Source organism: Leopardus geoffroyi, chromosome A2 (genome assembly GCF_018350155.1).
Source record: "Leopardus geoffroyi isolate Oge1 chromosome A2, O.geoffroyi_Oge1_pat1.0, whole genome shotgun sequence".
NCBI classification, from domain to species: Eukaryota; Metazoa; Chordata; class Mammalia; order Carnivora; family Felidae; genus Leopardus; species Leopardus geoffroyi.
The window spans coordinates 150,665,058-150,737,146 of NC_059331.1; the positions used below are offsets into that span (position 1 = coordinate 150,665,058).

The 72,089-nt window shown below is 41.2% G+C and overlaps 1 protein-coding gene across 4 annotated transcripts; it reads left to right on the forward strand.

Moving 5' to 3' along the window:
• Nucleotides 1-15,425: 15,425 nt before the first annotated feature.
• BPGM (bisphosphoglycerate mutase) lies at nt 15,426-46,513 on the forward strand. 4 transcript variants are annotated; one of them, XM_045495696.1, is made up of 4 exons: nt 15,427-15,797; nt 18,279-18,504; nt 32,177-32,838; nt 44,445-46,513. In XM_045495696.1, exons 3-4 carry the CDS (start codon nt 32,238-32,240, stop codon nt 44,624-44,626), a joined length of 783 nt encoding a protein of 260 aa, XP_045351652.1. In that variant the 5' UTR covers nt 15,427-15,797; nt 18,279-18,504; nt 32,177-32,237; the 3' UTR covers nt 44,627-46,513. The 4 variants fall into 4 exon arrangements, with proteins under 4 accessions (XP_045351649.1, XP_045351652.1, XP_045351650.1 ...); XM_045495693.1 differs by lacking the exon at nt 18,279-18,504 and having other exon boundaries at nt 15,426-15,797; XM_045495694.1 differs by lacking the exons at nt 15,427-15,797; nt 18,279-18,504 and adding an exon at nt 28,262-28,381.
• The last annotated feature ends 25,576 nt before the right edge of the window (nt 46,514-72,089 follow it).

Genomic DNA, 72,089 nt, shown 5'->3' on the forward strand with positions numbered 1-72,089 from the left:
GCCCTAAGCTTTCAGTGCGCTTTGAAGAAAAGACAGTGGTTGATGCTGAGTCTAGAAAACTGGTTCTTATGTAGCTTTTAGGCTTATTTCCTCATCTCCTAACTTTATGGGAGGAAGGATTTCTTTCAATAAAGTAAGGACTAGATAAGGAGTAAGCAGTTAATCAGAAAAGCGTGGTAGTAAATGTTCTGGGCAAGGGAACCACGTGTGAAAAACATATTAAGCCAAAGGGTGCGCTCATGAAAACATGTTCAATATCTAGCCATTAGAGAAATGCAAATTAACACTAAATGGAGGTACTACTTCACACCCACTAGAATGGCTAAAATTTAAGACTGACAAATACCAAGTGTTGATGGGGATGTAAAACAATTAGAACTCATACATACTGCTGGTGGGAGCGTAAAAGTGTGGCAAAGGGCGTGGTAGTTTCTTATAAAGGTAAACATATACTTACCTTATGATCCAGCAATTGTAGATCCAGGTCATTGCCCAAGATAAGTGAAACTATATGTTCACAAAAGGAGTTGTATAAAGAGTGTTCATAGCAGTTTAATTCGCAGCACCCAAGAACTGAAAGCAACCCCAAAGGTCCATCAGCAAGACAATGAGTAAGCAAGCTGTGGTATGTTACCACTCAGAAATAAAAAGGATAAATTAGTAATGTTCTGATACCTGCAACACCATGACTGAATCTCACAAACCTGATGCTGAGAAAAGCAGCCGGACACAGAGGGTATATAATTAATGTTTCCACTTACATGAATAGGCAAAACTCATCTAAAGTGAAAAAAAAAAAATCAGTGGTGGCTTTTGGGGGACTTGGGGGATCAGCTGGGAAGGGCAGAGGACTTTCTCACAAGATGGAATGCTGGTAAGATTGTAGGTACACAAGTGTAACTAGTTATTAAAATTGTTCAGTTAAGATCTGTGCGTTTCAATGTATGTAAATTTTACCTTAAAAACTCTAAAAATAATGATAATTAAATAGTCAGGCTGGGGAGTGGGTGGAATAGATAAAACAAGAGTGGTAGAATATTCACAAAGTTAAGTGGGGCTCATTATACTATTCTGTTTATCTATGAAATCTTCCACATACACACGTAAAAAAAAAACAAACAATAAACAAGCATCATCAAAAGGCTTTAAGGGAACTGAAAATAGTTGAGAATGATTGAAGCGGAGAGTGTCTTTTCCACTCTTTCATCTCGTAGGAATCTTACCAGACAGTGCTGGACTGAAGATACCAAATCTCTTAGTCACATCTCACTTTACAGCACGGATGGTTACAATGACGAGCTAACATAAACAAGTAACTGTGGCAAAAACAGACATTTATATCTCGTGTATAAACATAACTTACCAAATATTGTTCCTTGAGGTACCTTGCAGCAATTGGAACAAGAACTTAAACATGAGCCATTTGGCTACCATGCAATATGGACATGTTTACTGGTACAGGCTCAGACCAGTATAATCCCCTTTCTTAACCTGGTAGAGCTCCTGAAGTTGCAGTAACTAAACTATACCACACCCAGTCAACAACTGATTTTTAAAAAGCCATAAATGTCTTATAAATCAAAAGTCATGTCTGAAAATATATAAGAAATACACTCAATAAATCATCACCTCTCATCACTTCCTGCTTTAAAACAGATCGATGCCAATGCTGTGAATGTTTCATACGAGTTTACATTAAAATTCCTTCATCTTAATGTAATGCAGTTGTGTGTGTGTGTGTGTGTGTGTGTGTGTGTGTGTGTGTGTATGTGTGTGTGAGAGAGAGAGAGAGAGAGAGAGAGAGAGAGAGAGAGAGAAATCACAGGTCTATGTAGACTTGTTAGAGTGAATTACAGATTTCCTTTTTAGGAAAAACTTAAAGCTCCCTTTAATTTTGCAGATGAGGGAACTGAAACCAGGAGAAATGAGATCGCTGTCCAAGATAACAAGAGTAAGAACGTCACTCAGATCTTATTTCTTCAAGTTGAGATGGATCATTCTGCAACATGCATAAATGTGAAATCCTTTCCATTAGCTGTATCCACATTGAATAACTCAAGAGAACTTTATCTTGGCAGTTTACAGAACACTACACAAATTCAGAATTGTTCAAAATGTTTCCAGTGCATTAGTAGAAATACACTTTTGAGCCATGGAGATTACTACACTGGAACATGGTGACTCCTTCAAAAGACCTTGGAAAATACAGCCAATTTGCCATTTGCATATGCTTGCTGACCCAGCATTAGAGTAGATAATTGAACTACTCAAGATCTTTTCCTCTATTTTTTTTGCTTGTCCACATTTTTACTTGGGTGATATCACACACTACACCAGTTTTTTTAAGTAGTGTGTTATAGTCCCTTAGTGAGTTATGAGATCAACTTAATGGTACACAATTAGCATTTTTTAAAAAAAGAAACTAATTAGATTAGAAAATAGTGTACAATATACACACTTAGGGCAAGGATTATTTTGTAAAATTTTTGTTTCATATACCTATGTGTGGACACTGGGTGACAATATAAAACATTTATTATTATAGATCACAATTAAAAGCACTTGAGAGCCATCGGCTCTCAAAACTTAAAATTCCCACAAGCAGTGTTCAAGGGTCTCCTAAGGACTTTAATGCTATAACTCTTGATTACTCCTTTCTCAACTCACTTGTTTGTGTTGCCTACTATTTTAATTCTCACTCGTAGAACCACACGAATGAGACATTATTATCATCATCAATAATATTATGCAATTTCTGAATTTACCTATATGTTTGTTAATTTCTTTGCACCTGTCAACTTTATCGTGGTAAAATTCACATCACATAAAATTCAGTTTTAACCACTGTAATGTGTATAATTCAGATGTACATTTAGTACATCACCTCTATCTGGTTCCAGAGCATTTTTATTATCCCAAAAGGAAAACTCTACAGCTGTTAAGCAGTCACTTCCCATTCCTCCCTCTCCTCAGACACTGGCAACCAGTAATCTGCTGTCTCTATGGATCTGCCTATTCTGAATATTTCAAACAGAGTCATACAGTATGTGACCTTCTGTGTCTGGCTTCTTTCACTCAGCATAATGTGGTTATTGTGAATAGTGCTGCTATGAACATTTGTGTACAAGTATCTGTTTTCAATTTGGAGGGGGGGTGGTATATAACTAGAGGTGGGTTTGCTAGTTCATATGGTAATTCTATGTTTAACTTTTTGAGGAACCATCAAAGTTTTTTCCATGGCAGCTGCACCATCTAAAATTCCCACAAGCAATGTACAAGCGTCCTAATTTCTCCACATCCTCCCCAACACTTGTTGTTTTCCATTTAAAAAACTATAGCCATTCTACTGAGCATGAAGTGGGTATCTCATTGCAGTCTTGATGTGAATTTCCCTAATGACTAATGATGTTGGACATCTTTTCGTGTGTTTGTTGGCCATTTGTGTATCTTCTTTGGAAAAATGTCTATTCAAGTGTTTGCCCCACTTTTCAACTGGGTTGTTTGTCTTTTTGTTAAGTTATACAAGTTCTTTATAACTTCTGGATGCTAGACACATGATTTTTATGATTTACAAATAGCTCCCATTCTGTAGGTTCATTTTTGATAATGTCCTTTGATACACAAAATTTTTAATTTTGAAGTCCAATTTTTGTTGTTGTTGTTGTTTCTTGTGCTCCTGGTGCCCTAAGAAACCATTGCTAAATCCAAGATAATGGAGATTTACCCCTATGTTTTCTTCCAAGGGTATTGTGGTTACAGGTCTTTGATCCAATTTGAGCTAATTTTTTGTAGACTTTGTTCTTTTGCATGTGGGTATCCTGGAACTTGTTTTTAGAATCATCTTTCTCTTTTTAAAGTGAATTCTTTACAAATTCCTTTACAGAAGGTTTCTTGGTTGTAAATGCAATCTCTATTTATCTGAAAGTGTCTTTTATTGCCTTTGTCCTAGAAAAATAGTTTTGCTAAATCCACAAATCTAGGTTGACAGTTATTTTCTCTTCAGAACTTTGAAGATATTATTCCACTCTGTTCTGGTTTCCATTGTTGCCGCTCAGATATTGATATCTACGTATCCTCCTTTGTAAATTATCTACCTTTTTTCTCTGCCTGCTTTTAAAATCTTCTATTTGTCTTTGATATTCTTTGGTTTTCCTAACATATATCTGGGTGTGGCTTTCTTTTTATTTCTCTATTTTGGACTCTTGTTTCCCGTTATCTCTGGATTCATGTCCTTTTGTCAGTTTTGGGAGAATTTCAGCCTTTATGTTTTCGAATATTGCCTCTTCTCTATTTTCTCCTTTTGGAACTCCAATTAGATGTGTTATACATATTCATTATATCCTCCATGTAGCTTAATCTCTCTTTCATATTTACTGCCTTGTCTCTATGTATTATAGTCTGAGTATTTCCTTCAGATTTAACTCTCTTCAGCTGCATATATTCTGCTGTGTAATTCATCCACTAAGACATTAATTATAATAATTATATTTTATTTATAAATGTCCTAAGTGGTTTTTTTTCAAACATGCCTGTTATTTTCATTAGATTTATATTTTGACACTTTTTCAGTTTTTATTCCATCTTTAATTTCTGGAAACATTTGATCCACAATTATTTTATACTCTCTATCCAATCATTTCAATATCTTATTATATTTGATTTCTATGTTATGTTTTATTGTATTTAATTTTAACAAATCAGAAGTATTCACTGGGGATTTCTGTTTGTTTCTTCATGGATCGGTGGGGGTTGGGGGGAGAGGGAGGAGATTGACCTGGGACCACTCTAGCCTCCTTCAAAGACTCTTGGTTAAGGGAAGAGTTTCGCTCTCCACTTTGCAGAAAGCCCAAAGCTTTAAAGTTTCTATAGTTAAATAATATCTTAAATTTACAGACAAGTAACTTAGACTACAGTTTTAAGCAATTTATCCTAAAGTCACACAACTAGTATAATAAATCGTGGGAGTAAAGTCAAAGTCTCCTGACTCCAAGCCATGCTTATATATTACACCACATTCTACCATTGAATTGACTTGATACTAATTGTTCAAATATGTGGCATTGCATACCAAAAAGAAGGGGGAAAATGCTCTCTTTGAACTAGTTGTTTTCTTCCCTTTCTTTTTACAGAACTGATGACTTCACTCATAACCTTGTTTACTGAAAGAAGCACATACTTTTGATGAGTATAAATCCTCTATTGTGTATTTTTTTTAACTTTTTAAATTTTTTTAACTTTTTTTTTTTTTTTTTTGAGACAGAGAGAGACAGAGCATGAACGGGGGAGGGGCAGAGAGAGAGGGAGACACAGAATCTGAAGCAGGCTCCAGGCTCTGAGCCATCAGCCCAGAGCCCAACGCGGGACGAGAACTCACAGACCGTGAGATTGTGACCTGAGCTGAAGTCAGACCCTTAACCGACTGAGCCACCCAGGCGCCCCCTCTATTGTGTATTTTTTTTTTAAAAATAATTTGCACATAAGAACAAAAATCTTTTCTTTCCTCCTTCTTTTTCTTCCCCCCTTTGGTAATTGTTCAACTCCTAACTTCAGTAGATAAGGATGGATACTGCCCAAAAGTAAACAAGAAACACAGTTCTAGTTAAAGACCAGGAAAAAGCTGATTGGTGCATCAGAATCAAGATGTCTCAGAGATATACACAGAAAATGAGTGATGAATGAGGTTAAGGAAAGGTAGAGCTTATATGCGTGTGAAATGGGGCAGGTCGAGATTTGAAATTCCCAGAGATATATATGCTTAGCTGTTGCTGACTTTGGGGTAGGTTGCAAAGGGGTAAAGGCTCAATACACATTAACTTTGTCTACTTTTCTATCTCCCTTCAGGGTGAGGCCTAGTAGAACTGGACTGGAGTTTCTTTAGTGATTTAACAGAAGGTTACTAGATGGTCGAGCCTGGCTTGTACCACTTATAGACCCCCATTTGGTAATCAGGTGCTGCGGCTGTTTTCCATAATGCCGGGAATCCAGGATAACATTTCCAGTCCAAATTTCCTTCCTCAATAGCAGAGGTGGACTATGGAGGCAGAGTGGGGAGGCAGAGTATACAGGATAGATGTAGCTAGGCTGGGTGGGTCAGGGGACAGTGGAGGACAGGTGTATGTAAACATACAGGTGAGGAGGGATGGAGACGGAAGTCACATACAGTGACAACCTTGCACACCCAAGAATAGCACAAGTCTCTGCCTCACAGCTGGGATTAGTACCAGATTGGCTAGGAAGATACTACACATGTTTCACTGCTTAAATAGACTTCTCTGGTGTGTGTCACTTGTTTTAAGATCTGATAGCTCTTTTTTTGCCTACTGGTGGGTAGAGCAGGAAATGATAAAATAGGGGGTAGATACACAGAGTGGATACGAGAGACTGGTCAGTAGGTTATGCAGTCAGAGAGAAATGATGGCCACTTGAATAACAAAAAGGATTATTCGTACAGTCAAAAAAGATAGTTGAACTGTGTAAGAGAACACTACATAAAATTTTGCCCCAAACTGGAAAATCTAGATGCAATAGATGATTATATAGAAAATACAAATGACCAAAAGCAACTAAAGAAGAGAGAGAAAAACTTAGGTAGACCAAGTAGCACCAGGGGTGGGAGGTGGGGTTGAAGGTGTAAAAAGCAGGTAAAATGTCTACCCTCTAAAAAGTCCCCAAGCTAGGATGATTTACAGAGAGCACTCCACCAAACCTTCAGAGTCCAGGTATTATCTGTGACAGTCACATTATTCCAAAGTATCAGAAAAGAAGGAATTTTCCCAACTCATCTTATAAGGATAGAATAACCCAGGACAAAAATCCTTCCCAAGAATCATTCAAAACTGTAGACTAGTCTCTCAAAAAAAAAAAAATATATGAATAAAATATATAACAATTGATTCTAATGGCATATTTATAAAATACGCTGTGCCAAAATAGGTCTTATTTCAGAAATTCAAAGACAGATAAATACTAGAATATCTATAAAGTGATCCATTCATGAATTTTATTAATAGAACACATGACTTAAAAAGCAAAAGATCAAGAGCCAGTAGCTACAGAAGAAGGCAGAGGCCGAAAAATCAGCCTATTTGGAGTGCAGTCAAAATGCAGCAAAGATGATTATTCTAAGCAAAGAAGAGGGACCAAGAGAAAATTTAAGCATAGGGGCTGAGTCTCTAATCTAGATATGGTTGGTGATGTCTCCTGTTGTTTATTTCCCCTTTGGGGCCATTCTACTACAGTAGGAAGATCCTTTCTGGCACAAAGAATTCAAGCCATTTAATATATATATGTATATATATATACATATAATATAGTATAATAGTATATATTATATATATTATATATATTATATATATTATATATTTATATATATATATATATATATATATATATATATAGACTTAAGTGTGCCAACATCTTGACTTAAGTGTGAAGTTGGCTGGTGATGAGGCGCTCTATCAGCCTACAGACGATACCTGTGAGCCGTTAAGACCTGTGAGGAGATTTTAGTCCGTCAAAAGACATCTGGGGTAGATGCGGAGTAGGGGCTATGGCTGCAGACAGCCATGAGGAGGACCTCTGCTCCTGTTACTCACTTGGTGACCTGGGGTCATTTACTTCAATTCTCTGGGGCCCTATATTCTCATCTGTAAAATGGGGATAATATGACGTGTGTCACGGGGCTGTTGTGAGAATGAAAGGAGATCATGAAGAGGACGAAGCCCAGAGCCTGGTAGATGGCGAGGCCCGGGAGCCCTGCCCTGAAAGCGCTCACTGTTGTATTCTTTCAGAAAAGCCCCTTCACACGTGTGATCTCCTCTGAGCACCAGGCAGCACACCGACACTGCCCGTCCCCAGGGACCACCGCTCGTAAATTGTGCAGCCTGAGACCTCAGATTATACTGCCCTGCTATGAATTTTGGCGGAGCAAACCAACCTTCTTGAAAGGCATATGCACAGTATCTGCTTTCCTCCTCACGTTGGTTGAGCAAGGAGTCCGCAGGACCCAGAGCCCTTGAATATGAACTTGTACGTAAGGTATACTAAACTTCTGGCATTAGGAAGCAAGATCATTTGAGGTATGAATTTTCTTTTTCTTTCATATTTTAGAACACTTCATTACTTTTTCCAAGTACTATTCTACAGTTACAAATATTTCATTTTATCCTCACGATAACACGGGAAAGTTTGCAGGACAAAGTACATTTTTCCCATTTAACTGGTATGGAAACTGAGGCTTGGAGAAGTGTGGTGATTCATCCAAAGCCAGACAGACAGTTGGTGTCAGAATTTGAACTACCACCAACTAGATCTTAAGACACCATTACGGGAATGCTTTTTTGTTTTTCTTTCCTTTCCTTCGTCTTTCCCTGTCTCTTTCCACCCCTTCTTTGCTTCCTCTCTTCTTTTTTCTTCTTTCCCTAACTCCAACTTCCCCTCACTACGTTATACAAAACACACACACACACACACACACACACGCACACACACAGTTGCCTATAGTCCATTTACCCACCTTTCTGTTTAAGAAATATACTATCATTATCTCTTAAGCTTACTGCATCCCACCCCCTATCTATAATCCACTATCCTGGATTTTGTAGTTATCATTCCCTTTTCTTTCTAGTTTTACCATTTTATCGTTTATGCATCCCTACAAATATCCACATTGTTTTATTTTGCATGTTGATGGACTTCAAGTGAAGGGAATCATACTTCACGTTCATTTTTGTGCAATATTATGTGTCTGAGATTTATTCCTGCTGACGTGTGTAGTTGTAGCTCATTTCCATCACTTTAGAGTATTCCATTTTATGAATATACCACATTTTACTCATCTTTTCTCCTACTGATGGGCATTTGGGTCATTTCAGTTTTGTGCTTTTCTGAACAAAGCTGCGCTAACTCCTGTCGCACATAGGCAAGAGTTTTTCCACTGGAATTACTGGTGCATGGAATGTACCTACCTACAACTTTACTAGCTAATGCTAAATTGTTTTCCACACTGATGGTACTAATTCTCATAAGCATATGAATTCTAATTAGTCCAAATTCTCATCAACTTGAAATTGTCAGAAATTTTAGCCAATTTCACATCTTTCGCTCAGATCTTGGTTTCCAAACACGCCTCTAACACAACTGTTACACTCTAACTGTTTCTTCCTTGGGAAACAGTTGATTCCAGGGCCAGGGCACATCACACGTAAGATGAACCTGGAATATGTTGCAGTGCCAGAAAGTAAGAACACAGTCCAGAACAAAACAGAACTAGGGACCAGCCTGAATTAGCTCTTAAGTGCCAAAGCTGGAAAAATTTGAGCAGCAAAATAAATAATCACAGTGTTCGATTCTAATCCATAAATATAATAGATACCCACGAGTCCATACAGATAAAAATAATTAATTAGGGGCGCCTGGGTGGCTCAGTCAGGTAAGTGTCCAACTTCGGCTCAGGTCATGATCTCGCAGTTCGTGAGTTCGAGCCCCGCGTCGGGCTCTGTGCTGACAGCTCAGAGCCTGGGGCCTGCTTCTCATACTATGTCTCCCTCTCTGTCTGCCCCTCCCCCACTCAAGCTCTGTCTCTCTCTGTCTCTCAAAAATAAACATTAAAAAAATTTTTTTAATTAAATAAGTAAGTGGGGGAGATGCAACAGCTTTTCCTTTGGTAGAATTTGAATAAATAAATGTAAAAGGAAAGAGGAAAATATAAAATTATCAGGAAATACCACAATAATAATGGCTGCAGACAAACTCCATCACCAGATGATAAAATTAGTGGGTCAAGTTTGTGGAGAAATAAAGTTTGCATCATTTCAACATATCTGCCCCAAGATATTTATTAATCACAAAGGGGAATTCAGTAGTTTTAAGTGGAAAAACCTGGCAGAAGCCACCTTAACCAAGTGATGAAGGTTTATATCATGAACTCTGTGATATGATGCAGGAAGGAGAACACGGTATTTCATGGTATTCTCACCTAACGTGCATAACCTCAGTTTAATCATGAGAAAATATCAGGTGAACTCAAACTGAGAGACATCTGACAAAATAATCTGTACTCTTCGAAAATACCAAGGTCGTGAAAGACAAGAAAAGCTGAGGAATGATTACACACTGCAAGGGACTCAGGACAGCTGCCAACTTCTTTGCACCCCCAGAGCCTCCCCCCCTCCCTACATACTTAATACTTCCATCAAAACACCTCAATAATTACACTTGCACTTATATTTGTTGGGCCGTAATGAACAATTCATGAGTTGGTCTCTTTCCTTTTAGACCATACTCCTTAGGGACAAGGAAAATGTTTCACTTATATTTATATCTCTTGCTCCCAGCACAGTTCAAGGTAGGCACTAAATGTACTGTTAACTCACTTCGTTCAAAACCTAACACAATTTCTTAAACATGAGGAGACATTCAATGAATGATTGGTTACTTTTGGGTTTGATTTGCTGGTTGAGACCAGATCCTATGCATTTCTGAAGATGTTACTAGGTTTTGTTTTTTTTTTTCATTTTTTCTTTTCCTTTCTTGTTCTTCTTTCTTCTCCATTGTTAGAGAAGGTGGAGACTCCATAAAGCATAAGAAAATATGGGAGTTTAAGCAAAGAGGAATACATATTATATATTTATATATTATATACCTGAGAATATAAGGAGTTATATATGTTTGCTGAATTTACCCTCTTCTGGAGATAAAAAATGTAACTTTTTCCACAATATTTCGTTAAATGTTGGTCTGTTATTAATATTTTGCCTAATATGATTTGATTTGGAGCTGAGAACATAGGGTTTTTTTTCCTATTGGTCTTAAAAATACTTTTCAACACAAGGGAAATGTTAGCAAGATACAGACGCCTGGCCTTTACATACTTGCTTAAAGTTCCAAAGGTGAAGAAATGTCGGTCATGTGGCATTGCAGGTTCTCTGCTTCAGCTGTCACGGAGCAATCATGGATCACAACAATCTGAGTTTCAACACGTCATTCAGCACGTCAAGAATCATCAGCATTGGTGCCTTTGCCATTACTCACCTTATACACCATACCTAGTTTACAGAGCAACCTTTTTTTTTTTTTTTTTTGCTAACTTTTCCATTCTGTGCTTACCACACAGGTGATCCACCTAGTTCTCTTATCTGACATCCCCCTGAGAGATAATGTCAGAGACTAGGATACTCAACTGGCATAAAAAGACCAGTGCTCAGTTGTTGGTACTGGCTGACGGTCACAAGACTGGTAACAAATTGCTTATTCTCATTAGTCTGTACTTGAAAACTCACGATAAACGAAGCCAACCAAGCAATCTTCTACATGTATGTAGTGAAGATTCAAATGGAGAACATAAAGAGCTTAGTCTCACTCATGTTGGAGTCACAGGCATGTAAGTAAAGTAGCTTACAAAACAGAACTTAGAAGGAGCTACAGAAATGACAGCCCTGAAAGCCACAAGAGAACATTCTGTTAAAAAATTCTGGGACCTCAGGTAGCTTCAAAAATGTTTATTACCCAAGGAAAAGATACTTTACATAATAAGGCTTGGTTTACAAGCGTATGATAATTTCATTTGTAAATAGATTGTCTTTTGTTTGCTGTTGTGATTTTTTAATACTCTTTTAGATTTCTTTAGTGTTTTCCTCTCTGTATTTTTTAAACCCCTAGGCTTCTTTTTTTTTCTCAACACGCTAGCATCTGTGTCCTGGCACTTGTTTTCACTAAGTAATCACATGTCTTACCCTACGTAGTGCAGCCCCTGAAACCTTATCTGCTAGGACCAGCCTTCTCCTGCCCTAAGAGGGCCTCCCAGTTGCCTACTGTATCAGTTTTTCTCTAGAAGAAAAGAGAATATCAACAAGGTTGATTTTATTCTATACATAAGAAATAATATTGGGCCCTTAATCTACCGTGGAGACTTTTTAAAGCTAAAATTTACTGACCTCCTTCCATATGTTAACTTATTTAAATAATACAACTTTATAAGGTAGGTACCTTTAAATAAGGCAAGGATGCTAAACAGGTTGTCCAAGTTCACATGGTTAGCACAGGACAGAATCAGGCAGACTGCTTCCAGAGCCCACACTCTTACACTTCTTTTGAACCTCCAAGTCATATTTTCTTCCTGTTGGATAATTATTAGTCCCCAGTAATATACCTGCATTAGAGATTCAGCCTGGGAATTAGGAAACTTGAAATATTGTTCTATACTTTAACTTGAGAGGAAACAGCATTCTAGGGAGGGAAAATGCATGCACAAAGTCTTAGTGGCTATGGAGAGGAAGAAGGAAGGCCAATATTAGGAATAATGGGAAACCACTGCAGTGTTTGAAGCTAGAGGGGCTGGGAGATTAGTTGTGATATGACTCCAAAGATACTCTACCAATATCACCTTGGCTGCCTAAAAGAGAGCAACAGTGGATTCAGGAAAATTTGGTTAGGAGTCTACTGAGAAAATCCAGGCAGGAGGTGATGGTAGCTTGGGTTAGGGTATTGGTAGTGTGTGTGTGTGTGTGTGTGTGTGTGTGTGTGTGTGTGGTGGAAGGATGGAAAAAGGGTATTTTAAAACATGTACCCTTGATTAAAACTGATTTTGATTAGATCATATAAAGAAACTTTAGCAACACATTCTAGAAACTACACCTCCAGATAACATGTTACTGGCTTCAAAGTATCATCTTGGGATGTTAAACACCTATTTCAAAATGCTTCATGCCTCTAAATAATTCTGGAAACCTTTTTTAGAATTTCCTTCAGAAACCATTTATGAGCCAAACCAGAAAAATAGGCTCATTGCTATATACGTGCTTCATATTTTATATATGTATTTTAAGTCACATTTCATATTATACATATACATATACACACACACATATACACAGGTATATTTTATAAATCCCAAAAGCTAAGGGAACTGTGTATAATGTTAAATTGCTGCAGGATTTATAAGAACTTCCTTTTATGACTCTGACCTTCCAATGTATGCAGTAAGGACACTTCTATAAGAAAATAAGCAACACAGGGGGAAAAAAGCTACATCATCGGATTGTTCATCAAAAACGGAAGATATGTTCTTTTGGCAAAGAGTGAGCCAACTTGGGAAACCCATAGACAGAAGGAATTCTTGGAAAGTCAGGAGGTGGTTTTTTTGTTTTGTTTTGTTTTGTTTTTTTTTACGGAGTAGATATAAATATATATCCTAGAAGACTGACAACGAATTTCTCACAGGAAAAAAAAAATGAAGTTCCACCCATCAGCTTTTGGGAGCAGTGGGCAGCATGGTGGGAAGAGTCAAAATTTTAGAACCACGCCTAGGAGTCAAGCTCTGGTTCTCTTAACTAGCTACGCAGGTTTGGACAAATTCTCGGAGCCTTACTTTCCTCATCTCTAAAATGGACACACAAATGCCAGGAGTTTTGTAAGGTTCTATTAACGGACCCCTGTCCGTTCCCTCCCCCAATTTTCTGTCACCTAAACTCCTTTTTCCTCAGGAAATCCTGAGGCAAGCAGGGGTTAAAGGCCAACCCCTCTGGGAGCTTTCGGCTTAAATGGCTTCTGCTCTCTCAGCCCTGCAATACCAGGGCACAGAGAAAAGAATTCTTGGCCACCTTACCAGCCCTGTCAAAAAAGAACTGGGACCAGCAGACAGTCCCTTTGGTTCAACAGATATTTCCAGAGCACCCTGTCACTGGGGGAAATAAGCAGTCCATTTAAATCCCTGAATCTTTTCAAGACACTGAAACACCCACAATGTCTGGAAGTAGCAGACTGGTTGAATTATGAGACATAACTCTTGAAGGCACATTCACATGATAGAATTATGTGCTGAAAAAGAATTTTAAATGACGGGGAGATGTTCATAATAAATTAAGTAAATGTTGCTGTAAAATAGTATATACATTAAGGATTCCAGGGTTGTTTTTTTTTTTTTTTTTAAATAATTGATTTATAGGGAAAACCAGAAGGAAATAAAAATTGCCAATGACAAATTCTGAGTGGTTGGATTATGGGTATTTTAATTTTTTTTAATGTTTATTTTTGAGAGGGAGAGAGACAGAGCGCAAGCAGGGGAGGGGCAGAGAAGAGAGGGAGACACAGAATCTGAAACAGGCTCCAGGCTCTAAGCTGTCAACACAAAGCCCACATGGGGCTCAAACTCATGAACCGTGAGATCATGACCTGAGCCAAAGTCGGAAGCTTAACCGACAGGCGCCCCAGATTACGGGTATGTTAATTTTTTTCTTTTCTAAACCTTATACAATAAATGTAATAGTTTTCAATATAGTGTTTCAATATGTAAATATGATACAGCATTTAGGAAACAACTCCACTGGGCAGAAATTGTGACTACCTTGTTCGTCACCATAGAAAAATAAGCATTTTTTTTTAATTTTTTTAACGTTTGTTTATTTTTGGGACAGAGACAGAACATGAGTGGGGGGAGGGTCAGAGAGAGAGGGAGACGCAGAATCTGAAACAGGCTCCAGGCTCTGAGCTGTCAGCACAGAGCCCGATGCGGGGCTCGAACTCACAGACCGCGAGATCATGACCTGAGCCAAAGTCGGACGCTTAACCGACTGAGCCACCCAGGTGCCCCGAAAAATAAGCATTTTAAAGAAATGTGCCCTTTTCCTCAATAGAGAGGTAAAAAATTTGGATGGGGCAAATTTTTTGGATGAGGCCCCTCCCTCCCTTGTCCTTGAGTTTTGGGTGTCCCTACACAGCCCAGAACTGAGAGTGGAAAATTTAAAAAAAAAATCATCCTGGCTCTTTTCCTGCCCATAGATGCTCAGTGTTGAGACTTAGAATGGGGAAATTTCACATAGTTCAGACCTCCCAATACAGGGGCTCCTGGCCTTGTCCGTGGGTCTGCACCCTCTCCACATTCACTTCCTGACAGTCGCTTCTCCGGGTGGCCGTGAGATACTGGGAGACTCCTGTCCTATATCCTCTGCAGGAGGTCAGGTCTCTGCTTGGGAGCAGGAAAGGGAAGGAAGGCACAAGGCCCAAATTTTCTTGAATTCTTAAAATACGAGTACTGCTAAGTAGTTAGAACACTTGACATTTATCATTAGCGTAATTGTTAAGAATAACTACCACTTACTGAATGCTTTCCAGGTGCCAGGTACACACTGTATTCTTTCATTGAATTTTCACATCAGCCACATAGGTTTTATTCCTACTTCACAGATAAAGACACAGGCTGAGGTCAAGCAGCATGCCTAAGTTCCCAGTTCTATAAAATGGCTGACGTAAGGTGCTTCACAGATTGTGAAACTGTTTCAAAACGGCCTCTTGTTATTTTTCACACTACTCTGCGAGAAGCGGATTCTAGGTTTTCACTTGTGAATGAAGGGGCAGATGGCTTTAATGTCCTCTCTGTGGGTCTACGTGCCTGATCCATGAGAGCATTCCCAGCGTTTGGTTTCAGTTAGAGGAGTCCTGTACTTAGCAGGGCGATGGTGGGAGCCAAACCTGACCCGACTATACTAGATTGTGCGTGACAGATTTTAATCTGACTCTGAAGAAGGTAGGGTGTGGTGGGAGACTAGATACTAGCAGGAAACAACCAGATCAGGATGTGACCCGACACTGTGAAGACAAGGAGACAGTCCTGTACATTGGATATAGGGTCAATTAATTCTGGACTTTGCTGGTGAGAAGCGGGGGGAGGAGGGAGCCAATGGCTCTGCAGGGAAGAAAAAGGCAGAATAGCCTAAGTCAATGGATGATGTTTTGATGCTTGGTGGACCAGCTCGACCCTACCTCAAAGGCTATATAAACAGCTGTGAAATTCTTTTGGCCAGGTATGTATGCTATCATAAAGTATTTTATTCAGGTTCTGAATAAGACAATCTGCTACTAACCCTTAAAATACCACGTGTTAACATCGACTTTTCAATATACACACGTAACAGAGAGAAAAACAAAGAGACAACATGGGTATGATAATTCACGGCATTTTCTTTTTTTTTTTTTTTAACTTTTTTAAATGTTTTATTTATTTTTGAGAGAGAGAGAGAACGCATGTGCACGAGTAGGGGAGGGGGCAGAGAGAGGGGGAGACACAGAATCTGAAGCAGGCTCCAGCCTCTGAGCTGTCAGCACAGAGCCCGATGCGGGGCTTGAACCCACGAACTCTGAGATCATGACCTGAGTCAAAGTCGGATGCTTAAGTGACTCAGCCACCCAGGCGCCCCAATTTACTGCATTTTCATTTGTTTGGATGAAAGTGGGACTACACCGAAGTTGCTGGAAACAAAGCAGTGACCTGTGACACTATTTCCATAGCTAAACTGCTTGCCTGTATCAGAATTAAATTTCTCCTGATTGGCCTTTATGGAAGTTCATTTTAACATCAGTAACCTTGATTAAAAAAAAAAAAAAAACTATTGGAGCCCCCGGGTGGCTCCCTCGGTCAAGTGTCCGACTTCAGCTCAGGTCATGATCTTGCAGTCTGTGAACTTGAGCCCCGTGTTGCGCTCTGTGCTGACAGCTCAGAGCCTGGAACCTGCTTCAGATTCTGTGTGTCCCTCTCTCTCTGCCCCTCCCCCACTCACGCCTCTGTCTCTCTCTCTCTTTATCTCAAAAGTAAATAAACATTAAAATAATAATAAAAAAAAACCCTATTGTTTATTTTTGGGGAAAGCAGCGGAAGAGGAAACATTTTCTCAGAATTATGAATCGGCAACCTTGGGTCCTTGTCACGGCTCTGTCCCCAACTGCTGTAATAATTGTGAACGTTAAACCTTTTAAAGTTCCCATTTCTCACCTGTACAAAGAGATTCTAAAATGCAAGTGATGTTTGGGATTGTTCATGTCCTAGGTGCCCAGCTAGCCCTCCATGGGTATCCACAACAGTGAAACCAAATCCAATGAGCAGGGGCCCTTAAGTCCTAAGTAAGGATCCCTAAATGCCAAATGCTGTAAGAGTCTGACACGTGAACGGTCGTCTTTAGACTCCAGAGTAGGGATGGGGGGCACGGAGTAGGGAGCTTCGATGCTACCCTGTAGTAGAAAAGCTTTTTCCTCACTTTGCCCCCATCTGGCATGGAGAAGAGGAAAAACAAGTGAGTACGAGTATAGGATTTAGAAGCTGCATTCCTGGGTGTGAAGACTGGACGCTGCCTCCTCCTGTTGCTCTGACTTGACTCTGGTCAATCTCATGCAAGGTGAATTCTAACTATTGCTAGGTGGGACCTATCACCTGCTGGGACCTGTCAGGCCTTGGAGGTGTGCTCTCCCAGAAGTAAAGCTCTTGTCTTTGAGATTCCAGGAGGAACTGTTACATTCAAAGACAGGGAAATGCTATGCCGAGCTAACTACAAACGCTTGGGTGGTAATGAACTCAATACGTAGTGTGTCACAGAGTTTAAAATGTGGAAGGATGATCTTTTCAAAATGATGTTTAATTTAGGCTTACGTTTATGCCTGGTGGTCACAAACCTACTGAACTTGTCACGAGGATGAAATAGGAAAAAGTCAAAAGAGGACACTAAACAGTAGGTAGGGCAGCTTCTAGAAATCAAGAAGGACAATTTCCCAGGTGGTCAGGCAAACCTATCATTCCTTATCTTTCTCGTCCACCCAAAAGTTCTGACACTCGCTTCAAAGTGTGGTAGTTCAAAGCTACTCAGATGCTTACAGGGCCTCGTGCCGAGCTTTGGGTATTTTCATGGGGTTCTCCTGTTCAGTCACTGTGGCCTCCCAATTTATAATTCTCCTCCTCTTTCCATTCCATCCTTCCTTCAACTGTTCTAGAAGCTTTTTTCATGCATCCCTCTTATCACTTTTCTTCCCCAACCAAAATAGTGTCGGGGAATTGCCCAAAGGGAGTCCCTATGAACGTACTAAGAGAAAGGGGCATGAGTTACTGCTCACAAATCGGGCACTTTAAAGGCTTTTGCTTTAATCACGATGTAAGTCTGACAACCACTGAGGAAAGCAGGAGCTTTTCGCCTGCGAGGACTCCCACCTTCATCCCCAGGATGAAAATTTCCCATGAACAAAAGAAGGTATCACCTCATCACTTCCAGGATTCCGCGGACACTTCTCTACGTTGGCAGATAGTTCATCTGTGACCCGAATCGCTTTCCAGCAGCACCTCAAGGGTTTAAACGCTACCCAAGCCCAAATGGTTTCTATCGCCGCGGCGATGCTCCCGGCTTTGTTTTTTTCTACTTCCCCAGGCCCAGGCCCGCCCCCCGGCGTCGAAGTCAGGTCTTTACTGGTCTGGGAGTATGCTCGTCTCCGCAGAGAGCCAATCAAAGCCTCGCCTTCTACCCCAGGGCTTTGGGAAGCGGAAAAGACCCGGACCTGATCCCGGGAGTGGGGAGAGGCCTCAAATGAGTGACAGCTCGACCCTCCAATAGGCAGAGCGCTAGGACCTGCCCCTTCTGGCTCCAGAGCTAGAAAAGAGCGTCGATGCCGGCGGCAGTGATGAGTTGTAGGAGGAGCTGGCTGCTTGGCGGTTCTGAGGAGCGGTGGCTGCTGCTGCTGGTGGCCTCTTTGCAGGTGAGTGGTTTTGTTTTCGAATTTTGCTGTTGCGAACCTTAACGTTTTTCAGTGATGTGGTGTTTTAATTTGAGCGCAGGAAGGCCAATTCTTTGCTCCCCGGATTCCGTCTTTGGAGAGAATCTGGAGCTCGCTCGTCCGCCCCTTGAGCTCCCACCCTCACTCCCCAAGGTCCCTCTCAGCTGTTCCTTTCGCAGAATGTGCCCCTCTGGGAGTCAGATCTGTCAGCTGAAAGGAGGACTCCGCGTTGGTAGTGGTGTCTTGACGGCAAGAATAAACAGGAGTTGGAGGGAGTGATGAACTCCTCGCTCCTGGACCTTTGAGGCACAGTGTGGCAGAGCCCCTTCACTAGTAGGGGTCCTGGAAGCAAGCTCGGGTGTTTTCAAAGCCATGCCACTGTATTTAGGACGATGGCAGACCTGGCCCTAAACGTCTAAGTAGAGAGAAAAAAACTGAATGGCATGGAAGGAGAAAGAGGTGAATATCTGCGATGGTTTCATGTAGCTCTCAAATCGAGCTAAATCACAGATTCTTAGAATCACTAAAAATTAAAGAAAAAAAAAAAAAGTAAGTTTATTTCTCCTCCTTCCAAAGGGATGGGGGCTGCATTACTCGAGAAGGGCAACAGAAATGCATGCTGGAAGTACAGTTCACAGTTACTCTGAAAAAGTAAAGTTAAAGGATAATTGGTTGTTTGCTAACTTATTATAACCCTCTTCCCCTACTGCCTCCCTTCCAAATTATGGAGGATTTACAGCCCGTGAGTGGTACCAGAATGTTGACCGAATGTAGACTTTTCGAGAAAAGAATCAAATGCCGTCTTTGACCAGTAGCTGCTACAGTTTTCTGTGATGAGAGCAGAACACATGTCAGTTTGTACTTTGTTCTAAAGCTCTCTCCCCTGAGGACAGGGACTAGGTTTTATCCATCTTTGTATTCCTGTACCATCTCGACACACCACAGATGCCCCTCGAATGTGGTGGACTTTCTTTTAAGTTTTAATTTTTAATCCTAGTTAGTTAACATAGTGTTATATTAGCTTCAGGTGAACAACGCAGTGATTCAACACTTCCATACATCACCCCGTGCTCATCACAAGTGCACTCCCTAATCCCCATGTTGGTGGACTTTAGAGAAGTGTAATTCAAACATATGGTGTAATGGAAGGAGCTCTGAGCTGGAAGTCAGGACACCTAGGTTTTAGTCATGAAGCTGTTGCTATTTGTGTAATCTTAAACAAATCATTTCAACCCTCTGACTTGGTTTTTTGCATCTTTAAAAAGCGGATGGTGCAGTGGATTATTTCCGAGGGCCATGCCTGTGTTAAAAGCCGGTTTTAAACTAACGGTGATTAGACATTTTCCACCACGAGTACATAAGCAAAAAATCTCATAGCAGTAAATTCTGGGCCAATCTGTTAGCAAATAAAAGTTCCCATCTACAAAGGGTGGTACTTACTCTTTTGTGCCCCCGTTTAAACCAAACCAAATGGATCATTGTAGAAAATTTGGTCCGTGTACAGAATGACCATTGTACAGGGCGTAATGTGGCAGAAAATGTCATCCTTTATTCCGTCGCTCAGAGGTAACCACTGTTAGTGTTTGGGCACATCTTCCAGTCTCTCTTCCTCTTTTGCCTTCTACGGTTGGTTGAAATTAAGTGGCACATTGCATTTCAAGTAATGACTGGTACATCTAAATTCAGCTGTGCCTTCATTTCTGTGGGCCTGGTGCTCAGAGAACAGAGGATACACAAATATTTGAACCAACAGGTCTCTTGAACATCCTTGGAATGAAATCTGGTTGTGAGAGGATGTTTATGTGGAAAAATAAGACTACAAGTATTACTTAATGGTAATACTCTTGCCCTGAAATTTGGCCACAAATATTGAAAAAAATGTACTTTATAAAACATAAACTTGACCAAGGCGTTTGGATTGTAGAATACTGCTTAATATTTTGTATGTTTCTAGAGCTGTATCTTAACATCAACTCCCCACACCCCCAATACACACAACATTTGATTGTATTTCTCCTTTCACTACCTAATTTAACCTTTTCTTTTTACCCCCGCCCTCACTTTACTTTTTTTAATTATTTTTTAAAGTTATTATTTTTTTAATGTTTATTTTTTTTGAGAGAGAGAGAGCATGAGGTGGGGGGGGGGGTAGTATAGAGAGAGGGAGACACAGAATCTGAAGCAGGCTGTAGGCTCTGAGCTGTCAGCACAGAGCTCAAAGTGGGGCTCGAACTCACAGACTGCGAGATCGTGACCTGAGCCAAAGTCAGGCGTTTAACCGACTGAACCACTCAGGTGCCCCTCATTTCACTTTATTCCCAGCATTTACTTCTGCGCATACCTCAGCAAGGAGGATCACTTTCAGGAGCCTGAGGTCTGTGCCAGGCTTGGTTCGTCAAAGTCTGCTGCATTCAACCCAGAATACTTTTCACTTCGGCAGGAGTGCTTCACTGTAATTTCATCTAGTCTCACTCATAGCCCTTGAGAACAGCAGTTATCCTTATCTTTATGGATAAGGAGCCTGAGGTCCAGAAAATTTGAATAACTTGGTCAATATCAGTAAGTAGCAGAGCTGGGACTAATGCCCAGGTTTCTTGACTTCAGACTTCTGGGATTTGGTGGAAATAGCTTGTGTTGACAAAAGCTACTATCCTGGGGGAATAAGTAACCAAAGTTAGGAAGGAGGTGTCATGAGTGGGTGTTTTGCTCATCAGTGATGCCGTGCAGGCCGGAACAAGCAACGTGCCTCAGGCAAACACTCATCTCATTACAGATGTAGATGTCTTCCCTGTGAATAGGGGTCTACCTGCTGTGGTTTGCTTTGCATGTACCAAGTGATCAGTGGGGGCTGCTGGTAGATGTAAAGCTGGAGAATGACAGGGTCGTAATGCCTGCAAAACACCTGGAGGTGATAGCATTTGCTCCTGGTAGAGAGGCGCCCTTAGATTACAAATACAAATAGAAAAGTTACTGTAAAGCTTTAGGGAAGGTAATAGTGGAAAACAAGGTACTTTCAGGTACATGTTTGAACTTTTAATATTGAGCTTGATTTGGGGGGAAGAACACTTTGTTAAGACTCCAAGAACTGAGCTCTGGATTTCATTTCCCTTAAGAACAGTTCCTTTTTAATTTATTAGAAACATGGCTAACCCCTCTTTTTTTCTGTCCTCAAATACAGCCAGCCTGTGTTCTGTAGAGTTGGATTCCTACAGAGTTAGGTTAAGAGTTGTTCAAAGCTGTGCAATGAGGTTTTGGACTAGGGAAAACATCAGAGTGGTTGAGGGTAGCATTTGAAGAGCTAATAATTAAGGGTAATCTTTTGATCAAAGCAACCCTGACTCTGTATCCCTTTTTTTTTAAGTTTATTTATTTATTTTGAGAGAAAGAGCAAGAGAGAAGAAGTCAGGGAGGGGTAGAGAGAGAGGAAAGGAGAGAATCCCAAGCAGGCTCCGTACTGTCAGTACAGAGCCCTACGCAGGGCTCAAACTCACGAACTGTGAGATCATGACCTGAGCCAAAATCAGACACTTAACTGACTGAGCCACCCAGGTGCCCTTCTGTATCCATTATTTTTATGTTACCTCAACATGATATCACTGATCACATTTCTTCCTCAGTTTTTGGAAGCAGAAAACAAACTAAGTTTTTGGACTGGTCTTTAGCCTGTAATTTTCCCCACCCATTCATGAGTTGTTATGCTAGAGTATTAGACATCATTACTTTTCAAACACCTGAGGAAGGGAGGCAGCAACGTCTCAGGAGCATTAGTTTGGAGGACGGAACGAGCGTCAGTTGTTGGGGTTGGCGGGGGAGGTGAGTGAAATTATATGCTTTAATGAAAGGCAGGAGTAGGAGGCAGCAGCAAGATTGTTGTGCTACATTTGTCGAAACTACCTAGAGGTCCTGGAAATATTGTAGTAGTAACCTCAGTAAATGCAGGGCCGTGTGTTTGCACCAGTCCCCTACCTGCCTGCTCTCTCCAGGCTTGCCTTGCTGAAAGGATGCTGATTCTAAAAAAAATAAATAAATAGGGGCTCAGCCGGTTAAGCATCTGACTTCAGCTCAGGTCATGGTCTCACGGTTTGTGGGTTCAAGCCCCGCAGCAGGCTCTGTGCTGGCAGCTCAGAGCCTGGAGCCTGCTTCAGATCCTGTGTCTCCCCCTCTCTCTGTCTCTCTGTCTCTCTCTGTTTCTCCCTTTAAAAAAAAAAAAATAAACATTTGAAAATAAATAACATAACTTCAATTTTATGGTGGCATTTATGGAAAGAATATTTTTTTGGCTCTACAAGCGATTTAGGTGGAATTTCTATGCCCACGCATAGTGAAAAGTCTTTGAAAAGATGTCACCTGCATAGCGTGTTTCCTTTGAATCACCTGTCGATGTACTGCTGGGCCAATTGCTAAGCTTGTATTCCCAGGCAAGTGTACATTCACCTGAAGTGTGAGACACTGTGGCAATTTATGAAGACGATAGTCTAGGAAAAGTAAAGCATGTCAAAATTACCTATTTTTGAAGTTGCTTACTACCATGAATACGTCTTCTCTCTAACTTTACCTTGGACCTGTTATGAATTGGGTGAATTAAGCAAAAGTAAGCTCCTCAGACTGATTTAAATGAGTTCAGTATTGTCTTCTGTGAGGAATAAAAACAATTATGAATGGGATTTCATTCCTCAAGGTACTTGCAGTTCTGGCCAAGAATAAAATCAGGTGATTTAATAATTCTGAGATTATCCCATGACAGGATGCTTAAAGGTTCAAAATGCTGATATGATTAGTAGGTCTGAATATGATATCCAGCTAGGCCAGGGATTGGCAAACTAAGGCCTTCTGGTCTGCTCCCTGTTTTTGTACAGCCCACAAGCTCTGAATAGTTTTTACCTCATTTACTGGTTGAAATAAGTCAAACAATGACAATATTTCACATGTATGAAAATTATATAAAATTCTAATTTCAGTGTCCACACATAAAATTTTATTGGACTAAAGCTTCATTTATTCATTTATGAACTGTCTATGGCTGCTATCAGCTACAATGGCAGAGTAACTGCAACAGAAGCCAGATAGCCCACGGAGCCTAAAATGTTTACTATTTAGCCTTTTACAAAAAAAGTTGCCAACACCTCAGCTAAGCTGTACTGTCTTTCACGTTCATCTCCTTCATCACATCTCAACAGCCATTATCCTGGTCCAGGTCTCCATTATCTACATTACCAGAATCATTGCAAAAGCCTCTCAAGTTTTCCTATCAGTGGTTTTTCCCATCTCATTCTGTGTTTGTAAGTGCTGCCTGATCCTCCTAAAATACACATACTTATTTTAGTGATGTCCCAATACTTATGGAAGAACCTATCTTCTTTGCACAAGACCTTTCTGGGGCCACTGTTCAGTCTTATCTTTCTAGGCTAATCTCCTCCTACTTCCTTGTTAGACCCTATACATAGGATAGAGATCATAAAATCTTCCAAATGGGACACTCAAGTGTGAAAGGGGCCCTATAATGATTACGTGGGGGAAACAGGCCTAAAGCAAGACTGTTCTAGGCAAAGCAGGAAATGTGGTCACACTATCTATACTCCACCCGGTTTGAATGGCTCACCATTCTCCATATGTACCCGTTCCCTTGCTTCTACTCATTATTCCCTTAGGCTCCAGTTCCTTTTCCTTGTTTTATAAGTCTGAGTCTTGAACATCTTTCCAAATCTGGGTTAAATAGTGCCATGTCCATGAGCCTTACTCAGAAATAATCTTTCCTTTTTTTATCTCCCTTATGAATGGCTTTCTCATGGTGTGGATGACTTTCTGCCTTAGTGATACACACACACACACGCACACACACGCACACACACGCACACACACATCCTTTTTCCCCATCAGTTCCTTGAAGACATAATCTGTGTTGGATCCTGTACTCCTCATAGTCCTAGCATTATGTCATGCTCAGGTGGTGGTTGCAACACATGTTTAAAGAATGAATTAGTTGACCAGATTGGGGAGACTGATGAATATTTGGGGCTGTCAATTTGTAAATCTTCCATTTTAATGTGATTAAAGTAGTGAGAAAAGTTGGGTTTCCAAGGACTGAGGAGAGCCTCGGATGTCAACGTGGCAGTGTAGCAGAGTGGTTCTAGGTGTAAAGATAGGCGTTGGGGTCCAGCCTGCCTGAGACTGATTGCCAGCTCTGCCATTTACAATCTGTGTCACTTTGGGCAAGTTGACCTTTCCTCCTAAGTTTCTGCATCTGTAAAATGGGAGTAGTCCTAGAATCTTCTCCATAGAATGGTGGTTGAGGATTCAAATAGTCCCAAATCACATGGTGAGCCCTCTATGAATATTAGCTGCTGTGATACCGCATGCTGTCTTCATCATCACGGTACTATTAATGGTGGGTAGGAAAATACAGCGACTCGAGACAAGGATGTAACAATAGAAGAGCTGAGAGAAATGCAGCCCCGAAATCTTAGAATAATTGTACCCCCTTGATTGAAGTAGTTTCAGAGGGACCAAAGTGGTGTGAGTCCTGCGAGAAGATGGTTTCACTTAGTAAGAAATGACTAGTTAGCAGTTTTTTGAGAGACCAGTTCAGTCGAGTGGTCAAGGCACAGGTTAGGTGTCCGAGAACTAAATAAGTACTGGCCAGAAGGCGGGGAAACAGTGAATAGGAAGGGGTGAGAAGGGGAGACACAGAAGCATATAAAAGATCTATTTGTTTAGTAAGTTTTTTCTTTCAGCTTTACCATACTTTAAAAAGGAAGAGGGATGCCTGGGTGGCTCAGTTGGTTAAGCGACCGACTTCGGCTCAGGTCATGATCTTGCAGTTTGTGGGTTTGAGCCCCGCATCGGGCTCTGTGCTGAGAGCTCAGAGCCTGGGGCCTGCTTCAGATTCTGTGTCTCCCCCTCTCTCTAGTCCTCCCCTGCTCACGCTCTGTCTCTCAATAATAAATAAATGTTAAAAAAAAAAAAAACAATAAAAATAAAAAGGAAGAAACCCTGGGATATGCTAATTCAGTGACCTGTGTGGCCCTTTTTGGAATGAAGTAAATCATTGACTAAAATTGGTGCTTAATTCAGGTGCTGGTAACCCTTGCCAAGGGATACATAAGGAACCTTCAAGAACCAACTCCAGAGTGGTTAGCTTTACCAAACACAACACAAAAAACAAAGCTCGATTAAAAAAATAATAATAATTTTTCATTTGAGAGTGGGGAGTATATACACGTAGTATGGCACCCCTCTAAATTGCCCACTTGACTTTGTACCTTGAGGTTTTTCTCGAGCAGTCATAAGCTGAGCCCTCCTTTATACTCACCTCGTTTGTATGCGTTTTATGAAATGACTGCCTGGGTTTGGACGGACAAGTTGTGACTGGAGATGCTCCTGTGAACTGAAGCCAAGTGGAGCCTAGATACTCAAAAAACCCAGATGCTGAAGTCTCTAGTGGTGAGAAGAAGGAGCACAGGCATTGGAGGCAGAAGGCGTGGATTGTCGTTCCAATTTGCCACTTAGTTGTTTGTTGGTTGGTTGCTTGTTTTTTTTTTTTTTTCTTCAAGTTTTTATTTGAATTCCAGTTACTTAACAGATGGTATAATATGGTCAGTAGGAGTCTCTTCTTTCTGGAGATTATGACCATTCATGAATATATTAAACTGTCAAGGACACAGAAGTGTAATGGATGATTGTTATCGGCTCTGGCTTTGCCACTAAATACACTGTGATTCTTGAATTAAGGCTTCCTAACCCCTCGGGCCTGCCAACTGAGTGGTTTTTACTTTGGCAGTTACCGCTAAAACGGTCAGGCCTTAGGCTCATTAAGCACAATGTAATCACCCCTGTCAAACTGACTTCAAGTCAGTCAACACAGCTCCTTACTAAGTACCTTGTGTGTGTCGTATGTCAAGTGTCACGCTAGATTCCAGAGATAGGGCAAGTAGCACCTGCCGTGATACAGTTCACAGTCTAATAGGGCACCCAGATGCCGGACAAGTAATCTGTCACAAGTGACCCATCACAGCTGTATGCAGTGTTGTAGAGCAGGGTGCTTCACGAGTGTTTTCCAAGCAGGACTGTCCACTTCCCAATGGGTGAAAGGGAAGGCTAGAGAAGTCTGCCTAGAGCAGAGCTTCTCAAAGCATGGTCCTCAAACTGGCAGGATGTCAGCATCATGTGGGAACTTGTTAGAAATACAGATTCTCAGGCCCGCCCAGATGTGGTCAGTCAGGCCTTGGAAGTGAGGCCCAGCACTCTGTTTTAACCACTTCTCTTGGTGATTCTCATGTACATTCAAGTTTGAGAATGATTGGCCTAGAGGAAATAACATTTAAGCTCTAAAGCTGTTCTGATCCATTTGGTAGCCACTGGTCACATGTGGCTCTTGAGCCTTTGAAATGTGGCTGGTCCAAATTGAGACATGCTATAAGTATAAATATGTATCAGGTTTCAAAGACCTACTATGAAAAAAAAGAATGTAAAATACCCCATTAATACTTTTATATAGATTGTATGTTGGAATAGTATTTTGATTCTATAAGGTTAAATAAAATATATTATTTTTTTGAGTTTATTTATTTCAAGGAAGAAGAGACAGCATGAGTCGGGGAGGGGCAGAGAGAGGGGAGGAGAGAGAATCCCAAACAGGCTCTGCACTGTCAGCACAGAGCCTGATGAGGAGCTTGAACCCACAAAACTGTGGGATCATGACCTAAGCCAAAACCGAGAGTTGGGCGCTCAACCGACTGAGCCACTCGGGTGCCCCTCAATAAGGTATATTATTAAAATTAATTGCATTTATTTCTTTTCCCTTTTTAATGTGAATTTTAAGAAATCTAAAATTATATATGTGGCTTGCAGCATATTGTGATTGACACAGCCGATCTAAAGGGTGACTAGAGGTTACCTCAAGCTGGGTGGGACCAAAGTGGCAGTGGAGGGGAGGGGATGCAGGGTGAGGGTTCTGGGTAGGGTACAGTGTGTGCAGGGGTCCTGAAGCAAGAAAGAACATGACATGCTCAAGGAAATAAGAGAAAACCAAAGCCTTGCAAGTCATGTTCAGGATTTTGGACTTTATCCTAAGACCAACAGGAAGTGATTGAGGATTTAAAAAAAAATTTTTTTTTTTCAACGTTTATTTATTTTTGGAACAGAGAGAGACAGAGCATGAACGGGGGAGGGGCAGAGAGAGGGAGACACAGAATCGGAAACAGGCTCCAGGCTCCGAGCCATCAGCCCAGAGCCCGACGCGGGGCTCAAACTCACGGACGGCGAGATCGTGACCTGGCTGAAGTCGGACGCTTAACCGACTGCGCCACCCAGGCGCCCCATGATTGAGGATTTTAAATAGGGTGCTCACTTTTCAGGAAGTTTGCAGTTAATAAATGAAGGCAAGAGAGCTACATCTGAATATATCAAGACTCTCAAAGTCAAAGCTTCTCCCCTCCCCAAAAGATGGTGGGCATGGAGGCATTTGGTCCGGATTGAAAGGGAGCAGGACCCTGCCTGTCACCTACCCGTGCCCCAGGACTTTAGGCCCAAACACCCCCGAGTCAAGGGAGAAGCAGACACCTGGAAGAGGTAGTTTTGCTTTCAGTTCATTTTCAGCATGGTTAAAGCTCAGAGCTGGCCGAAGCATTCCAGGAAGAGTCCAAAGTTGAGTGGAAGTTTGATTACAGAGCTGAGGCTCTTCAGGGCACTGGCCCAGGCTTTGGTGAAGAAGGGTCAGGGACAAGGAGCCCAGCACATGTGGGGGTTAGAGGGTGTTGGACAAAGCAGAGGAAAGCTGGGATTGGAGCCTGGGGGCTGGGGGACTGACCTTCTCCTGGGGTATGGTGGCCTCTTCATTCATCTGTGGCCTGGAGATTTCCCTGTAAGTCATGGTGCATATGTTAGCAGACTCAAACTGGCCTCCAGACACATTTCGTTTAGTTCATGTTTCTAAAATGTATTTAAACTAGTCACCAGTATTAATATCAGATTTCACATAAAACTGTGCATTTCTGGGGCACCTGGGTGGCTCAGTTGGTTGGGTGTTCGACTCTTGATTTTGGCTCAGGTCATGATCCCAGGGTTGTGGGATTGAACTCCATGTCAGGCTCTGCACTGAGTGTGGAGCCTGCTTAAGATTCTTCCCCCGCCACCCCTCTCTCTCTCCCTCTCCCCCTCTCCCCCTCTGTCCCTTCCCTGCTCACAACCCCCCCCCCCACTCTCTCTCTTTCTCACTACAGTTGTCTTTAATGTGCATTTCTGGTGTTTTTGAAAACTGGAAGATCCAGGAACCCCACAGAGACATGGAGCAGCCAAGTAGTAGCTACTCCTTTTATTTTTATATGAACTTTTAGGAGCTGAAATGACCATTAAAAATTTTTTTTTTAATGTTTATTTATTTTTGAGAGAGAGACAGACAGACAGAGTGCTATAAGGGGAGGAGGAGAGAGAAAGGGGGAGACACAGAATCCGAAACAGGCTCCAGGCTCCGAGCTGTCAGCACAGAGCCTGACGTGGGGCTTGAACTCATGAGCCGTGAGATCATGACCTGAGCCGAAGTCAGACACTTCACTGACTGAGCCACCCAGGCACCCCCTGAAATGACCATTTTTATGTTTTTTAAAGAAGACATTTATTTACCCTAAAGACAAAACTGAGTCCCCAGGTTCTGTGTGGTCTGACTCGAAGTATTGCAGTCTCTCCAGTGTTTGCTTTGAGGAGTCCCTTCTTCTGTGTATTCTCCAGAAAGGTTGTAAGAATGGGACCCTTAGTTCAGTGAGACCAAGTTATACAAAAGCTCTGTCCATCTGCACGAGAGCCACGTCCATCAGAGAAGCACATACGCTCTCTACAGTTTTCCATGGTTCCCATCATGCCTGTGGCTCAGTGTGTGTGTTTGTGTGTTTGTTGGTAAACACTTGGTATACCAGCTCCCATGATGATTAAAATCTTAAACTTTAAACCTCAGCAGCTCCCCTGTAAATATTCAGTAGTTAATTAAATGGGAAGTCAGTTGATAGCAGCAAGGAGGAAAGAAGGAAGTGACTTTATTTACCCAAGATAGATGCACTAATCTGTACTTTGTCCTATGTTCACCCCTGTACACCAGAGGGAGGGAGGGGTGTAGTGTTTGTGGCTGTGGTACTGTTTCTCTGCTCTCTCTCTCTCTCTCTCTCTCTCTCTCTATATGTATATATATATATATATATATATATATATATATATATATATTGGGGGTGGGGGGAACAGAGAAATTGTTTCATTTCTTAAACAGAGTAAGCAAATATAGCAGATTAAAATACTGCAAGCTTGGTGGTAAGTGCCTGAATGTTCATGATGTTATTGCCATATATATTTTTTGTTCTCTTGGTATAGTTCATAATCAAAGGCAGTGGAGAAGTGCTTTTGGCTGCAGAATTTGTCCATCCTACCCTTTTTTAAAATATATATTTTAGAGGAAGGGAGGGAGAGAGAGAGAGAGTATGAGCAGGGGAGAAGGGCAGAGGGAGAGAGAGAGCATGAACAGGGGAGAGGAGCAGAGGGGGAGAGAGAGAGAGAGAGGGAAGGAGAGAGAATCTTAAGCAGGCTCCACACTCAGCACAGAGCCCAATATGGGGCTTGATGCAGGGCTCAATCCTGTGACCCTGGGATCATGACCTGAGCTGAAATCAAGAGTCAGAGGCTCAACTGATTGAGCCTCCCAGGCACCCCATCATACCTTTTTTCATTTAAAGGGAAAACAGCTTTATTAGCATAAGGAGGCTTCTTGCTTGACACGACAAAGTGAGGGTTGGGGTGGAGGAACCCTTGATAGCCTCTCTTTTCTCCATTCCCTTCTCTACCAGCATCAAAAAACAAAACAATAAATGTTATAGGAGGGTGGGTCTAGTTTTTGATCTGACAGAAGTTTCTAGTACTTGGTGAATTGGGGCTCTTTGAAGAAACAATATAAAAATATCTTTCTTTTGCAAATTAAACACACACACATACACGCACGCCCACACATTCATTATTTGGTCTCTCCCCGTGCCTTAGACGGGGTTTGTTCAAGTGAAAGATCCTGAAATTTGAGCTCATTAGCTTTGTGATTATTCTGCTTCTGGGCACCAGTGATCACACAGCAAAACACTGCCCAGCTGTGTGTCATCCCATTCTCTGTTCTTCCGCCAACCCCATGCCCCTCTGGGCTGAGGGTAGAATCATCCCTCTTCCTCCAGAAATTCTCAGCTGTCTGATGTACCTTCGCCCGAGCCCAGTCTCTTCCAGATGCTTCCTGTTTCACATGCACTAAAGCTTCAAACCTGATGCTTGACCAGAAAGGGGTGTCATAAACCTGACCACCCTGGTCTTTCAGCTGCTTGCAGATTACCTCAATCTGCTTCTTCCCTCAGGGCCCCATCAGTTTACTTTCTCCTGCAGTGAGATGAAGCCTTGTTTTAAAGGGTTTTTTTCCCCTTCAGAATCTCTGGAAATTACTAAAGAAAGGAAGAAACTAGATACCTAGATTCCAGTTAACTTTGTCACTGACTGTTATGTAACTGTGGGTGAATCACGGATTAAGTGGGCCAGAAAATCTCCCATTTCATGGAAGTTGCAAGAACGGCAGGAGACCAGGCCCCGATGTTCATATCATTTTTAGTCCCCGGTGTGGAAAACCCTGGGGTGGAAGTGGAGAGCCTGGGCATGCAAGGCGGGCAGTGTTTGTCGGTATACCTATGTCCACTGCAAGGAGGGTGAGGGCAGGCTGATGCAGCCGGAGCAGCAGATTCTCCAGGGGACGGAGTGGGCCCAGCAGACCTTCGGGCCAGCAGCCTAACTTAGGGAATTCAGAAACACTGTAAGGTTGTCTGTCCCACTTCACCAGATTCTTCTCCCGCTGAGATGCGGCTGGTGTGTGTAGGGCAGCCTAAGATTTGGGCAGGAGGGGGCGGGGCCTCCTTATCAGCGTGCTTCCTGTCACTTCTTCAGACCTGCTCCTGCTAATCTCTTTCTACAGGCAGCATCTCTTCTACAGCTGCTTGCATTTGATAGCTTTTTTGCATCAGGATTTATGCCTGCCGAGCGTTGTTTTGGGGGCAGGTGAGAGATTATTTAGGTGAGTACCGTATTCAGTGTTAATGTTGTTTTAAATCACTTTTGGTGTTGTTTGAACGTTGGACCGTAGATTTTCTTATATGTAGTGTCGCCTGTGGCATTGAAGAGCGAGTTGCCACCCATTAGTGATTTACATACCAAGCAGATGTGGTGGTTCATTGAATTAACATGTTTAACTTCTATAATAAGGTGACACTGGTCAATATTCTTTTTCCACCAGGGGAAAAACAAAGTGAGAAGGATGCCTTCAACCTGGAGTCAGCTGCTAGGAGCTGGGAGTTCCCAGCTACTAGTCATACTTTCAGACATCTATAACTCATTCTAGTAAATCCTCTCTTCTGTAGGCACAGACTGCCTTTTTATCTGGTGGAAACGCAGCATGCCATTAGAATGACATGTCCTGTCATTTTACATCATACAATTAAGATATTGTCTAGCTGTCAGAAAATTCAAATCGACTAGGCTCCCTGTCATTAATTATCTGTAGAATGTGCCATAGTGTATATGTTGTAAAGTTGTGCTTCCATTCAGGTAGTCGGTTGAATGAAGACCATAACATACTTTTTGTTTCTTCTCTTTCTAGATGTCTTGCTGTCATTGAACACGGGCCCATTTGAAAGTGCTAGGCGAGCTCAGCCATCAGTATGTCCAAGTACAAACTGATTATGTTAAGACATGGAGAGGGCGCTTGGAATAAAGAGAATCGGTTTTGTAGCTGGGTGGATCAGAAACTTAACAGTGAAGGAATGGAGGAAGCTCGCAACTGTGGGAAGCAACTCAAAGCACTAAACTTTGAGTTTGATCTCGTATTCACATCCATCCTTAATCGGTCCATCCACACAGCCTGGCTGATCCTGGAAGAGCTGGGGCAGGAATGGGTTCCGGTGGAAAGCTCGTGGCGTCTAAACGAACGTCACTATGGAGCTTTGATCGGTCTCAACAGGGAGCAGATGGCTTTGAATCACGGTGAAGAACAAGTGAGGCTCTGGAGGAGAAGTTACAATGTGACCCCACCACCCATTGACGAATCTCACCCTTACTACCATGAAATCTACAGTGACCGGAGGTATAAAGTGTGCGATGTACCTGTCGATCAGCTGCCACGATCTGAAAGCTTAAAGGATGTTCTGGAGAGACTCCTACCCTTTTGGAATGAAAGGATTGCTCCTGAAGTCTTAAGTGGCAAAACCATTCTGATATCTGCTCATGGAAATAGCAGTAGGGCTCTCCTGAAACATCTGGAAGGTACCATCTTTATGCTACTACTTATTAGAGGTTGCTAAATGTTATGCTTGGACCTTAATCCAGAAAGGACAGGGTTTCTGAGCACAATTTACATAATGGACTTTCTTGCCCTATTCCCTTTTGTCATTTCAGTCTTTTTTTTTTTTAATTATATGAAATTTATTGTCAAATTAGTTTCCATACTCATTTCAGTCTTTTAAGAATCATTTCGTTCTATTAAATCAAAAACGCTGTGCTTTTCACATTCATACTATATAAAGCAATGATTCTAAAACTTTAGCAAGCATCAGATTTCCCTGGAGGGAGACTTTGGTCTACTCCAGATTGCTGGCCCCATCCTTGAAGTTTCTGAATTTGTAGGCCCGGGGGTATGGTTGGAGAATTTGCACTTCTAAGGTGTTTTCAGGTGATGCACGGTTACTGCTGCTCGGGGGTTTTCCACTTTGAGAACTATTGATCTAAAGGATAATAAGGTTTTTGCTGTAGCAAGGTAAAAGCAGGCTAGGGAGGGAATTAATTTCTATAGAGATGGTATGCAAAGTCAATTTATTTATTTGAGTCGTTCCAGATAAACAAAATTATCTAGACTTCAGTTTTGCCCATGCTCTTCCAACTCTAAACAATTATTCCTGCGTTGCAGATCTGTGTTTCTTGAACAATTCCTTTGTTCCAGCTCTTTCTTTCCACACCAGGCCTATTCATTGATTGGGAGAAAGTTAGGGGGAAAGTAAATAAAAGGATTGCCTGTTGGAGATAATCAGTTGGCTCAATTTTATTTTAACCACTTCATGTTGTGTTCTAAACATTCTGAAATGTACAATATTGTTATCTTCCTCTTAACTGATGTAAACTAGGAACCCCTGAGGACTCAGGCTCACCACTTTGGGGCATCAGCGACTGCACTGTGACACTTACAGGGGGTTCTTCTTCCCCTTTCTCCCTTCACTAAGCAATCCCAGGCATTTGTGCTTTTTGAGTGATCTGCTCCCTCGTCCTTTGTCCTGACAGCACCAGCAGTAGTTAGCCCCTGATATTAGAATGCATTTCTCTAACATTCCTTGCCCATTCTGCTTTACTTTTCTCTATGAGGCTGTGAAAAATGAAGAGGTTGACATTGTATGTGAAATAAGTGAAAATAGGTTATTGGTAACCAAACAAAGTGATCTTTATGAGATTTTATTGTAAACTTTTTAGCATGTGCTTTTGCCCCTGATTTTTATAACATGGCCAAAAGCCAAATCATTACTCGAATACTTGCATCCATTAGTTGTGCAGAGATCTAAACTCTACAGACTTTATTGGCTATTAAAAATGTTATTGGCTAGACATGGCGCTCACCCTGTTTGTGTATATATCTTATTTACTCAACTACATAAAGGCTTCTATTCTTTTTCTTTCAGAATAGTCAGGTATTTGATTAAGTGATAAATAACTTCATCATTATTGGACTACAGTACTTTATTGTTTGAAGAAGAGTTGAGCCTTCTCTTAGGACAACAACAAACTGAAATTCAGAATTTCGAAGTTTCTGCCAAAAGGTGTATTCTGTTCCACCACTCCAATTCCCTTGTTCCAGAGACGAGACTTCGATCTCTCTGTGGCCAAGCTCCCTTCCCTAAAGAAGATGCCATCATCTGCTTCAGGAACCTCTTTTCTCCCCTGTCTTAACTAGGAAACCCTCCCTTTAAAAATGATTTCTTGCTATTTAATACCATTTATTCTTCAACTGTCTTTAGGGTTAGATGTCTTTAAGATTATTCTGCATCCCCAGCCACAGCTCATTCTAGATACTCCCTTCTATTAGTGCATCGAGGATTTCCCTATTTGTTACTGTTCTTTTTTGAAGGGAATAGGAAGGTTTAGCCAATGGTGAAGAAGACTGTCACCCTGGTCAGAGTAGAGGGAGAATTACCTGTGGACGGCAAGGTTACCCATAGAAAGCTTACTTTCTGTATTTGAGGGAGGTTTTGAAACCATTAATAATTTACCGAAAAACAATCATTTGGTATAGCTGCTGTAGAAAACAATCCGTCAGCTTCTCTATAGATTAGACCTGCGGTTACCATACGATCCCACCAATTCTATTGCTAGGTATTTACCTGTATTCATTTCCTAGCGCTACTGTAACGAAGTACCAATAACTGCAAGGCTTAAAACAACAGATACTAATTTTCCGCACAGTTCCCCGGGGCTGGAAGTCCTAAATTAAAGTGTTGCCGGGGTCATATTCTCTCTATCCTTTCTTGCGTCTTCTAGCTTCTTGGGTTTGTTGGCAATCTTTGGCATTCCCTGGTTTGTAGGTGCATCCGTGCAGACCTGTCTTCACTAGGTGTTTTCCCTGTGCGTCTCTGTTTCTTGTCCAAATTTCCCCTTTTCGTAAGAATACACATAATATTAGAGTAGGATGAAAGCTATCATTTTAACTTGACTACCTCTATAAAGACCCTGTTTCCAAATAAGGTCACATTCTGAAGTTAGGACTTCAACGTATCTTTTTTGGAGGGATAATAGTTCAACCCATAGCAGTACTTAACAGAGATGAAAACCTATGTCGAAATGAAAACATGTACACAAAACTTCATAGTAGTAGTATTCATAAGAGCCAAAACACAGAGAAGCATCCCAAATGCGTGTCACCTAGTGACTAGATACATTAAATTTGGTATCCATACAATACAGTATGATTCAGCAATGAAAAAGAATGAAATACTCTTATGTGCTACAGTGTGGATGAACTTTAAACTCATCATTACCTGAAAGAAGGGCGTCACAAAGGAATATTTATTGTGCAATTCTACTTAAATGAAATGTCCAGAATGGCCACATCTTTACAGACAGAAAATAGATTATGTGTTTCCTGGGCCTGGGGTAGAGGTGGAAGGGTGGAAGGGTGTGGAATGAACAGTGGCTGCCGTTAGGTACAGAGTTTCTTGTTGGGGTGGTGAAACGTGCTAAAGTTGATTGTGATGATGGTCGCACGAGTCTGAATATACTAAAAGCCGTGGGATAAATGGATAAATTGTATGATATGTGAATTACCAAGTTAAAGCTGCAAAAATAATCAATGGGATTGAAAGATTAAAGGATGTGGCATATGGCCTAGAGAAAAATATTGGAGGGCAAATATGGGAAGCAGTGTCAAAGTAGACATGTATGGATGTGGAGTAAAGAATAAGGAAAAATAAAATAAACTACAGCTTTGGTCACTAGAGCAGAAATGGATTTATAGGGGTTGCTGAGAAATTAGTAGGCATTAGTCCTCAGGCTTTATTTAAGCTTTCTTCTGGAGGTCTTTTTTTTTTTTTTTAAGTTGGATGTATAGTGCTAAATGACTTTTCAGAGCTTAACACAACTGAAGCAACCTTAAATTATAATTCCTATCCCTCTCCCTATCTATAGGCCTTATACAAAATGTTGTTATTTGGAAGATAATTGATTTAAAACAGCAGTTTTCATGCTGGAAGAGGCAAATGGTATGAGATTTGAGAAGGAAGTACGTGAAAGTAGAAAAGGCATAAAGTTGGCTGATGTCTGCAGCAGAGGACAGGGGAGGTGTAGATGAGGGAGACAGGAAGTGGAAATGGGAGGGTTGGTGACCATGGCGGATGGCAGACATTCAGGGGGAAAAAAATGGCAGAAAATCCAGAATATGCCGTTAGGCACAAGCCATAGAGTGGGGAAGCAAAAGCAGTGGATGTGAAGATTGGGATCTGTCCATAGGAAGACAGAAGGCTGGTATGTAAGTTTGGCTCACCCACCCCGGGTAGAACAACTTGGTTCCTTTTGGCCTATGGTACCCCCTGGTGGTGCCGTTGTTAAGACTCATGGAGCTCTTTGGTGTCGCTGTGACTCCCTTTAGAATGACCTCCACGCCTAACGTGGAAGAAATTATTTTAGATTTTAGAATCACTCCATAAATTAGTTATTATGTCTTATTTTAGGAGTTCCCTAAATACCAATCTCCACTAATAGATTTCTCTTACTATATATTGAAAAATAAGATCCATGTATTCGATGTCACAGCTCTAAGAATTAAGCATAAATGACTTTGCCAAGATCCGAAGGAACAGTGTATGTTCTTTCTTCCACATAATTTCTGTTAATGAGATTTTAGCTTTTTAAAAATTTATTCTGGATGTATATGTTTACCAGAATAGGAATACCAACATTAGTCTTACCTCACACATCTGACTTTCAGGAACTCAAGTTATAGGGCTTTATGTAGTATTTGATAAATTCTCAGCCTAAAAGAAAATATTCCTTTGAATTTGGATGCTAACTTAAAAAAAAATTTTTTTTTGACATTTATTCATTTTTGAGAGACAGAGACAGAGTGTGAGTGGAGGAGGGGGAGAGAGAGAGGGAGACACAGAATCCAAAGCACGCTTCAGGCCCTGAGCTGTCAGCACAGAGCCCGATGTGGGGCTCGAACTCCTGGACCGCAAGATCATGACCTGAGCCGAAGTCAGATGCTTAACCTACTGAGCCACCCAGGGGCCCCTGGATGCTAACTTTTTAAGATTCCAGAAATTAAGTGAATCTTACTTACTTTAGGGGGAAATACAGGTATTTATCATATAGGAAGGACCACTGGCCAATTTATTTGTGTGTGTGTATGTTCATTGTGTTAAAAAATATCATAAAATTTACCATTTTAATTGCCAGTTTATTCTTACTGTAAAGTTACATGACTGTATCACCCCCATTTTCTGGTTAATACCTGTTGTTCCAGTGCAATTATTAATAGCATCTCCTTTCACTTTCATAAGTGCCCTGCTTGAATGATAAATTATGTGGTCACCTTACCATAAAGGTGTTAGCCTTTACTAGTATTAAGAATGAATCCCTGAAATAGGTGTGACCAGATTCCATATTTCCTGTAAACACAAAAGTTGCTAAATTCTTTGCATTGATTACAAAAGTAAAGATGTTTGTGGTTGTAGATTCATCTGATTCCTAGTCATGCTTTCTAGATATGTTTATATAAAATTCTCTCCTATTAACAGGATCTTTCAAGGAACTGGGCAATTTTTCCCTGTATTATCCTTAAACTGCCTGACAAACTTAAAGCATGTTACCTTCTGCTGGGGAGGAGTATGGTCGCTGATAGAATCAACGACAGCATACTCTCGTATCACAAAAATACTTTATTGTTTAAAGACTATAACTTTGGGGTAGGAAGGATGATGTCCCAGTAAAAAAACTAATTAGAATATTAGTCTACCCTGAAATCTCCAAGTGCCTTATGATCTCTCTACTTAAAAGTATACTAGTGTTACACATCTACTCTACCTTGTATACACCTCAACAATGGAGACTGTTGGTTCTTAAGACGTTATTTTGTTTGCCAACTATTTGGTGCTATGACTTTATCCTATAGGCCGTCCAGTCCTGACTGACACTTCTTCCATTTGTGAAAAAGAAGACAGGTGCTGTTGAGGGGAAATGAAAGCCAGACAGACCTCAGATGACTTAGCCATGATCATGATAATTAGTTGGAGTCGTGAACTCCACCCAAACCCAGTTCACTGAGTCTCCACACATGATTACCACCTGGGCGTTTTTGTTTTAAATGTTTTCTGAAAAGTAGCCCTTCCCTTGATCTATTTTTTGTTTGGAATACTATGTTTTAAGAAGCTGAGTCAAGAGTATCCTTGGCAGGTTAACCATTAAAAGTTAATTTGATGCAGCTGAGTCTCAAATTATTATTGCTGTTACCCTAATATTGTGGTTTGTGAATGGTGTTCCCTAGTACAGATGTACAAGGTGACCTTTTTTTTTTTTTTTTTTTTGAGCACATGCTAAGTGCAGCTCTAGGCATTTACATACATATCCTGTTTAATATAGGAACTAGAGCCAGGCTGTGAACTCACTGGAAAACTGAGGTTCAGTCCCGTGTTTTACACTGCTGTTTAGTGTATCTGGGTCATACTTTTTATTTCATTTGACCAATCATTGATCACTCAGCTGTTTTGCTTAAAGAAACTGCTCTAATGAAAAGGAACAGACTACTGATACCCTCAACATCGTGGCTGAACCTCAACGGCATTATGCTAAGAGAAAGACCTGGGCTCAAAAAGCTGAGTATTGTACATTCCTGTTGAAGTCTTCGCCTTCAGTAGTTCAGAATGTGACCGTATTTAGATAGAGAGTCTTTAAAGAAGTAATTAAAGTAAAATTGGGCCATTAGGGTGGCCCTAATCCAACGTGATTGGCGTCCTCATAAGAGATCAGGACACAGACACACACAGAGAGAAGACCATGTGAAGGTACAGGGAGATGACAACCACGTACAAGCCAAGGAAAGTGACCTCAGACTTTGATATCCCCAGAACAGTGAGAAAAGAACTTTGAGTTTTGTTTTGTTTGTTTGTTTGAGTTTTGTGTGTGTGTGTGTGTGTGTGTGTGTTTTTAGCAAAAAACAAGCAAACTATGCACTGTATGACTCCCATTTATATGCCTGTCAGGAAAAGGCAACACTATCGGGTCAGAAAACAGATCAGTGGAAGAAAAGGTAGGATGCAGGGGGGCATAAGGAAATTTTGGGGGGTTCATTAGAGCTATTCTGTACACTAAAACCGGTAAATTTTACTGCATGTGAATTATAGTTCTGTGTAAAAAGTCTAGCTTTTATCCAGTGAAATGACCATTTCCCTAATGGGGACCATGGCTTTTGTTGCCTGAGATAAAGACTCGATTAGTTTGTCAACTAGTAGAATTAATTAAATGAAGGTTGCTACATGCGCCTAATTGTGCCTTTGGAAACTAACCCGGAGGGCCCCGGTATGCTCTCTCAAGACGGGGAGCAAGGAGTGCTGACTTTCCGCAGCACCCAAACCATGGACATCACAGGGGATCGCTGGCACAGCCGGTCTTCGCAAGTGATCTAGAAGCTGTTGGGCCAAGAAGCTTTGTCCTTCGAGGTTGTGAGCTTGTCTAGGAAAGGTTTTTCTGCCCCAGAACTATTTCTGCTCACTTGGCACTGAATTCTCTAGTCGTCCTTGGGTCTTCTATCTGTCCTTTTTTTCTTCTCACAACCACCTAGGCAAGGAGTAGGTCAATGCAAGAGCATGAGAAGAACAGCAAGGCAAGTGTTACTGATTTGGAACTAGGCAGCACTCTCGTACAAGAATTGCAAACACAGGAACCCATGTCAGGGCCTAGGATACGCTTCTTGCCTGATCAGGACAGCTTCTACCATGTCGATTACTTATTGAACATCTCTGCTTTTAAATTGTAGGTAATTGGGAGGTTGCATTACTTTTAACTGGAAAGTAGTCCTTGACACTTTCAGAAGAAGGACTGCAGACAGACCTATGAGATACGATATAGTAAGAAAATTCCTACCTAAGGAACTGCCTTACCTGTTTCTAGCAGCGTAGAGGATTGCCTGTGCTGTGCTAAGAAGTCCAGGCAAAAGCACGGCCCTGCGCTGACTGGTTCAGACACACTTGTCACAGAGCACCACCGCGAAAGCTCCTAACACAGGCTTAGTATCTAAAAGCATCTGTTCTGTAGCGCTCCAGACAGGCGTTTGTTTCTTTCTCTGTGGTTGGCATAGTCACTTCCTGTTTGTTTGCTGCTGGCCCACACTGAAGGAAAATCCAGGGACTGAACTGAAGCGTTGGATGTAGTCTGCGTCTTGCCAGCGGAAGTGGATTGTTTAGTCTGGGTTCAAGCACAGGACTAGGCAGTTTCAAGTTTGGAATCAGAGTGGCATGCAGGAGACTCATGAACGACAGGCTTGGTCCCTGAAGAATTGGGTGCAGCTGCACACATAGCAAGGCAAGGAAGCCTTGAGGCAAAATTAGAGAGCCGGGGAGGGCAGGTCAGCCGGGGCCAGTTGTGGCGGCGGGGCTGACGAGTGCTTCACCTTTGGCATTTTAGCGTGATATTTTCGGAAGCTGCAAATTCAGACCTCTCTCCTGTAAAGCAAATGCTTGTCTGGTGGTATGGTGAGGCTTTCTCTTATTCAAAGTTTAATTGATGTAGGAAAACTTTTACTTTTAAAAGTTGCAGGCTATCTTAACTTTAAAATTCAATGTGGATTCTTCTCTTTGCCTTATTCCAAAGTAGAGGCTGTTATCCTATCATCGTGTTGCGATATTCAGATAACCCCTTTGCACTGGCTCCCCAGCATAAGTTGTAAATAGTAGCATCCAAACTTTAAAGATTTCTAATTAAAGATAGATAGATCATCTATGAAATTGAGAACATCTTGTGTCAGCTCTCATTTTTGCAATAGAATACAGGCCTCTCACCACAGACCGCCCATCAGCGGGGTTTGAATTGTGACCTTCTTGACTGGGAAAGGTAAGTGGGGCGTGGGTGCACCTCACGGCCAAATGAATTGGTCGAAGTGGTTTCCCTCTTTTCCTAGTTTCCAGAAGTATACACTATAGATTTGGGGTTTGCTTTCATCCTGTGACAAATCTGTCTCCCTGGCCAGCTTTTCTCCTGTTGCCTGAGATGAGCAAACCTTTGGAGGACATCAAAGAAAATATATAGGCAAATTTAATTTGAATTGTTTATTAGCACTAAATACCTTGTATTCAAGCCTAAGTGCCTTCTCTCCCTCTCTTTTTGGTAAGGTTATAAAGGAAACACAGTCTTTAATCAAGGTTTCAAGAGTAAAAGAATAGATTTAATTGGAAAGCCCAGAGAGTTCAGGTTTATTCATTTCAGCTGTGTGCTGAGGGCCTGTCAAATCAGGTGCTGTTCTTGGCGCAGGATATAGCCCCTAGAATTGGACACACAAAATCCTGGCTTTTGAGGAGCTATGTCCCATTTTGATCTCTTTCTGAAATTCGGCCGATACTGGAACTCTGGCAAAGTCTTCAGAGTGCTTTCATGTATGGACTTTATAAGTTAGAGTTTGTAGCTAATGTTCTGTTCCTTATCGCTTGTATTTGTATATAAGAAGTAGATTCATACAATGTATACAGTTGTAAAGTGGATCATACAGCTAAACAGTTTGTGGATCCTGGCAGCCAATGCATATAATAGAAGGTTCTTTACAGTTGAACAAATATTACTGAGTTCTCGCAGTGGGTAAGGCACTGGTCTGAGAGCATGTGTGACACAGGGATGGATGAGACATGGTCCCTCTTCTCAAGGCGTTTATAATCCTGGTTGGCGAAGCGAGCATTTGCACAGCCACCTCTAATAGAAGGCCAAGTGTGAATGCTGTAAGTGTATCTTAATATACTTAATTAATGTATATACATATTAACATAAGTATTAATATACTTAATAATGTACAGTGATCTCAGGGCACCTGGGTGGCTCAGTCGGTTAAGCGTCCGACTTCAGCTTCAGGTCATGATCTCACAGTTCGTGGGTTCGAGCCCTGCCTCGGGCTCTGTGCTGATAGCTCAGGGCCTGGAGGCTGCTTCTGATTCTGTGTCTCCCTCTCTGCCCCTCCTCTGCTCCCATTCTGTCTCTCTCTCAAAAATAAATAAACATTTAAAAAATAAATAAAATAATGTACAGTGATCTCAGTAACTGACTGTGGCTCCTGTTCCTGCTATAATGACTTGGTGGAGAGGGCTCATAGATGCAGATTTGACTTTCCAGAGCTATTCCTGTATGCAGAAAATGAAGTTGTTTGAATTTCTACCCATACTGGCATTGAGTTACCCCCTTTGACTTACCATAAACTTTCATTATTTCTTACTCGAAATAGCCCAACCATGTGGATTGACCACAGTTAACTCCTAGATGCTCCTACGTGAAGATTCAAGAATTAAAGACAATGGTTGGGGGCTGAAGAAGGGGTGGCAGTGGAGGGAGCGGTGACGGAGAAGGGCAGTTGCAGGGTGAGAACTCTGATATTTCCCTTCAAACGTTCTTGGAGCCAAAAAAACAATAACAAAAATCTAAGCCAGTTATCAGACAGGGGATGTGCTGTTTGTTCACTCATTTTAACTTTCATATGATGTTCCAGTTAGTGAATTTATAATACAGTATTGCATAATACAGTACTGATTCAATTTGGCTTAATTCAGTGCAGATGCATTATTCTAGCCTTAGGAGTTCTGCTGGCTTAACATTCTCAGGATGAAGAATGGCTTATGCCAAAATCAAGTAATGAGTAATAGCTTCACTGTGGTTTTTCCCAATTTGCTATTTTAAAATTTCAGTCCGTTAAGTCTCATTGACTGATTATTAACCAGTCTAAGCATTTTAAATATTTGTAAGTAATTAGTCTGCTGTGTGAATGATTTGAGTAGTCATTAAAGTGGAATGTCAACTTGGTGTTTATTGGAAATGTCTCTATTTTTGTTGAGCTCTCCTTCCTTTGTATGTGAAATATGATAGTTCTCGTGGCCTTTGTTTAGTTGGCTCTTTGATTTGGTCCCACACAAAAGTGGGATGTTATCTGAGCCATAGACATGAGCTCGAGTGTGGTGCTGTTGAAGAGAGGACCTGTCAAGATCTGGTTAGATCTGGGACCTTGGCCAAACAGGAGAGTCCCATGTGCTCTCCAGCCCCTTGCCAAAGACCTAGAACTCATTTCTAAGGTCCCAGACGACAACCCCTAAACCTGGCGCATCACGATCCCAGTGTGTTAGCTGTTTCAAGGGGATCAGATGAATCTGTTCATGTCCTTACCAGCCCTGAAGACGGAGGAACACGAGGTGCTACTGTTTAGTTAGTACCCAGCCCTTCAAAAGGGCAGAACATGATTGCAAACATTCTCTTCTCTCCTTATACTGCGCTGGAAGTAGCTGTGAACAAGTCGGATGACCAGAGTTGAAATCCTGGGATTTGGGAATAAGAAAACCAGGTGCAATGTGATTGCCTTATCAGTCTTGTGATTTGAGAAATTTAATTTAACTTCTCTGGATCTGTTTAGTATTTTTTAACGGCTTTCTTGAGATATAATTTACATAATGTACAGTTCAGTGGCTTTTAGTATGTGTACAGAATTGCCCATCTATCACCACAGTCAATTTTGGAACATTTTCATTAGTCCCAAAAGTAACCCTATACTTAACTGTCACTTCCCAATTTCCTCCTTCTCTCTAGCCCTAGGCAATCACTAATCTATTTTTCTCACGCTAGATTTTCCTATATAAATGGAATCCTACAACATGCCGTCCTTTATGACTGGCTTCTTTCATTAGCGTAATGTTTTCAGGGGTCATCAATGTTTAGCATGTATTAAGCACTTCTTTTTTTATTGCTAAATAATGTTCCATTTATGGGTATACCGCAATTACTATAGTTAATTTATCCATTCATCAATTCATGGACATTTAGGATGTATCCACTTTTTGGCTATTATGCTACTATGATGGTTCATGTACAAGATTTAGATAGGAAACATGAAGGAACAACAGGTTGCCCTGAAGGGTATCTACTATCCTAAAATTTAATATGACGTGAATCTCTGTCTAAGCTTTTTTTTTTTTTTTTTTTTTTTTTAATTTCTGAGAAGTTTTTATACTTCCAGGAACTACAGCTAGAATCCCTTACAGTATCTGGAGTGGTTCCAGACATGCCACCAATATGGGACTCAATAAATGTGCAGTGAAACAACCGAACAGAACTACCTCCTGTGTTGTCTTTAATGTTTTGTCCCTTCCTCTCCCAATCTACAGGTATCTCCGACGAAGACATTATCAACATTACTCTTCCCACTGGAGTGCCCATTCTCCTGGAACTGGATGAGAACCTGCATGCTGTTGGGCCTCACCAGTTCCTGGGCGACCAAGAGGCTATCCAAGCCGCCATTAAGAAAGTAGAGGATCAAGGAAAAGTGAAAAAACGAGTTGAAAAATGAAAGCTTTCCCATTTACTTGCTAGGAATAGCTGCAAAGGAAGTGGCATGCAGTATTTGTTGGGTGCTGATCTCCCTCTCTTTTTTTTTCCCCTGATTTTTCCAGAACTAGTCAATGGGATAGAGTTTATAAGGTAACTCGGTAAATGTTATTGCCCAGATAAAAGATTTAGGATGCCTGAGTGCTTTGTCATAAGTCTGATGAGAACTCTCTTGCTAGTCCTGTTTGAATTAGTCATTCATGGGGCTAATTGGTAACCAGTGGGGCTTAATCAAGGTCCTGAGTGTCTAAGATGAGAGAGTAACAAGTAGAGGTGAAGTTGAAGGTATTCATCATTTAATAAATCATTATTGAGTCACTATTGACAGACACTACTTATTCCAATGGGTAGTTCACTCTTCTATTTACTGAGACTTTCTGGGATGATAGTAAGGTATATTAGATAATATGCTCTACTTAAGTATTTATTACTAGTCTTCTCCTCTAGGAAAAGGGATGCTTTGCTAGTTAAAACCAGAGGCCCATTAAATGGGAGAAATCACCGATGGATTCCTCCAAGAAAGCCAACAACAAACAGTAAGGCACTTTGCCTTGTCTCTAGACCAGAGACATCCTTTCTTTGACAGTTGGTACGATTCCCCTTTGGCTGCTGGGATTAGCAACGTGTCGACAGCCATAGCTGTTGATGTTCTCCTTTTGTTTTGTTGAACTTTAATCATTGGTTACTTAAAATTGCTTAAAACTAAAGGTCTGTGACCTGAAATGAATCTCCTCAAAGCATCTCCATGTGACTGATAAACGTTAGGTAAAGGCCTCCGAACTAGTCTTTGGCTCAAATCCTCTGTAACTCTCAAAGTGTTGCACCTATTTCATTGCATGGACACTCCTAATTCCCTATAAATTGAACATCAGGGTCAGGGGGAAGGTAAAATATAATGCATGTAATTTTATTCCCATGAGCAGGAAAAATATGGTACATTGGGGCCGGCCATACACATTTATTGTTCATCAGCAGAGAGCAAAAGATTATAGTATGTGACATAGAGCAGCTAGGGTAGGCCACAGACAGAAATAGTTGCTGATCAATCTCAATGATACTGTTTTCCAGATGATATTTTTAGATGTCATGGGTATATAAGTCACGGTTTCTTCAAACTCTTGCCTTATTTTAAGGCAAGGGACATATATTTCAGTGACAAAGTTATGGAAAAAATCTGTAGCTGTTTATCAGTTTTTCATGATTTTCCATTTGTGGGTTAGTCTATTTGTATCCATTTTAGAGTAAATGGCAATGGAAGAAAACTAATTCTAAAACCCTTGCCACTGCTTGGTCTCCATTTGGTCCTTCCTTTGAGACTTTTTAGAACAAAGATGTCTGGGAAGAAGAGATGACCCTGGTGTGCTCCCAGCTGGCCACATCTGGGATGTGTCAGGACATGGCATGTGGATGCTTTACATTTCTGATGAACCAGTAGTGTCTGCTGTAGCCCTTCATTTTAGTCCACTTAACCAAATAATATTCTTTGGAATTCAGAGATCAGATCTTTCTAGAATTCCAAGCCTATGGCCAGGCTATACCTCAGACCATTCTTTAACAGCTTCATCTCTGGATTTTCTGAATTTCCTAGCCCGAGTGGTGACCGTATCTTAATGCAGCTGAAGATCCTAGAGTTGGATTCTTCCCTTGTCCTTTGCTTGTCCTCGTTCACTTCCAGGGAGCGCCCCCCGCAGAATGATGTGGTTCTGCACACAAAGCGACACTCACAGCCAGTCACTTGGGAATCTGGCAGATCTCCTAAGATAGGGATAATTTTTGCTGATACTTTCTGATGTAATTTGGTGTATTGTTTTTGAGATCTTGGCTGAAATAAAGGAGACATTTATGAAAACCTCATGTTAAATTATTTGTTTTGTAAAGATTCTATTTTTAAAACTCTACACCCAATGTGGCGCTCAAACACAATCCCGACCGAGATCAAGCGTCGCATGCCATACTGACTGAGCCAGCCGGGCACCCCATTCTTTTAAAGACATGTAAAATGATTTTTAACAATTCCAGCACTTCGTCCTTAGACCACCTAATGTAGCTGTTTTCTTCACATGGCTCACATCCAGAATTTTTGATGTAGGAATCTTGAAGGCCAACCTACATCCTAATCTTGGCAACTTTCTGTTCTCTATGAAGCTGGGACCAAACAAAGGGGGATTTTTTTTTTTTCTTTGAAAGTAAAGGCAGATAGCCTGTCTAGAAATTTGGCTGTTAGAGAGGGCAGCCCGGCCTGCTGCCAGGATGGACTTGCCCTGAAGCCAGCTAGACCCGTCTCCTCTGCCCAGGTTGGAATGACTGACTGCCCCCGGGGTGCAGCAAGTGTGGTAAGATAAGGGCCACAGCAGGATGCTTCTCCCAGGCTTTAAGTTATAAATTTTCCACAAGTGCTGTATCCCAGTACACTGAGAATCTTTTTTTTTCTAAGAGAGCACAAGTTCTGCTTCAGAAAACGGAGGTTTTCACATCCTCTAATGCTAATTTGAGCACTGACAACAAAGCGTCCTTGGATGAAAATGCATTACGTCATGTATTTTTCTTTGATAAGATGTGCAGGAAAGATTTCTAAATGAGACCTGTTTATCTCTCAAGCTCATCCAGATTTTTTTTGCCTGCGATTTGTAGATTATTTCCCATCTTGGAGCTTGATCACCTTGATGGAAATGCTGTTACCACATATGCACAATAGGGTGGTGGTTCTTTGTCTTCCAGTCTGGGAAGCGTCCCCAGGCCCTGTAGCTTTTAGAGGGGATTTTTGGGGGGGGGGGGGTGGTCAGTGTGTGAGCCTGTTAAAACCAGTCCCGGGTGGGCAGCACTTGGCCGATTTGGTGGCCAAATATAGAAACCCTCCTGGTGGGGCGCCTGGGTGGCGCAGTCGGTTAAGCGTCCGACTTCAGCCAGGTCACGATCTCGTGGTCCGGGAGTTCGAGCCCCGCGTCGGGCTCTGGGCTGATGGCTCAGAGCCTGGAGCCTGTTTCTGATTCTGTGTCTCCCTCTCTCTCTGCCCCTCCCCCGTTCATGCTCTGTCTCTCTCTGTCCCAAAAATAAATAAACGTTGAAAAAAAAATTAAAAAAAAAAAAAAAAAAAAAAAGAAACCCTCCTGGTCATGTTGCCTCCCCCAGAAAAGGGAGAAGACTCAGGTAATTCCCTGCTCCTTCTCTCATGTCGCTGTAGTTCTTTATTTCCCTAGCCCCTTCCTGCTTTTGACCGAATCAGTTAGGGGAAGTACTTTTACTACACAGAGGTTTCATCATCCCTGGTGTCATTTTTCATTCACTTTCTTGCTTTTATAAGCAAGAGTGACTTTTCAAAGTTCAGCTTCCCTATTACCTGGAAAGCCTTTCTTTTCCTTTTAATGTATTTATTTAAATTCTAATTAGTTAACATACAGTGTGATAATGATTTCAGGAGTAGAACCCAGGGCTCATCCCAAAAAGTGCCCTCCTTAATGCCCATCCCCCCACCCACCTCCCCTCCGGCAACCCTCAGTTTGTTCTGTGTATTTAAGAGTCTCTTGTGGTTTGCCTCCCTCTGTCTTCATTTTATTTTTCCTTCCCTTCCCCTATGTTCATCTGCTGAGTGTCTCAAATTCTACATATGAGTGAAATCATACGATGTTTGTCTTTCTAACTTCTTTCACTTAGCATAATACACTCTAGTTCCATCAGCTGATGAATGGATAAAGAAAGGGTGTTCATGCGTGTGTGTGTGTGTGTGTCCATACATAATGGAATATTACTCAGTGATCAAAAAGAATGAAATCTTGCCATTTGCAACAACGTGGGTGGAATTGGAAAGCCTTTCATATGTTCTTTTTCCCTCAGAAAGATACCAAAATTGCCTCAAGGTTGCAGTTCCTTATTATGTTTCCTGTTTTTCTGTTTTGCATAATTGGAATTTGCAAGTTTTTGGCTGACTTTTATAACAGCACTTGTTGTATTAAATCGTGCCTTGCCTCACAGCAGGTCTGGCTTTGGTGGATGCCATGTTATGCTGTGGCCTGAGGGTTTTCACATTGGACTGTGAAGGGAATTTAAGCCACCGATTCCAAGAGGAATATGAAACGTCCAAAATGTAAGAATATTTTAATCCTTGAATCTCCCTCTTATGACAAAGTCATTTGGCCGAATGATGGGCAGAATGAAAGTCATTCTTTTTCCGCAATTGGTAATGTTTTACTTATTGGAGGATAATCTGGCTGTGTAGCCTAGCCTTTAAGACATTGGGACCTTAAGTTGCCCAAAACTGTAAGTTCCTTTGACAGTTTTCTAGAAGTAAGCTAGAGTGTCCCCATGACTGCCTCTTTACACATAAAACAGCCACATATCTCTTACCTGCTTTTTATTTAAGTCAAGGGCTTATTTAAGTTAAAGGCTGGCCATTTAAGCTTCCACTTACTCTGATTTGACAGGAATACATTTTTTAAAATCTTTTTATTGTAGGGATGCCTGGGTGGCTCAGTTGGTTGACCACACCGGATTCTGCACTGAGTATAGAGCCTACTTAAGATTCTCTCTCTCTCTCCCTCTGTCCCTCTCCTCATTCGCACCCTCTCTCCCTCTCTCTAAAATGAAATAAAAACAAAAAAATAAAATATTTTTATTCTAGAATGCTTTAGAGTATAAAAGCAGAGAGTATAAAAAGTACAAAGAGGGGCACCTAGGTGGCTCAGTCAGTTAAGCGTCCGACTTCAGCTCATGTCATGATCTCACGGTTCGTGGGTTCAAGCCCCGCATCAGGCTCTGTGCTGACAGCTCAGAGCCCGGAGCCTCCCGCAGATTGTGTCTCCTTCCCTCTCTGTCCCTGCCCGCTTGCACTCTGTCTGTCTCTCTCAAAAATAAATAAACATCAAAAAAAATTGTTTAAAAAAATAAATAGTACCAAGAACACTCATGCCCATCTGCCATTCAACTGCCACCTCATTAGCTTATGACCACTGTTATGTAGATCTTCCCTCTCTCTTCCCCCACCGCACTGGATCATTCTGAAATAAACACCACACATCAAACAGGATAGATTTCGAAAAGAAAACAGCTTAAATAGTCTTTGCGCAGTTAAAATCGAAGCCATCAATCATCTGTTCCGAACATTGTCTTTTGTTGGTACTAAAGAGAAACCAAACGGCAGCCATTGCTAAATCGTCAAATTTGAGTCGGGGCTTGTATATAGTCTGTACTGTCTCTGTTTGCTGTCTAGAGACCTGTTGATCTGTTATGTGTGACTTCTGCTGAAGGACGCAGGATGATTTGGTGACTGACGTTAAGGATGAAAATGTTCCTGAGACCCTTTTTAATGATTCCGAAACAAGCTCATGAGTTTAAAAAATGAGCAAATCTGTTGGTGTTCTTGTAAATCAGGGTGCTTCCTACGGAAGAAGGGAGATAAAACATGGAGGCAGATAAAGAGGAATGCTATTTTATTGGTTTTGAACTGGAGATATTTATATGACCGTGTGTGTGTGTGTGTGTGTGTTTTCCTTTCCCTAACACCCTCCCCTCCCCACCTCTCGCCCCCAACTCTGTCCCTGTCCTCTGAAAGGACCTAGAAGCAGTAACCTAGTAATAATAAGCATGTCTACACTCCTGAGTTTGCCTTCTAATTACTATTCCACATAACCAGGGTGTTTGCAGAAATGGTCAATTTCAGGTTTGGGACAGATAAAGTACCAAATGAGCTTCGAACATCTTAAATCAGAAAAGAAGAAATAGCCCGAAGACTACTGGGACACAAAAATGGGCTCCAAGGGCCACATTTGGGACAATTTGAAGTTAAAGGCAAGAGTAATGACAGTGGATTATAGAACATCTGTCTTAGTATACTCAAGCTGCTATAACAATACCACAGACCAGGTGGCTTCAACAACAGACATTTATCACAGTCTTGGAGACTGGGACGTCGAAGATCAAGGGACTGGCAGATTTGGTGCCTGATGGGGGCCCTCGTGGTTTTCAGACAGATGTCTTCTTGCTCTCCTCACATGGTGGAGAGAGGAAAGGAGGGCGAGGACACTAATCTCATCACAAGGGATCTATCCTCATGACCTCATGTAAATCTAAGTACTTACCAAAGGCCCCACCTCCAAATACCATCACACTGTGGACTAGGGCTTCAACATTTGAACTTCGATTGGATATTTTTAAGTTAAAAGTCATAAAGGACATTTGGGGTCTGTAGCATTTAAGGGTGAAGCGTCGTGTCTGTAACCCACATTCAAATGATTAGGCCAACACAATTGTCCCTCTATATTTAGAGAGAGAACGCAAACATAGTAAATGTTATAATTGAAGGAAAGAATGTATAATACTGTACTATGGTACTATTCTTGTAGCTTTTCTGTAGGTCTGAAATTTTTCAAAATGAAACCAGGAAAAATAAAGTGACAGGAGGAAAAAAATACTGACAGAGCAGCAACTGAAACAACCTCTGTGTAGTGGCTGGATAAAGGCTACTGCTTTCTGTGCTTTTTTACTCTACTTGAAATCTCAGTCCTTTAGGTAAGTCGCACACTCATTTTATTTCGATTATGTTTGGCACTACAGTTAGGTGTTAGACCAACAATCAGCTTTTCTGTTGATACAGCAAATCAGGAACAGGATTATGATTGCCATTACCTTGTAGCCGAACAAATAGTAAATGGAATTTCTTTCTCCTGTTGCAAAGCCTTCTTTGTAAATCTCCTTTACTGCCTTAGGGTGGCATCCCTTCTTCCTGTCACCAGCCTGGCTCCTAAACTGTATGTAATCTTTGGGCCTACATTCCCTTGAATTTGAGCTCTGTGCAGCAGCCACCTTGGAAGTGTCCCATGGGTCACTCAGTGACATAGCCCAACTGAAAACGTGATTCTGAAGCAGCCTGGGTTTCTACTGTTCCTCTATGCATCCTTCTACTAAGACTGCTGAGGGTCAATGAATGGTTCTCATTGCCCCAAACTAAAGGTAAATGGGTTGTGTTGGTACCAAAGATATGCCTCTTATTTATGTTGTGATTGGCCACGTCAGCCTTAAGTTTATTCTCACTTAAAAAAAAAAAAAACAAGGTTCATGAAAAAGATCCTGTTTTCATGAAGGAAGCTCTACCCATCAAGACAGCTTTATCGCTCAACCTGTTCATTTAATTCTCTGCAAAGCCAAGTTTTTAAAAACTTCAGCATAGCCCAGAATGTGACATAAACATGTCTCCAAAGAGCCAGCACTTGGTTTCCAGTCTGCAGAAGATAGATGCTGACTGACAGTAACTGGAGCAACCATTGGCCAAAATGTCAAATGGTCATTTTCTCACTTTCTCGATAAGGCACCTGCAGCACCTGAAGGAGTTATTTTGCTGCAGAGAGTTTACTCAAGAATTTTTCGTGAATTCACTCTAGCTACACAGCTATTGAAAAGGGAACGTTCGCCAACTGTACAGCCTTGCATCCACTTGAAGAGGAAACTTCATTTGACGTAATGTTGACCTCGGTGGGGAATCAGAGGTAGAGTTTTTTTTAGTGAAATTCGTTACATAAATTTCCCTTTTAGTGAGAAGAGTCTTTGGAGTAATTGAAACTGGACCTTGGAGCAGAGAGGGCAAAGTCCATGCATCCATTGGCCACTTGCATGGAGGCCACTTCATCCATTCTGGCACTTGTCCTATAGAATATCCATTAGAATTCTCCAGGCAGTCATTAGCCATAGGTTAGCTAGTCGGCATTTTAATTTCTGAAGCACATTAGGATTCTGAATGGCATTGTAGGGAATGTTACTTGTTTCGTAGCTTGAATTCCAGGTCCTCTCTCAGAAGGCTTGGTATCTTATAATCTTTATTTACTAATCCTTATTAATGTTTACTTCTGCACCCAGACACTGGGGGTCAGTATTCATTCATAAATGCTTCTAGATTTGACTGCAAACCTAGTTCCATTTATAAAAGGTCATGCCCAAAGAGGCCTGGAATCGATTGTGGGATTTCTTTCTCCAATAATGTAACTGTAGAGCTTGGCCTATGTAAACATAAAATGTAAGTATAAACATTATGGATCCCCATGGGATTGTAACCTGGGAAAGAGGCAGACATAAATAAATATAAATTTATAATTTCAATCTAAAATATAAACTAATACTGAGTCCTTGCTGGTTTCTGGAGATTGGTAACACTGGTCCTACCAATGCCCTCTGATGCTTAGCCAGCATCCTGGCTGCCATCCTTGGCTTTCCTCCTGACCAGTTACAGAGTCCTGGTAATTCTCTTTCCTCATTCCTTTCAAATTCATCTCCCCTCTATCCCCACTACTCAGGCCTTGGGTCACATCCTCAGCTTTTCTCTCTTTAAACGTTTCAAAAACTGATCTCCCTGCTCCTAATTTTACTCTTCTCCAGTCCTCTCCAAAAATCTGTCAGGTGACTATTCAAAAGCTCTGCCACACAGAGCTTGATGCAGACTTTCAGGGACACCTGCACTTTTTAAAGGCTCTGCCTTTGCCCTCATTCATTGTCTCTCTTCTATCACCCACCCACCTTACCTTCTTTCATTGCCTGCATAGTATCGGCTCATCCCTCAGGATGCTTAGGCTCCCTCAGAGTCCTTGACTTACCTATGCTGGACCTCATGTGTCCCCTTGTCCCTTCTCTTCCCTGGCAAGAGAACTGAATGAATCCTAAGACCTCCACCTCATGAAGTTGGTGCCAGACAAAGTCATGCAAACTTATTCTCCAAAATTCCAAAAATGTATTCCCCTTGAGTCCTGAACTATCCATTTTTATAGATTCTTTAGATTATTTCTTGTCTAGCAGATATTTGATCCTAATCTGTACAGCCCTCTGTGGCTGTCTTCCCACTATATCCACAAGAGCAAAAGTAGAAACCCTGCTGCTGGCAGACAGAAAGCCAAGGGAGGCCAAGTGGCCTCACAGCTCAAAGCATTTCTCCATTGGCAGCAGCCTTAATAGTGTGGGAACGGGTTAACGATCTGTGTTCTTGCTTTTTATTCAAATTATAGAGCTAAGTGTAGCAGTATAAATAGTTTGAAAATAAGTAGAGAAGATTCCTTAATCCTACCATCGTGAGAACTATTTCATTTATTTCTTTCCGTACGCATTTTTCATATAGCCTTAATTTACATTCCATTGTGCTTTTTTAATCATAAACATTCCTCCATGGTTCATAGGCTTCAAGCAATCTTATTATATGGATAAATATTGTTCCATCATTTGGATAGAACTTAAATGTCCCACAGGGAAAAGAATTAGGTGCTTTCAACATTCTGCTATAATAAATAATTCTGTTTATATAACTTCCCTACAGGCCCATCTTGAATATGCGTGAGGTTTGATACAAGAGCATAATGGTGGCCCACATGCTACTTGTCTATTTTAAAATACCAATCAAGCTAGCAAACTTACATAAAATATTTTGTATGTTTTATATAACTTGATAAATATACCTTCAAAACAAAAATAAAAAAATAAAAATATGTAAAGCCATTTTACATGATTGAAAGCCACCAAACATCAAGAATGGTTATGGAGGGGCGCCTGGGTGGCTCAGTCAGTTGAGCATCCCGAATCTTGATTTTGGCTCAGGTCATGATCCCAGGGTCATGGGATTGAGCCCCACCTCAGGTTCCATGCAGAGCTTGGAGCCTGCTTAAGATTTTCTCTCCCTCTCCCTCTCTCCCTCTCCCCTTCTCCCCAATTTGCTCTCTCTCCCTTTCTCTAAAATAAAAATAAATCAATAAATTAAAGAATGGTTATGGAAGTCTTCTCTGAAAAGATTTCATATATACTATACCTTGAATGATGCAGTGTGTATATCTATCTGTGTGTGTGTGTGTGGTGTGTGTGTGTGTGTGCATGTACACATATGCATGTGTCAGTGCTAAGGCAGAAAAGGTTTTCAAAAAATAATAGCTGAGGTCAGGGTAGCTTTGCACAGTAATGAGTAGTGAAGTCTCATGGGATGGGATTAGAGAAGTAGACAAAAGTCACCTTGGGCCATGGTGAGAGGTATGGGAGATATAGAAAGTTTTCTAAGCAAAAGAGTGGTCAATGGCCCAAGCTATTCTTGCCATAAGGAGCTTCAGCCAGGGGCATCTGGATGGCTCAGTTGGTTAAGCGTCTGACTCTTGATTTCAGCTTAGGTCATGATCCCACCAAGAGATCGAGCCCTGCAACAAGTTCTGCCCCGAGCATGGAACTGTTTGGGATTCTCTCTCCTTTTCTCTCTGCCCCTCCCCTGCTCATGCTCTCTCTCTCTTTCTCTCAAAATAAATAAACATTAAAAAAAAAAAAGAGCTTCACTCATTTGAGCATATAGTCTCCCCAAGGCAGCATTTACATTCCATTCTTGTGAAATATGATCCCCTTGAGAACTGTAAATCCTATCACATTTAAAGAGAGATTAAGGCTTCCAAATATATAATTGTTGAGGAACTGAAGGGAGAAATGGACAGCAATACCACAACAGTGGGAGAATTTAATACCTCCTCGTAAGTTATGATAGAACAACTAGACAGATCAACAAGGAAAAACAGAAGATTTGAACAACACAATTAAACCAGTTGGATCTAACAGACATATACAAAACACCGCACCCCAAAACAGCAGAATACGCATTCTTCTCAGGTGCACATAGAATATTCTTCAAGAAAGACCACATGTTAAGCCACAAAACAAGCCTTAACAAAGTTAAGAATATCGAAATCATATAAAGATCTCCTTTGACCACATGAAATGAAACTAGGAATCAATAGCAGAAAGAAAACAGGAAAATCATCTAAAATATGGAAATAAATAATTCGCTTTAAACAATTAGTTATTCAAAGAAGAAATCACAAGGGGATTTAGTAGAAATGAAATCTGGAGATAAAATGAAAAAACAACATACCAAAACAGATGGAATATAGTAAAAGCAATACTAAGAAGAAAGTTTATAGTGGCAAACGCTTACATTAAAAAGAGGAAGGATCTCAAATCAACATCCTAATTTTGGATCTCAAGGAACTACAAAAGGAAGAAAAATTTAAACCAAGAGTTAGCAGAAAGAAGGAGATAATAAATATTGGAGCATAGATACATGGAATAGAGAATAGAAGCAATAGAAAAATTAACAACACCAAGATTTTTTTTTAATATCAACAAAATTGACAAGTCCTTACCTAGACAAAGAGAAAAAGAGTTGAGACTCAAAAAACAAAATTAGAAATGAAAGAAGGGACATTATAACTGATATCACAGAAATCAAAAAGATTCTAACAGACCACCATAAACAATTAAATGCCAACAAATTGGATAACCTGGAAGAAATGGATACATTCCTAGAAACATACAACCTACCAACATTGAATCATAAGAAATTAAAAGATCAGAATAGACTTATAACTAGTAAGGAGATTGAAGCAGTAATCAAAAGCCTCCCAACAAAAGAAAGTCTAGGACCAGAGGCTTCACTGGAGAATTCTGCCAAACATTTAAATAAGAATTAATACCAATCCTTCTTAAGCTTTTCCAAAGAATTGAAGATGAGGGAATATTTTCAAACTCATTCTATGAGGCCAGCATTACTCTGATGCCAAAACAAACAAACAAAACAAACAAACAAACAAACAAAAACAACAAATTGGAAAGGAAAAAGTAAAATTATATCTTTTTCACAAATGACATAATTTTGTATGTCAATAACCCTAAAGATTTCACAAAAAAACCTTAAATTATTTTAACAAAGTTACAGGATAGAAAATCAGCAAACAAAACCCAGTTGTGGTTCTGTGTACTAACAATGACCAATCTGAAAAGACAAGAAAACAAGCTCATTTAGTGTAACATCAAAAAGAATAAAATACTTAGGAATAAATTTAACCAACGAGATGAAAATCCTGTACACTGAATACTCCAAAACATTGCTAAAAGAAATGAAGAAGATACAAATAGATGGAAAGACGTTCTGTGCTCATGGATTAGAAGACTTAATATTGTTAAAATGTTCATACTACCCAAAGTTATCTACAGATTCAGTGCAATCCTTATCAAAATCCCAATGGCATTCTTTTCAGGGATAGAATAAAATATCCTAGAAATGAATCTCAAGAGACTCTGAATAGCCAAAGCAATCTTGAAAAAAGAAGAGTGAAGTTGGAGGCCTCACACTGCTTGATTTCAAAACATACTACAAATCAACAGTAATCAAGACTGTGTAGGAGTGGCATAAAAACATGTAGAGACCAATGGAACAGAATAGAGAGTCCATAAATAAACCTTTGCATAATATGGTCAAATGATTTTTGATAAAGATGCCAAGACTACACAATAAGGAAGGGACAGTCTCTTCAAATGGTACTGGGAAAACTGGATATCCATGTACAAAAGAATTAAGTTGGATCTTACCTTACACCACATAAAAATTAGCTCAAAATGGATTAAAAACCTAACCATAAAACCAAAACTATGAAACTCTTAAAAGAAAACATAGGGGGAAAGATTTAGGACATTGGACTTGGCAATGATTTCTTTGGTATGATACTAAAGGCACAGGCAACAAAAGCAGAAATAGGCATATGGAGCTATATCGAATGTAAAAACTTCTATGCACCAAAGGAAACACTCAACAGAGTGAAAAGGCAACCTACAGAATGGGAGAAAATATTTGCAAATCATAGATATAAGAGGTTATATGCAGAATATGCAAGGAACTTCTACAACTCAACAACAACAAAAAACAACCCAATTTAAAAATGGGCAAAGGACTTGAATAAACAATTCTCCAAAGATAATACACGAATGCCCAACACATATATGAAAAGATACTCAACATCACGAGTTATAAGAGAAATGCAAATCAAAGCAATCAAAACTACATATCCATTAGAATGGCCACTATCAAAAGAACAGAAAATAACAAGTGTTGGCAAGGATGCACAGAAATTGGAACTCTTAGGCACTGTTGGTGGGGATGTAAAATGGTGCAGCCATTATGGAAAACTAGAAGTTCCTCAAAAAATTAAAAATAGCATTACCATATGATCCAGAAATCCCACTTCTAGATATATATCCCAAAGAATTCAAACCAGGATATTGAAGAGATATTTACACACCTGTCCACTGCAACATTATTCAAAATAGCCAAGAGATGGAAGCAAACCAAATGTCCATTGACAAATGAATGGATAAAGAAAATGTGAAATATACATACAATGGAATATTATGTAGCCTTAAAAAAGAAGAAAGTTCTGTCACATGCTGCAACATAGATGAACCTCAAGGACATTATGCTAAGAGAAGCCAGTCACAAAAAGACAAATATTGGTGATTCCATCATATGAAGTATCTAAAGTAGTCAAAATCATACAAGCAAGAAATAGAAAAGTCGTTGCCAAAGGCAAGGGGGAATTAGTATTTAATGCTTATAGAGTTCCAGTTTTGCAAGTTGAAAAAGTTTTAGGGATCTGCACACCAATGTGAATATACTTAACTGTACACTTAAAAATGGTTACATTGGTAAATTTAATGTCATACTTTTTATCACAATATAAGAAAGAGCTTAAGAGGAAGACTTCTATACTTCCAAATGTACCACTTCTGGAAATGATGTCATGACAAGCATCACAATGAAATGAAAATGATGATGACTATTTTTATGACTGTCAAAGTCATGCAAAAGTAGCAAAAGTACCATATTTAAAATCTCGATTTTAAATTTTATCACACAAGTATTCCCAAAGATGATTCTCCAATGCAAATTGAGCCTGGTCATAGATCTTCTTAAGATCTTACAGAGGAGCCTGAGAAAAGCTGAGTAACGGGCCCAAAGTCACAAAGCTGGTATATAGCTGCTGCAGGATTCAAATCCAGAACTCTCTATAGCCCATGCTCTTGGTCACTATTCCATATGGTTTGTAGTTTGAAAGAAATTTTAAATTGAGGTGTCCATCTAAAAGTGGCCAAAGAATAAGATCATTCAATGAAGCCACAATGAGCAAATTTTATTTTCATTCTCTTACAAAACACTACGGTGCCACATAAGTACAACAGAACACTGAGTGGAGCTAGAGAGCTTTGATTTTTTACACAAAATTTAAGTGTTTGCTTTTCTCAGTGAGAGAAATAGAGTTTTCTTTCCTTCTTTCCTCAGACCATCTGCTCTGATATTTGGGGACTCCAGACCTTGTGTATTAAAGCCTAACTGGATTATTTGAATACATACACAGAAATAGGTAAACTAAACATTATATTTGCCAAAAAATAAAGCAAAAATTGTGCCTTCTTCAGTATGGGATATTTAAAGCCACAGCCTTCCAACCTCAGAAAACTATATTGTGTCAGGATCCTCAATCAGAAACAGTAGAAACCACTCTAGCTAGTCTAAACAAAACAGGAATTTGTTAAAGGATATCAAGTGCCTCACAGACTTTTGGGCAAGGCCAGAGAGCTAAGTTTGGAAGGCCACCCAGCTGAGAGTAACACCCCCAAAGCACAGTGTGGGGTGGCTCTAGCAAGGTCTCCAATGACCCTGCTATTGGGCACAGACGCTGTAGTTCCCAGCGATGTTGTTGGGCACTGAGTGCTGGAACATCTGCTGCTGTTTACCCCAATTGGCAATAGTCTTATAGATTGTAAAAATGGCCATAAATTCTTCTTGTCTCCTGTATCCATCCATCCATGCTCCTTTACCATGAAACGTTGAATGACCCCCCACCTGATTCTGGGCTCAGCCATTGGGATCCCGGGAAAGTGAAACAAGCAGACACCTGAGAAGCCTGGGCACTATGGAGCTTGTCTTCCTTCAGAACCCTGAAGCTGTCACGTGAAGAAACCCAAGCTGACCTCCAGGATGATGAGATATACATGGCACAGTCACTTCTGTTACCCAAACCTTCAGCTTGACAACCACTGGACACGTGATTGGAGGTCAGCCTAGGTCTCCCATCTATTAGGCAACTTGCCAGTTCACCATGACACGTGAGTGAGCCCAGCAATGATCAACGAAGCTGACACAGACCACACGGTCTGGCCAACCCACAAAATCACACACTAAATAAATGGCCACTATTATAAGTCACTGTGTTTGGAGTATCAGCAGCAGAAAGGTACCTGATACTAGTTTTCTAAATTCTTTCACATACCTTTTCTCACAACTTACCCTGCTCACAACTTTGTAAGGCAGGAGGAGCAGGTATATTATCCACATGTTTCAAGGAGGAGGAAATTGAGCCCACAGAAGCTTAATGACTGGCCAAACGTCAAACCACTAATAAATAAAAAAGGTGGATTTAGAATGGAGGTTACCTTGACCCCCTAGTCAAAATATATACGTCACCCGTATTGTTTAATTTGGGGTGAAGAAATAGCGCAATATGACTTCAGCTTAGCCAATGGTTCTGGTAACATATCATCTCTGATTGTCATCTAAACTCTTAAAATTCAAAAATCTCTTCCATCATTTAGAGGCAACTATCAAGTAGCCAGACTTGGCTGGAGTTTCAGGTGATTGTAGGGAATAAACAGGCAAATATGTCCTGTGAAGAGCGTACTTTGGAAGAAGTCAATATTTCTTAATCTCTGTGCATCTCTGTTATGGTCTCCCACTTGCTGATAAACTCTTACAGGCACCAGTGTCGGTAAAAGGACTCAGCATATTACAGGCAAAGATCTTAGGATGGAGTTTTGTGTCAGTACTAATATGAAGGCAAGCTCTTGGTTCTATGAAGGAGCTTAACTCAAGTTTGTCATTAGCTATGGTTCCAGGAGGAATGTGCATAGCGTTATGAAGTGGGAATAATAAAATACTGTTGGTGCTCATTAGCAGGGTTCACAAAAGCTTTCATGAGGGAGGTCGCATTGGAGCTGGGCTCTAAGGATTGCTAACAGAAGGATGGGAGGAAGGGTGGGGGGAAATGAATCTGGCAGGAGGCTGGCTAGAAGGGATCTGAGAAAATGGGAAGATCCTAATAGACTAAGGTAGATTTTAAGGAGGAGTGACCTGAATAGCCTTAATTAAAGTACAGAAGTGATTCATAAAGGCACCAATTCTAGGATTTGCTAATGATAAGAAACCAATGAAATAGGTGCTAGCTTATAGTCTAAAGAAGAAAGAAAGGGGCCGGTTTAGGGAAACAGATCGTGAGTTTCATTTTGAATATGTCCGGCTTGAGGTATCAATCGATTGTCTTTATGGGCATGTCTGTGACCAGTTGAAAACATAACCCCAGACCACAAAAGAGAAGTCGACAGGCTCAGCTCAGCTCAGCTGTGATTCCTACCTTGTAGAGTTTTGTGAGAATAAGTAGGATAATATATCTGCATGTCTAGCAGAGCGCTTGGCCACTGAAGAAAGTTTAAATTACCATTCAGTTCCTAGAGTAAACAGTTTCCTTTACTCCACGTTTTTCTTCCCCCTTGGAAATGGGGAAGCCTGACTTTGAATGTTTCCTGGGACCCGCCAAGACTACCTGAAAGACCTTTACCAAGCACCCATTACCAAGAATGGTTTGTGAACCCCATTCTAGAGAAAACAGTATGGTGGTTTTAAAATAATTAAAAACAGGATTGCAATATGATTCTGCAATTCTGCTGAGCACGCGCACAAAATAATTGAAAGTGTGTTCCTGAAAAGGTATTTGTACACCATGTTCTTAGTAGCGTTATTCAAAACAGCTAAACCATGGAAACACCCAAATGTCCATTGACACTTGAATAGATAAATCAAATGTCTTATATACATACATTACTATATTATTCAGCTTTGAAAAGGAAGGAAATTTTGACACATGCTACAACACGGATAAACTTTGAAGCTACTCTGCTAAGTGAAATAAGTTACAAAAAGACAAATACTATATGATTCCACTTAGAATTTGGAGTGGTCAAAATCATTGAGACAGATGATAGAATAGTGTTTGCCAGGAGCTGGAGGGCGGGGAAGGGGAATGGGGAGTTAATGATTAATGGGTACAGAGTTTCAGTTTTGCGAGATAAAAAAGGGTTCTGGAGATGGATGGTGGGAGTGGCTGCACAACACCGCGATCTGTACACTTTAAAATGGTTAAAATAATAAATTTGTGTTATATATATCTTACCACTATAGATATATACATTATATATATGTATAAATACATACATATACATATATATACATGTGTGTGTGTGTGTGTATATATATATATATATATATATATATTTTTTTTTTTTTTTTTTTTTTTTTTTTTTTTAAAGAAATCACATCACCTGGAGAGCTTGGTAAGATACAGATTCCTGGGCTTCGCCACCAGAGGCACTGGTTCAATAGCTCTGAAGTGGGGTCTAAAATTTGAAATTTCTACCAAACTCTCAGGTGATGCTTAAGCTGACCAGCCCCAGACCGCACTTTAAAGAGCACTAGGGGAAAGCAGATGAACAACAGGAAAGGAATTGGGGTCACTAAATGATCTTATGTAACAGGGAAGACAGAAATAAACTTTCCTCCTTTCTTTTTTCTCTCTAATGTTTATTTTTGAGAGAGCGCAAGCCTGGGGAGGGGCAGAGGGAGAGGAAGATACAAGACCCCAAGAGGCCTCTGCGCTGACAGCCGTGAGCCGACCAGCGGGGCTTGAACTCAAGAACGGTGAGATCAGGACCCGAGCGGAAGTCGCACGCTCAACCAACTGAGCCCCCCAGGCCCTCCCGGAAATGAACTTTCTTGAGCCAGTGTCAGTATAGCGCATGCCACCTTGTGGTAGATTAGCTCCCATCCTAATTCAGTTGGTACTCAATAACTGCCTGTTGGATGACTAAGTGGACTCTTGTGTTTAGAGAGAAAACAACAACAACAAAGCCTGGGCTGCTTGGTTCTTCTGGGTCTTTTGCTACTTGTGAGAGGCAGACTGATCCTGACTCCTGAACGGGACTAAGATGGAGACTGGGGCGTGGCCAAGGGCTTCAGGGCTTCTGGGCAGTGAGAAGTCTCTGCTGCTCCCCAGGGCCAGGCGCTCAGCTCCGGCTCCAGGAGCTGCTGTGGCTGCTGCCTGCCTGTGTGCAGGCCGGGCTGCTCCCATTCCCCTGGGCCTCCAGCTACCAGCCATTCAGGCCCAGAGAGAGTTAAAGCACCCGTTACCTCGCAGGGCATGATGGGCGCGCAGGCTTGCTGAGAGAGCTTGATTCCAAGTCCATGAGACGAAGAGACTAATAATGGGCAGCGTCAGACCAGGGAGGCGCTGCTGTGGGGGGAAAGAATGCTGGTCTCGACCACTTCCTTCTCTTTATTCTGCAGAGCAGTTAAATGCTGGCCTTGCCCGAATGTCACGCTGAGACCTGGACCTCAGGAACTCCAAAACACACACCCTTTCCAGAAATTTGTAATTTCATCATTTCTTGACCAAATGACTCCAACCGCAGAAAGGCACAGATTTTTCCATTGGGATTTCTTCTGCTGCTCCCTTTTGGTGGGCATACTCTTTCCGTCTTGCTTTTGAAACCCCAATTCATTATATGAAGTATAGGTTTTTCAAAACTCATTTTAAAGTAAGCTTGTTATTAAATATACATATCTTGTCTCTGTCTTTCTTGTTCCACTTTATGGGTTTGAGAATGGAGACACAGAACAGCCTATGGCTTAGAGAAGCTAAATTCACTTTTCATTTGGACCATGCACCATAATCTGGGCTTTGAAGTCGAACGATCTAGGATTACCGGCCCTCTTCCCTGCCCTCGGTATGGCCGGACCCTGATGCAAAAAGCCAGGAACCTCATTCCCCAAGTAAAAGCAATCCAAGACTTCCAGTTTCTGGTTGCAATCGAAGGCTAGTAAATTTGGAGAACAGAATGGAACTGTTTCTTGTACAGGCAAACAATTTGTAATCGTTAAGAAGTATGAACCTAATGAAAAGCAATTAGTCCAATGGCAAGCCTCGCCATAAATTTTATTCCCGAGAACACATGATACAGGCATGATTCTTGATTTCAGATAAAGTAGAAAATGTGGAGCTATTATTAAATCCAAAGCAAAACGACATGAAAAAATGCCAGGAGATAGAAGGAATGTAAGCGGGAGCCCTGGGGCAGAGGGAGGGAAGAGCTAGTGAAGGCGGATGCGTGGGGAAGGCGAGGGGTGAGGGGCACTGTGCTGTGGAGCTGTGCCAAGTTGAGTCAGTCTCCAAGCTGGCGATGAGGGGCCAGCGACAGAGCCAGCTCCCTTCCCCCCTGCACCCCAGCCCAAGGAGTTCTGAGCCTGGATCTCTGCAGCTCTGTCTGGACCACTCAGCCCTCCCCACCCTGCTGCCCCTTCCACAGAGAGTCACATGGTGCCCTCCCCTTATGGAGCAAGAAATAAAGAATGACTCCTCATTTTCCTGGAACACTCCAGACCACAGGGGAGTTGGCAGAGGCAGGGGAAAGTTAAGATGTTTGGTGGAACGGGGGCAGGGGGAGAGGGCACGAAAGCTACCTATGTATCTCTCCCTCCCAGATGGAATGCCGGCCAAATGCATGTGATGGCTTTTGAGGTGGCCTGTGGTTGAAGAATCAACCAGGATGAGCATAGAGCCAAAATGCCAGGTAGGGATCTCTGCCTTTGAAAGATTAAAATAGAATTTGCTCTTAGGCCACCTTAAGGGTACCTTGAATGAATACCTAATATGATCACAAGATCTTCCTAACCACAAGAAAAAGTGTCTTCCCCCGTTTCCATCCCAGATGCCTGAAATTCCTTCGATACAGGACAAAAAAAAAAAAAAAATCTTTATGAAATCATTCAAGATAACATTCTCAAAGCAAATACCACAGAGGAACAGAGCATACCAAAGACACTCATTTATGATAAAAGGCAGTAAATTAGGCATTAAATTGAACAATAGGTGACATTTTGGGCAGCAGATTTCCCTGTTTTGATAGAAAGAAGGGGTGCTAAAGAAGAGGAGGGGCTCATGTGGAAGAAAGACCTGGAAAGCAAAGTTACTGACTAGCTGACTGTACTAAAGGTTGGCCTTGTTTATCTTCAGTTGGGGTGGAGGAGAGACAAGAGTGCACTTTCAAGCTGGGCATGAAGATGTCTTTGTCTCATGGGGCTGTTGACAATAGATAATCTCATGCACACTTTATGGAGATTTGGCACTTGCTTTCTTAAAGCTTCCTAAAAAGCATTATTTGAGCATTCCACAGCATCATTATTTGAGATCTACATGTCCGAGAGACAGGTGGCGGCCCAGCACAGTGAGATGCTAAGGGCCTGGTATTAGAAGCCCCAGATTTGTGATCTGCCCCGGGCTCTTGCCACCCACTAACTAAATGACCTGTGGCCAGTCATTTCAGTGCTGATGCTTGATTTTCTCAGCGCCGTTGGTCAGGCTTTCCTTCTTTCCGAATTGGGATGCTTTGTTTGAAAGCAGGGCTGTCCATGCGGGAGTAGAGAAGGCCCCAGAACCCTGCCCACCCAGCTCCCTGCTTCCTCCCCCCGGCCTGTGAGGCACTTCATCAGATACCCCAGACAGTTTGAACTGCACTGCCTGAGACGGTGGCTAACGTCTCCAGGAGTTTATTAAAGAGGAACTTCTGCTGGAGGAGTGTCACAGACACGCTCTGGGAGTGTAGCAATCCTGTTCATTCCCTGAGCCTTTTGCGCTCAGGGGCTGTGCACGGGTGTCAGAAGAAGCTGCTTGTTCGTGGGCGGTGGGATTCTCCCAAAAGGTAGATCATCTCTTTGTTAGCTGCGTGGGATGCCAGAATATATGGAGGGCGTAGGAATTTTTATTAATAATTCTTTTGTTGAGAAAAGCTCTGCCCGTGACATCTTCTCTTAACAATTATTTACTCTGCCCGCCAGTTCAACTCCTTGCTAGCCTAGGCTTCTTCTTGTCCCTTTTCATCTCTGTCATCCTGTTGGAGCCTGATGATAAATGTTCTACCATGTGTCACAGATGGCTTACATGGTTAGAATGACTACTTCCTGTCTTACCTGATGAAGTTATCATCCACCTGCCCACCACTCCCACCAGATACAGAGAAAACAGATAGGAGATCTGTGCTCTTGTCCTAAAAATTATTAAGCCCGGGAAGAAATAAGAAGTGACTTAAAAAATGAGAAGTGAGGGAACTGGCTCTTTAAGTCTCCATGAAAATCAAAGGCACGTCCAAAGCCACATCACATACAGGACAGAAGCCCTGCAGATTCTTAAAAATTGGAGTGCGGGGAGAGAAAATTGTATTTGGAAAACAACTACTCTGGCAAAGAGATGGTAAGGGGATCCGAGCAGGGAAAACTGAAAACAGGGAGACCGATGGTTGTATGACTCCAGACTCTGGGTGTGGTGGATGGATCTGTGCTGGGAATGACAGCTCTCCTCTATGAGAGCAGCACCAGGCAGTGGGGAGACCTAGGTCTGGGATGGGAGACTGGGAGACCCAGGGGCTGTCAACTTGTCAGTGAGAGGCTTTGAGAATGAGGGGTGGGTCCCCATAATCTACGAGGACCTCCCTGACCCATACAGCCTATGGCTGTCTCCTTCCTCAGCCTCCGTGATCCAGAAAGGCCACAGTCACTAGGCATGTTTCCCTGTATTCCTTGCCTGTATTCTAGCTTGTCCCTAGAGCCTTCTAGACACCCTCCTCGTTGATGGGTAAAAGTCAATAGAGCAGTCCCCGATGGCTGAAAGTCCTGTCTAGAAACATTATATAATAGTAACTAGGACCTGTGTGGAAGCAAGCCTTGCTTAGTTGCTTAATATATTAGTGGATGAAGCACACACTATTATTCCAATTTTATAGGTAAGGAAATCAAGGAACAGAGCAGTTAAGTACGTTGCTCAAGGTCACACAGCTACAAGCTGGGCTTTAAACCTAGGCAGTTTGGCTCTGGAGCCCATGTGTTAAACCTCCACTTTCACCACCTCTCCATTATAAACCATACAGTAATAGCAGTGATACAATAACATACGTGCGAACTGCTTGACCATTCTGAACAAGGAGAGTTTTGAGCCCTCAGGAGAGAGCCAGTGCAGCAAGGAGTGGGGGCATGGCGGGGGGGCGGGGGTCAGGGTATCTCAGGGTGTGCTAAGGGGCTTTGGAGGATGTCACAGCTACTGTATACATCCATTGCTGCCACTGTACCCACTTCTTTCTGAAAATTAACAGCAACAAAGGAACACGATCATTTGCAACTTTAAAAAGGAGCTAGCAGCTATAGGAATCTGGAAATAATATCCCCTTAACTCAGAGGACTGATGCATTGGTTTAAAAGGGGTTGACTTTAAAGCTGGTATGTGAGTTTACTGGGGCCATTGGCAGGGATGCTAACAATTTATGGAACGCATTTTTGGAAAGGATTAGGGGAAAAAACATGTTGTGTCTTACAAACCCAGAGTTAGGAATACAGCTCTAAGGGGTGAGCATTAAATATCAAGCTTTCAGTATGCATAGTTTCTAAGGGAATAGGTTTGCCTTCTTTCTTCTCCTTCTTTTCTTTTTCAGATCTTACCCAAAAGATCAGATTCAGGCCATACCGGATGTGCCCAAATCATTTCCATCTGACGCCCAGGACAGCCTGGGAGGCCTGGTCTTAGGGAGCAACTCCCAGCTAGTGCTATTCATGCAGGGACCCAAATAGAACCACGTCAGTTGCGTCTGTCCAGCCTGGGCCCAGGCTCTGTTTACATCGTCTTGCTAGTTCTCTTCTGTCAGCTGAGTTTTAGAAATGTGTTGCTGTTTGCATTCTGGCCGTGGACTAAAGTAGGGAGGCGGGGGGGAAGCCTTCATTCCTGTTTTACCTGCCTCCCAACTTCTCCCTCCCCACCATATAAACGACATGCTTCTCATAAAGCAGAGCTTATTTACAAAGATGGGTAAACTGAGGCACCAAGTGGTAAACTGATGTGCCCCCGGCTCTGCTTCATAGTTGTTTAACAAAGAAAGGGACATCTCCCTGTCCAGAACAAAACTTTTGGAAGCTAAGAGAGTGTTAAATCAAAAGGAAAACACCAGACTTTGTAAAAAATCCCTTTGTTGCCGTTTCTGGGAATTCTGCTTGGAGCCCACCTGCCTGGCCCCCAGATCTTCACTGCTCCCCAAGACACAGAGAGCCTTTTAGTTCTGTGTTCACCTCTGCATTGTGCAGGCATAATCAGACGAAATACACCTGGCAGAAAGGATTTCCAGCTGCTGCTGAAGGCAGCAGTGTTTGCGTGGAGGATGGAGGTCGAACATGCTAGCATTTAACAGGGAGGCGGCGTCTAACGTGAAGTGAGACAGGAAGATGTGACTGACGGCCCAAGGCACTGGGCCAGGTCTGCTTAGGACCTCTGCCTCTGCTGGCTTGTTCTAGCACAGACAGTGGTCCTACCTCAGGAAGGCCCCTTACACATCCTTGCGTTCAGCCCTCTGTTATTTTTCAAAAAGACTATTTTTTTAGGGCAGTTTTAGGTTCATAACAAAACTGGGAGGAAGGTACAGAGATTTCCCATACACACCCTGTCCCCACGCACACGCCCCCCCCCCCCCCCGTTATTTATGTCGCTCGCCAGAGACATACATTTGTTACCAAGGAGGGACCGACATTGACACATCCTGATCACCCAGAGTCCGAGACCTAAATTAGCCTTAGGTTTCACTCTTGGTATGGCACACTCTGTAGATTGGAACAATGTATAAAGACATGTATCCATCAGTATAATATCATATGGAGTATTTTCACTGCCCTAAAAATTCTCTGTGCTCTGCCTAATCATCCCTCCTCTCGCCCTCCACCCCAGCCCCTGGCAACCACTGATCCTATTACTATCTCCACAGTTTTGCCTTTTCCAAAACATCATATAGGTGGAATCATATCACGTAGCCTTTTGAAGTTGGCTTCTTTCGCTTAGTATAATGTTCCACCATGTCTTTTCTTGGCTTGATAGCTCATTTCTTTTTCGTGCTGAATAATATTCCATAGTCTGGATGTACCACAGTTTATTTATCCATTCACATACTGAAGGATATCTTGGTTGCTACTCAGTCTTGGCAGTTGTAAGTAGAGCTACTATTAAACATGCGCACAGGGTTTTGTGTGGACGTGTTTGCAACTCCTTTAGGTAAATACCAAGAAGATTGCTTGCTGGCCCATGGAGTAGGAGTATATTGAGTTTTATGAGAAACCACCAAACTGTCTTTCAAAGTGGCTGTCCCATTTGGCATTCCCACCAACAATGAATGGGACTTCCTGGTGCCCCACATTCTCACAAGCGTCTGGTGGCGTGAGTGTTCTGGATTTTGGTCAATCTAATAGGTGTGCAGTGGTATCTCATTTGCATTTCCCTGATGCATATGATGTGGAGCATCTTTCCATATGCTTATTGTCCGTCTGTATATCTTCTTTGGTGAGGTGTCTGTTAAGGTCTTTGGCCCATTTTTGAACTGGGTTGTTTGTTTTCTTGTTTCTGGTTTTTGAGAGTTCTTTGTATATTTTGGATAACAGTCCTTTATCAGATGTGTCTTTTGCAAATATTCCTACCCCCTGCCCCTATCTGTGGCTTGTCTTCTAATTCTCTTGACAGTGTCCTTCCCAGAGTGGTAGTTTTTAATTTTGATGAAATCCAGCTTATCGTTTATTTCTTTTATGGACTGTGACTTTGATGTTGTGTCTAAAAATGCATCACCATTCCCAAGGTCATCTGGGTTTTCTCCTCTGTTATCTTCTAGGAGTTTTATAGCTTTGCCTTTTACCTGTACTTATATGATCCATTTTGAGTGTAATGAATTTTTGTGAAGGGTGTAAGGTCTGTGTTTAGATTCTTTTTTTTTTTTTGTTTGTTTGTTTGTTTCTTTCTTTTTTTTTTTTTTTTTTTTTGCATGTGGATGTGTAGTTGTTCCGGGACAATTTGCCAAAAAGACTATCTTTGCTCCATTGTATTGCCTTTGCTCCTCTGTCAAAGATCAGTTGACTATATTCATGGGGGTCTATTTCTAGACTCTCTATTTGTTCCATTGGTCTATTTGTTTATCCTTTGGCCATTACCACACTTTGGTGGTGACTACTGCAGCTTTACAATAGTCTAGACGGTAGGTAGCTTTGGTCCTCCAACTTTGTTCATCTCCTTCAACATTGTGTTGGCTATTCTGGGTCTTTTATCTCACTATACAAACTTTAAAATCAGTAATCATCCTTGCCTTGTACCTGACCTTAGTGGGAAAGCGACAAGTTTTTCACCATTGTGTGTGATGTTAGTCATAGGATTTTTGTAGCTGGTATTTATCAAGTTGAGAAAGTTCCTAGTTTATTGACAATTTTTATCAGGAATGGGTGTTGAATTTTGTCAAATATATTTTCTATTGCCAAGTATATTTTGGGAATTTTTTTCTGCACTTATTGATGTGATCACATGATTTTTCTTTTGGAGTCTGTTGAGGTGATAAGGTATTTTTAATATAAAATTTTAATACTATGAAAAATGTTATTTTAAAGATTAAAATATTTGAATCATCTCATTTGAGATGATTCTTTGTTTTAATTAACAAAATTCTTTGTTTTAATTTGAGGGACTTTATACAGAGATGTCTGTTTTTCATGCTATACAGAACAATGTGCTCAGTACTGGTCACATTTAATTTTCTCAAAATAAAAGAAGTCATCTCAAAAAAAAGTTTTGAGCATCACTTATGTGCAAAAGTGATGCTCAAAAATGTTTTGTGCTTGACATCAAGTAGCAAATCCTTATGGTAGTATTTAAACTTCCTGCTTCCATATCATTTTAGAAGTTTTAGAGAAGTTGCAGAATTAGTCAAGAGAGATGCTGTGTATACTTTATCCTGCTTTCTTCAATGATAACGTCATACACAACCAGAGTATGTTATTGAAACCATAGTATGGTATGGGTGAGAAAAGATGGAAGCTTGGGAAGGCCGACTTGCCCAAAGACACATGGTGAGTGAGGTAATTTGGTGTCCCCCCAGCAAGCACATTCCACTTGGGCAGGCCAAGGGCAGATGACCATATCAAGGTCCTGTTTGAATCCAGCGTCTGCCACTTATGAGCTGAATGACTTCAGACAATTCCTTAAACTCTATAAGCATCAGCTTTCTTATCTGTGCAACTGAGATAATACTCGTACCTAACTTAAGGGATTTTTCTAGGGACTGGGTAAAGGCATATGCAAAATGCTTGGGACAATGTCTGGCTTATAATAAGAATCCACTTTCATTGAAGGCCTCTCTGTCCCTGGTACTGTTCTAGTGCTTTCCATGCTAAATTATTTGTTCCTTATAACAACTCTAGAACACCTCATCATCATTATCTTACAAATGAAGAAACTGAGGCATAAAGAGGTCATAGACCTAAGAGTTGGGACTCCAAATTAGGCAATCTGGGCTGAGATGTCTTGCTTTCAACCTCCTATAGCCAAGACTTAAGGAGCAATTGCTGTTCCAGCACATTGCCGCCCACCTGGGCTCTCTGGCTTGCTGTGTTGGCTTCTCTGAGCCATTCACTGGTGCCACCTGTGTGTGAACTTGAGGCCAAGCACAGAAGCATTCCCAATGCACTTATCATTTGGCCATCAGAAACCTAGTGGTTAATGAGCTACTGGACTGACTTCACTAAGTTCATGGGCTTCAAAGGAGCTCAGCAATCATGCAATCCAAGGATCCCTAGATTCCCATTACCAGAAACTCCTTCATTACCTCCTTCCTTTTCTCCACCTCTTGGGCTCCCTTTGTCTCAAAAGATTTTGCCATCAAAATCTTATATTTGTTAATTAGTTTAGCTATTTTTCATTTTTAAGAAATGAATCAAAGATATGTGCAATTACCAAACAGATACTGAGCAGCAAAGGATAACCGATGTCATCATACCAGGCTAATAAAATTCTGTCCCAAAGAAAACAAAATTTGACAATTTAATGAGCCTGTGCAAGCTTAGCAGACAGGGGTAGGACTTCAATGAGATTTTTAAAAATACTGAAAATAGTTTGAGGGCTCCTAAGGGTTTAAGAATACCAGGGGCTTAATCCAGTCCCAAAAACTCCTAAAGATTTCAGAAAATCCCCTATAAAACGTAAGTACACTTTGTTATGTGTGCTTTACATTGGCCTCAGTCCCTTTTTCAATACCTTAATCCCATTCTACCTTAAATTTTGATATTTACATGGGAATCTCTAAAATTTAAGGGTATCCAATTGCATTAAGATATTTCTAAGCACATATGGTACCCAGGTGCATAATAAATGTAGAAATAATTATTTCTAAAACAGTGGCATATAATTTTTCCCCTGGTCATTCAATTTCTGTCTACCTACCCACACATTTTCAGCCATTTCCCTTTTCCCAGACAGCCTTTAGCCCCATCGCCATACTCTTTTCTTTGCTATTAAGTTGTAGTCCAATAAGCTCTTAAATAAACATGTACTGTATTAGTCAGGGTTGTCCAGAACAACAGAGCCAATAGTGTGTGTACATATATACAGAAACAGAAACAGAGAGAAATAGATTTAAGAAACGAGTTTAGGGGTACATTGGTT

Coding starts and splice junctions, on each gene's coding strand:
- BPGM (XM_045495693.1), top strand. CDS start 32,238: ATGTCCAAGTACAAACTGATTATGTTAAGACATGGAGAGGGCGCTTGG. Junction 32,839..44,444: donor TCTCCTGAAACATCTGGAAG/GTACCATCTTTA, acceptor CCCAATCTACAG/GTATCTCCGACGAAGACATT.